Source organism: Microtus oregoni, unplaced genomic scaffold (assembly GCF_018167655.1).
Source record: "Microtus oregoni isolate MIOR12 unplaced genomic scaffold, Mior012 000073F_ref0000255, whole genome shotgun sequence".
NCBI classification, from domain to species: Eukaryota; Metazoa; Chordata; class Mammalia; order Rodentia; family Cricetidae; genus Microtus; species Microtus oregoni.
Window position 1 is genome coordinate 3244340 of NW_024543986.1, and position 72089 is coordinate 3316428.

Sequence of the window (72089 nt, forward strand, 5' to 3'; positions counted from 1 at the left end):
CTCCATGAATTCAAGGTCAGCCTGGTCTACAGAGCGAGTTCCAGGACAGGCTCCAAAGCTACAGAGAAACGCTGTTTTGAAAAACCATAAAAAAAAACAAAAAAAAAAAAACAAAAACAGAAAGAGAGAGAGACAGACAGACAGACCGACCCTGGGTAACCTCATGAGACTGCTTGGAAAGAAAAGCAAAAAGGGGGTCAAGGTGTAGCTCAGTTGTAGACTATTTGCTTAGAATGTAATACACACAAGGTTAAGTACTTTAAAATGCTAAAAAAACCTTAGTGGACTATGAAGTTTTCAAAAATTCATCTTAAACTTTTTTATGTGTATAGGTGTTCTGCCTCCATGTATGATCTCCTGAGTGCCTGATGCCCATGGATGTCAGAAGAGATGTTAGATCTCCTGGGATCCTGTTGCAAGCCTCCGTGTAGTTCTGGAAATCAAACCCAGGTCCTCTGGAGAGCAGTCATTGCCCTTAACTACTTGACCCATCTAATCCTTTTCTTTTTTAACAAGATCTCACTATATGGCCCAGGTTTGGTCCCAAACTTACAGCAATCCTCTTGCCTCAGCCTCCTGAGTGCTAAGATTATATAGGCACATGCCATCATCACAATTGGCTTTTAAACCCATTGTGCGTGTGTGTGTAACCTTTCTGTCCCCCGTAGGACCAGTTCGATTCTGGAGCAGCTAGGTGTTCAATATAAACCTGAGTTTATTCTGTTTATTTGCTCACTCATTCAAAGATAATTTATTAAGCACCCGTTATGAACCAGAGCTCTTTTGCTTCTGCATATATAACCATGAGCAAGACATTAATGTCACGGTGCCTGCTTACAGGAAGCCATAGGTCAGTCACTGAGACAGAAAGAGGGTTGGGTTTGGAAGGGTGAAGAAAGCCCTCATAGAAATAGTAAATTTGGCTGGGTGGTGGTGGTGCACACTTTTAATCCCAGCACTCAGGAGGCAGAGGCAGGCAGATCTCGGTGAGTTTGAAGCCACCCCGATCTATAAGAGGTGGTTTTAGGCTCCAAAGCTACAGAGAAACCCTGTCTCAAAAAACAAAAAAGAAAGAAAAAAATTGTGACTTGCCTACAGAAGAATTAGGCCAGGCATGGTAGTAAACACCTTTAATGCTAGCACTTGGGAAACAGAGGTAGGCAGATCATGGAGCCAACATCGTCTACATAGCAAATTCCAGGCCAGAAAAACTACGGTAAGACCCTATCTCAAAAAACCAATCTTCCCTTATGGAACTGGAGAAATAGTTCAGTGGTTAGGGCACTGGTTGTTTTTTATAGGGGACCAGTATTCAGTTCCCAGCACCCATATGGTGGCTCACAACAGGAAGTAACTCTGGTCCGAGGGGATCTACTGCCCATTTCTGGTCTCAATGGGCACCAGACACATAAGTGGCACACAGATCCATGTGCAGGCAAAACATCCATACATACAAAATAAGATCACTGCTGTGAGCCAAGAGGTATAGTAGGCCAAGATTACAGAGTGGTGACAGGTGTTTAATGTGGACTGTTGAATACATGGCTGAGAAAAACCATATACTTGGTAGCAGCTGTAGTCAGCTTGCTGATACACATACACACAGTCCTTTATCTACCTATCCCCTTTAAAATAAACCAACTGGATTTAAAAGAATCAGATTTTAATTTGTCATGTGCATCTATATAAATGAAAATATTCACAGAGGCTTGTTCGATTCCTGCTCCTACATAAAGAGAAAGTATGCTGAATAAAAAAATGTTCCTTTACCCACCCAACCCCCCTGTCAGGGATGGAAAAGTGCATGTGTATTCCATGATGGGGCTTCAATCTTCATGAATGTTGAAGAGTTTGGCTACTTCATTGAGATCTTCATGCTGCTCACCGTCCTTAATGATCTGAGGGGTAGAGTAACAATAGGTTCTTAACTCATTCCATGTGCACCCAGCCCTGGCCCACACAATGGGGCTGCCTGGGCTAGTCTCCAGTTACACACTGGGAAGGGATTGTGGGAACAGCTTTCTACTAACCCCAAATGAGCAGCTTGACAACTCTCAGGCTACCCAGCCAAGTCTCAAATCAAAAAATGTTTCTGAGCCAAGGTTTTGCCTTTGTTTTGCTTAAGCACAATCTGACCTTGGTGGACAATGCAACTCAGGGCACCTGGTGAAGTCACAGGACTATCTTCCAACCCCCACTTCCCATCTTCTTCTAAGGGTCTTGACAGGCACCTACCTTCCTTGCGATTGGCATTCGGTTAAAGACGTTCCATAGCACAATCCCCACGACTACTTTGTCCCTGAGGTAGAAGATGACACCTTTGCCGTAGTCCTCCCCTTCAACAGGGGCCTGTGGGACTGCAGGGGTACTGGGAGGAATTGAGATTTCAGAGGCTTCTGACTCTGTCTCACTCTCCGAGCGGATACCGGTCCCTGTAGCCAATCCCACAAACAAATACAAAACCCAAGTTCAGTTATTTTGACTTTGGAAAATTCTAGAAGGCAAATATCTGTATGTATGTGTAGGTAAACATATGTATGTGCATGTGATAACATGGGTGTCATTCTGCAGGATTGCTTTTTTGAGACAGGGTCTTTCTCAATGGCCAGGAACTCAACAGGCTACGTTGGCTGGCCAGCAAGCCCCAGCAAACCTGTTTTTGCATCCCCAGTATTGGAATTAGAATAGTGTGACAATACTGACCTTTTAAAATGTGGCTTATGGGGATTGAACTCAGATCCTCATCTTTGCAAGGCAACTTTTATCAACTGAACTATTTTCCTAGCCTGAAAAGTTTCTTTTCAAACTGGCTTAATTAAAGCTACTTCTAGATAGTTTGTTTTCCAATATTCCTCAGAATATTCTTGAGCCACTTTCAATTAACATAGGCCAAAGGAAGTTCTTTCTTGCCACCTCCTGGGCACTGCTGAACCTGACCTTGTACTTTTCTACTTCACTTACATCCCATGCTATAGACATTTCTAGGATCAGGATCTTTCCCAACTGGAAAGGGGTTGCACTTCTCCTCTCATTCACTACTGTACTGTTATTTTGTTGCTGTTGATTTGATACATGCTAGAGTCATTTGGGAAGACATCAGAACATCACTTCTGGATCTGCCTCCATCGGATTGGACTGTAGGCAAGTCTGTGGGGGCATTTTCCTGATTACTGACTGATGTGGGTGGGGCCAGGCCTCAGACAGCAAGTGTTGGGGGTTACCACTCCCTGGCTGGCGGTTTTTCCTTGTATAAGCAGGCTAACCAAGCCATGGGGTAAGTCCATAAACATCATTCCTCTACACTCTCTGCTTTGGTTCCTGCCCTGTTTAAATCCCTGTGTTGGCGTCACTAAGTGGTGGACTGTGATCAGGACATTTAAGCCAAATCAACCTGTCCCTTCACAAGTGGCATTTGGTCATGGTTTTTATCACGGAAATAGGAAGCAAACTAGGACAATGATTCAGGTCAGTAGCTACTTGCCACATACAGCTATTTCAATGAAAACTGTTAGTAATAAAACAAACCATACAATTCAGGATTGTTTTTCTTTTCTGAGACAAGGTTTTATGTGGATCAGTCTGACCTGGAACTTACAGATAATGTCTTGCTTTCTCCTTCTTAAAAAGTAACTTGCCCATGAAACACATCCGGCAAAAAAGGACAGTTAAATAACTTAAGCCCAAGGTCATGGAATAAGGCCAAGGAGCTAATGAAAGAGATACATGTAGGAGGAAAGCCCATTCCAAGAATGGTGCCTCCCATATGAAGCAAACCTGGCATCCAGATCCGACAACCAAATTAGATTCAACTTAAGAACTCCTTAGCCCAATTCTTTACTTCCCAGGGTCCAGGGAAGACACCAGGCCCTAAGGGGTTCTCGCTTCTGGTTCTTGAGATTATTATGAAGTAGGCAATATAAAGAAAAAAAAATCCTTAAAAAATCCAGGTTTACTTTATCACTTAGATTTGTCTCAGCCCCAGAAGATAAACTGGGGTGACTGAACAGGCTGTGGCCCACTGTCTAGGATGGATAGCTACAATATAAGAGTCTGTACTTTGACCAGGGTCTCAGAGCACCAGAGTGGGAAGTTTGGGTTTGGTTACCTTTTTCTTTTTTTGAGAGAGGGGCCTCTGTGTAGTCCTGGCTGTCCTGGAAATCACTCTGTAGACCAGGCTAACCTCAAACTCAGAGAGGTCTACCTGCCTATGGCTCCTGAGGCATGTGCCACCACTGCCCAGTGGGTTTGGTTAATTTAAATCACAACATAGAGGGTTTAAACACCAGATCCCTCTGGCCCATACAGAATCAACTCGTTCAGGAGAATTCCGATGCACTGCTTCTTAACATTCTTCCTAGAGAAGTAGTTGGGTTTCCATACCTGACTTCTCTGTGGCAGATTTTGGGTTGTCTTGTGCAGTTGCTTTTGCAAAAATACCAACTGTGGGCAAACTACTGTCCACAAGACCAATAGCTTCATAGCCAACATCAGGACCCAAATCACTCCTGTGGAAAGAGGACATTTTGTCAAAGGACCATAAGTGACGGCACAGTAGCGCATTCTCTTCATGACACTGTACTTTTATTCCAGTCAAATAATTCAGGATTTATAAGAGGAATGCCAAACAGATTTACTATTACTGGGACATCTGAGGACAAGTGTGAGGGAGCAGGATTATCTCAAACAGCATCCCCCCCCAGAAGCTACAATACACAACATACACCCATATAAAATGATTTAAACTTCCCGAATTTTATTTTGTTTTTATCCCATCCAACATTTAGGGTAGGATAGGTTCCCATCGTTTTGTTTCTGTTTGAGACATGGTTTCTGTGTAGCCCTGGCTGTTCTTGAACTCCCTCTGTAGACCAGGCTGGCCTCAAACTCATAAAGATCTGTCTGCCTCTAACTCCTGAGTGCTGGGATTATAGGCACAAGCCACCACACCAGGTCCAGGTTCCCCACTTTTGATACACTCTAATTTTCTTTTCTTTTTTTGTTTTGTCAAGACTGTGTCGCCTCAGCTGTCCTGAAACTGGCTCTATACAGAACTTGTTCTGTAGACTTGGAACTCCCTCTGTGGACAAGGCTGGCCTTGACCGCAGAGATACACCTGTGTCTGCCTCCTGAGTAAATGGGATTAAAAGCTAATTTTCTTTAGCTCACATTAAAACTGCTTTTTTGAAGCTTTAAAATGTGTCCTTACTGGGTGAAAGTTGGGATTTAATGACTAGAGTTTCGTTCACTAAATAGCAGTCACTCCTTGGCCTTCACCTGGCATGCTTTCCTTCTTGTGTATACATGAATGCATGTGTTATGGCACATGTGGAGGTCAGAAGACAACTTGAGGGTAAATCAAGGTCATCAAGCTTTTTACTTACTGAGCCATCTCACTGCACCCCATTACTACATACATCTTGCTGCCATTATTATGGTTTGGAGTAATAATCTAAGATACTGCTTCTCCTAGTACACATTTTATCTTCTTTGCCACAATAGATCATTAAATCATATCTTCAGGGGATTATGTCTTCAAAGAAGAATAAACAGCAAATCCTTAGAATCTGTATCTAAGGCCCTAACTGATAACTCTATGGACTCACCTTTCCTAACTGTGTTGTATGTGCTGACCTAGAAATTTATGTTACCTTTCGGCCACTCACTCATAAAACTGTGTGACTGTCCTAAAAGGTACTTCTATTAGCTGTAAATTATTTCCAGCATCAACTTAGTCTTTTGAAAGCTTGACGTTTTCTTTTCTTTTTTTTTTGTTACATAGTTAAATTTATTAAAATCTGGATTCCAAGCATTTGATAAAAGTTTGGTACTTTAGAAGGCAATTTGACAGTACCTATAAAAATATAAATGTGTGGTTACTAAAAATAACAAACATGTATACAAAAAAGAATGCTACTATCTCTATACTCCAAACGAGTCCCATTCACTAAAGATGATACGTAGTTACTTTACACACACACACCCCACCTCTTTAAAACACTTCTATACACAAATATAGCTCACTATACCTCTACCTGTTGTTTAAACTTTATATATCTTACATATGTTCCCAAGATAGGCCATATACACTATATTTTTTATCTTTTATTTATTTATTTATTTTTGTTGAAACAATTTCCGCCTCCTCCCCGCCTCCCATTTCCTTCCTCCTCCTCCCACTCCTATCATTTCTGTACTCCACATTTCCATTTCTTTAGAGTACTGGACATTGGACCCAGGACCCTTTCCATGTTAAGTGCTCTACCACTAAGATATACTCCTCTCACTTTAAAATCAGAGTCAGGATCCTGCTACATTGTTCCAGAATAACCTTAAACTTGAGGTCTTCCTGTAGTAGGTGGAAGTAGTCAGGCACAGTTCCAGCTAACCTTCCAATTCAAATCAATCAAGATCAAAGTGTACTAAACAGGGCCAACCCTGAGGACTTGAGAATGTTCAGTACTAATTACTATTAATCAATCAATAAATCACCCCCCCTTTCTCTTTTTTCCCTTTGAGAGACAGGGTGGTTTTGTTTTGTGCTCTGTGTTTTTACATGTATGTGTGTTTTGTCTCTATGTTGTCTGTAGGTCACATGCATGCCTATTGCCCATGGAGGCCAGAAGACTGTGTTGGATCCTAGCCCATTCTAAACTTTTTTTTTTCTGAGATAGGGTTTCTCTGTGTAGCTTTGGAGCTGGTCCTGGCACTCACACTGTAGACCAGGTTGGGCTCAAACTCAGAAAGATCTGCCTGCCTCTGCCTCCCAAGTGCTGGGATTAAAGGCATACACCACCAATGCCTAGCTCCATGCTAATCTTTTTAAATTCAAACTGTCTTATAGGCCTGTGAATTGCTGATCTTTTTTTGTTTGTTTGTTAAATCATTGAAATAGGGTCTGACTATGTAGAACTTGCTATGTAGATCAGGCTGGCCTTAAACTCACAGAAATTTGCCTACTTCTGTTTAACAAGTGCTGGGATTAAAGGTGTATGCCACCATCCCAAACAAATTCCTGGTGTTAAAAGCTACGTATGAGTGGTCTGTGTTTTTCCCAGTATGTTGGGACCATTAGGGATACTAGTAAAGAAAAAATACAGAGCTGCCCATTCTAAATGCTGTACTTTTGTACCAACCACTACAGCTCAAACTCTTTCTTTTCCAGAAGCACCAATACAAATAATTTCTATCCATTTTATACATGAATATGGCACTTTTATTCAGTGGCCACTTAGGGGTAGAAGGTATGGACATGGGGTGGAACTTTCCCCCTTCCATAGAATAATATATTGTCTACAAAAAAAAAGACCGATCATAAACCAAATAAAAAAATGCTGTATTTTGGACTCATTAATACAGAGTTCTAACCAGTTGTGTCCCCAAGGCACAGAACTATTACCAGAACATTGACTGATGCCAGTATGGCTTAGCAGCTCCAGTCATATTTTCTCCAGCCAGTCTTCCGCTCACAACAGCATGATCGTGATGTTCTACTCGCCTTCGACCCAACTTTATATCATAGAAGCATGCAGCATCTCCGGCCTTTGGAAACAAATACAATATGGAAACAACATATTTAAAAAAAATTAAAAGCACAATATAAACTTTGGGCCTCAAAGTATCTTGTTTGTTTTTCAATAGAGGGTTTCTCTGTGTAACAGTTTTGGCTGTCCTGGAACTAGCTCTGTAGACTAGGATGACCTTGAACTCACAGAAACCCACCTGCCTCTGTTTCTGGAGTGCTAGGATTAAACACCACCACCGCCCAGCTGACCCTAGCAATGTTAATTAATGTTTCCTATTTACAGGCTAGAATCATTCCTAATCAGGCGACATTCCATTTTTATGTATTTAAGATTTATTTATTTATGTATTTTGTGTATATGGATATTTTGTCTGCAAGCATGTATATCTGTACACCAGGAGAGGGTATTAAACAGTTGTGAGCTGCCAGGTGGATTCTGGGAGTTGAACTCAGGACCTACCTTTGGAAGAAAGTGAGTATTTTTAACCACCAAGTCATTTCTCCAGCCCCATGAGATTCCATTTTTAAAGAAACTGTTCTTTCTATACATGTTGGTTTAAAAGAAAATGTCCCCCAAAAGGAGTGGCACTATTAGGAGGTGTGGTCTTGTTGAGATGGGTTTGGCCTTATTGGAGGAAGTATGTCATTGTGGAAGTAGGCTTTGAGGTCTCATACATGCTCAACCCATGCCCAGACAATTCACTTCCTACTGCCTTTGGATCAAGATGTAGAATTTCAGCCACTGCATTTAAATGTTTTCTTTTATAAGAGTGCCATGATTATAGTGTCTTCTCTTCAAAGCAATAAAAACCCTACGACACTATACTTCCAGAAAGTATCCTAAATCTTCTTTATATATACCTGTTCCTGCCCATTTTGTTCTAGCAGACAGGCTATTTATACTTAATAATGGAGCATTCAAGAATATTCTTGTCATAATTTTGGAGATAGGATCTCTCTATACTGCCCAGGCTGGCCTCAAACTAATGACTCTCCTGTCTCAGCCTCTCTAGTGCTGAGATCATAAACCTTTACCACCACAATCAACTGAGAATATTCTCTTCTCCATGTAGAAACCAGTTCTCAGATGTGACTGCCTCTTATCTTTTCTAAGATAAGTGTCTTTGTTTTGTTTTTCATCATTCAGTAGTCAGTCAACATGTGTTTATGGACTATTTACTATGTACAGAAGCTTTTCTTTGTATATGGGTTAATGAAATAAAACTAACATAAGCCTTTCCTATGGGGAGTGTAGAACCTAATGGAGAACAGGAAAGACAGAGCATTATTCTTAACTACAGGGCAATGTAAACAAGTACTGTGCATAGATTCAACAAGCTAAGTGTTTCAGAGAACCCTCAGCTGGGGTGAACAGGGCCAGCTTCATGCAGGATGTGGTATTTGAGCTCTCTAAGTCTTGTTCATTTTTATACCTATTCAGACTCCCCCAAAGCAACCTAAAAATCCAATAAGTGAACAACAGCAAAGTAAACTATGAAGTCTATTTAATGGGATATGTAATCATTAAACTGTTTCCAGAGTCTGAAGCCACAAGGAGAATGCTTACTTTTATAATGTTAAGTGAGATGTAGCAGAATACAAATGTTTATATATAGTAGGCTTACCACACAACCACATAAAATGAAGGGGGGAAAAACCTTTATGTTCAACAAAACAAAGGGAAGGAAATAAACTAAAACATTTCTCGTTGCTACAGGTGACTGGGCCCCTTTTCTCTTTCTTGTCTGTGTTTTCTGCATTGAATACATAATATAATAGGGAAAAGAAAAAAAACCCAGACTTTGAGACTTTGGAGGAGGAAAATATCCCTTCAAAGTACCTATGGCCTTAGTTACAGAATCCATAACCAAACACAATACATTGCAATGTTCTAGCAATGGGGAAATTACCTCACAGTTCCTACATAATATTAAAGTCTTGGTTTTGTCATAATAGGTTTTAAAAATAGCTGAAAATAGGGAGGACTCAAGGAAAATGAAAACAAAGTTTCTTTCCAGAAAACACATTAGAAAACTACTTCATCCTACAATCTCAGGTCTTGTGTTTGAGCTACAGGAAGAGGAGATATGTTTGTGTTCATGCCCACCAACTACTGCTAAAAGAATTATAAGAACGTTGGGCGATGGTGGCGCACGCCTTTAATCCCAGCACTCGGGAGGCAGAGGCAGGCGGATCTCTGTGAGACCAGCCTGGTCTACAGAGCTAGTTCCAGGACATGCTCCAAAGCCACAGAGAAACCCTGTCTCGAAAAACCAAAAAAAAAAAAAAAAAAAGAATTGTAAGAGTTCTGTTCCTACAGCCATACACATTGCTCTTTTCACTTTCCCATAGCTGGCAGATGGAGCCATAGTGCTGTTCTAATTCAAGCACTTCACAGGTTTCTAGTGTTTCTCCTTGGCTATCAAACATTTTGACTCTATTTAGTTAAGCTATTAATGAGCTGTAGTTCCTTGCTTGCTTACCTTTCTTCCTTCCTCTTCAGACTGGGTCTTATTCTGAAGGCCAGCTGGCCTTGAACTTGTGGTGATCCCCCTGCCCATGCCTCCAAAGTGTTGAGTTTACAGAAGTGACTTACTATGACTACTGGGCTTTGGCACATGGCCAAACCCACCCACAGGTTGGGAGCAATGATTAGGTTATGCTGTAGCACACTTACCACCCAGATGTTAGAACATGCTTGAAGCTCTGCATTTACCCGGAAGCCACCAAAATCTGAGTCTATTTCCAGTCCACCGCTCTTGGCTAACTCAACATTGGGCTCTAGGCCTACAGCTGTCACTATGTGGTCAGTTTCTACCTGAGAGGAAAGAAGTAATTTAGTCGATTACCAGTTTTTACTGACGCTCATTCACATCACAACTTTATATCACTAAGAATCAGATCTTCAGTCGGGCAGTGGTAGTGCATGCCTTTAATCCCAGCACTCGTGGATTAAAGCACCTGCAGACAGGTGGTCTCTGTGAGTTCAAGGCCAGCCTGGTCTATAGAGTGAGTTCAAGGACAGGCTCTAAAGCAACAGAAAAACCCTATCTCGAAAAACAAACAAACAAACAAACAAAAAACCCAAAAAACAAAGCAAAACAACAAAAAATCAGACTTTCAAAAAGTTAACGTCCTCAGGAATCCAATAACTCAGGCATTTTCTATCAAGCATCTGGGGTACAGCTCAGTGGTAAAATGCTTATGTAGCATGCACAAGAACTGACACTGTCCAAAACAAAGATAAAAAATATAAAGAAGGGGCTGGAGAGATGGCTCAGAGGTTAAGAGCATTGCCTGCTCTTCCAAAGGTCCTGAGTTCAATTCCCAGCAACCACATGGTGGCTCACAACCATCTGTAATGGGGTCTGGTGCCCTCTTATGGCCTGAGGCATACACACAGACAGAATATTGCATACATAATAAATAAATAAATAACCTGTTAAAAAATAAAGAAAACAATATTAGAACTTTAAAAATAATCATGAATTAACTTACCTCCAGTAAAAAGATTTAAGTTCTGCTTTTATAAGAATTCCCCAGCCCCAGACATATTCTATATCACTTGAACAGAAATCTACTGCCCTAGCAAGGACTAAAGTCTAGTACAGACAGGAAGCAGCTACGGGAAAACAGTTCACAGGTGTGAACTACTCTGGTTCTCACCATTCTAGTTTGAAGAAGGGATGGTTAATTCAGAGAATTAGGAGATGTTAATGGTGGCTGCTAAGAAAACAAATCAATGATATCCAGCAAAGGAATGAGAATAAGGAGATGGGAAGGAAAGGCTGGAAGGCCTTCTAACATTGTTTCTTCCTCCTTACCTTCCTTCCATCCTTCAGCTTAATGAGCAACTTGCCACTGCTGACCCCAACTGATTGCACAATTGCATTGGGCATCACTTTCACTCCCTCTGTAAAGAAAAATGAGACCAAAGACTGAACTCAGTAGCTTGGGACCTCTGTGAAGAGGAAAGAAGCCAGCTGGAGGCCTCCCCTAGAGTGAAATCAGATGCAGGCAGCCCTGGGGAACCACAAGAACCCTACCTACACACCACCCATCTTTATATGGGAAGAGGTTGTCTCAGATTCTAAACGCTTGTGACCCTGTCTGACTGAGGAATAGCAAAACATTTCCTCTGCCAATGTCAGGAATTATGTCAAGAGTTCCCCCAAAAGGTAACTCCAAAGAAACAGAGTATTATGGACACAGTCTCTACCTCGCTTGACTTTTTCCATTGTCCAGTTGCTGAGGTATTCAGGAAGGATCTTCCCCATATTTCCTTTCTCAGGGAAGAGCTGAATCACTTCTATGCCTGAGGTTTGAGCTAGGAAGAAGAAAGGGAACTAGTTACAGAAGAAGGCCTGAGCCAATCCCAGGAAGAAAGAAGGGAAGGTAAAGGAGAGCTAGTCAATCCGGGCTAAATGCAGAGCAAAGCAGCCAAGCAGGCCACAGCTCTTGCCTGTGGGGCACTGGGGCAAGAGGGCCTTTCTTGTGGTTGAGTTTATTCAAAGGCAAAGATAGCAAGTGTCAGAACTGCTGTCCAGGGATTGAGCTACCAATTTGGAATTTAGTGTACACTCACTCATGCGGTCACCTGAGGTCACATAAGCTTTTCAAGCTCTGAATAGGAATCATCTTCCTGAGAAGCTGCCTTGAGTTTAGCATGTGCAATTGTATAATCACACCATCACCAACAAACAAATAAATGAACATAATTTAAAACAGAAACACAGTAGTTATGAAATATTCAAACCAGAACCTACAGACTTGGTTAGCTAGGAACCATCATACTTCTGATTGAAGGTTTTTGTCACAACTTCAACAATTCACAGATCCATAAAGTTCTCTAGTTTGCATGGCCAATTTCACCTTAGTAATTCCCTTCTGTAAGTATACGATTTCTAAACAGTCTAGGCAGAGAAGGTACAGGAAAGGAAAGGAAGTGCTGCTGTTAAGTTATTTAGACAACAACTTTTTGGTCACTGGGGACTGGGGGATTGTCCTTATTGGTTTGCTTTTTTTGTCAACTTGACAAAAGCTAGAGTTATCTAGGAAGAGAAACCTCAATTGAGAAAATGCCTTCAACAAATTACGTGTAGGCAAGTGTATAGTGCATTTTTTTGATTAATGATTGACCTGAGTGGTCCCAACACCCTGGGCAGGTAGTCTTGAGTACTATAAGAAAGCAGACTGAGCCAGGCGGTGGTGGTGCATGCCTTTAATCCCAGCACTCAGGAGGCAGAGGCAGGAACATATCTGTGAGTCCAAGGCCAGCTTGGTCTACAAGAGCTAGTTCCAGGATAGGCTCCAAAGTTACAGAGAAACCCTGTCCCGAAAAAACAACAAAACAAAAGAACAAAAAAAAAAGAAAAGAAAAGAAAAGGAAAGAAAGAAAGAAAGCAGACTGAGCAAGCCATAGGGAATAAGCCAGGAAGTAGCACTCCTCCATGGCCTCTGCATCAACTCCTGTCTCATGTCTGAGTTCCTGCCTAACTTCCCTCAGTGATGAACAGTGATGTGGAAATATAAGCCAAATAAACCCTTTCCTCCCCAACTTGCTTTTGATCATGGTATTTATCACAGCAATAGAACCCAACTAGATAGAAATCCTTGTCCTAATCTCAATACTCAGCTTTTCATTCTATACACTTCTTTTTGGGGGGAGGAGTGAGATGGGGGAGGATTTGCTTCATAGCCCCAGGCTAGCCTTGAATTCACTATGCAACCCAGTCTAAAATCTAACTCAACATCGTCCTGTTTCTGCCTTCAGAGTACTGAAATTACAAACATGTGCCAACAAGCCTGGACTCATTCTATAAACACTGTTCAAAGTCCTTCAACTCCTCCTGGCAAACAGATTTCTGGAATTTGTGACAGTGCACTAAGATGTGTGATAAACTACTAGACAAAGAAAAGTGAGGACAGTTCTCAATACTCACACTTTCTGCCAAGAGCACAGGCCAGTTCACTCCCAAGGAAGCCCCCACCAATAACTGTAATTGACTTGACTTCCCGTGAGATCTTCTCCAAGGCTCTAAAATCTCCAATCTGCAGGATCATACCAGTTTAGTTCACTGATTTCCCAAAGGGGCACAAGATAATAATCCAAGAAAATATTTTCCTCTAACTCTTCTACAACAGACATTTGCATATAACGTCTTGTACAAAAGTGACTCAATTATAGCATCTATGTTATTAATGTGATTTTTTTCTCCTTTGTAACATTCCTTCCAGCAACAGTGGTTGTCAACACTGGTAGAACTTTTCTTCCCAGTCCAAGGTAGACATGTGGCAGTATCAAGAGACATTTTGGTTGTCAGGATAAGATGCTCCGGCCTCGAGTGGAGAGAAGCCAGTGATGCTGCCAACACCTTACAAAGTAAAAGACAGCTTCCCACACAAAGAATTATTCAGTCCAACAATTAAGAATTTAAAAGGCAGGATGAACTTTATCCAATATCTCTAAGTGTGGCTAGAAAATTCTAGCAACGCACACTGTTAAGAATCAAAGGGGCTGGAGAGATGGCTCAGTGGTTAAGAGCACTGGCTGCTCTTCCAGAGGTCCTGAGTTCAATTCCCAGCAACCACATGGTGGCTCACAACCATCTGTAATGAGATCTGGTGCCCTCTTCTGGCATGGAGGCAGAATGTTGTATACATAATAAATAAATAAATCTTAAAAAAAAGAAGCAAACAATCTCCTTTATACTTATACACTCTTATATATATTATACTTACATACTCTCGATCTTTTGCATCAAAATCTTCACAAAGCACTTGTAATGAAAAATGCCAAGAGACCACAAGGCGTTTTGGTGGATCAAATACATCAAGAGAAAACAACTGCAAAAGGGCAGTCAGAGGCACAGCAAGCAATCAAAACCAAATGTAATTTTCTCTTATAAGCATAGAACCCCTGAGTGGATGAAGTATTGGAGGTGCAGGGAGAAGTGACTTGCTCAAAGCTAGACAACAAGTCAGAAGAGCTATATAGAACATGGATCTCCCAATTAGAGGGATCACCTGGGGGACAGAAAAGTATGTTACCTCTGCAAAAACCACACAAAGAAAACACTAAAACAATTACCTTTCTGAAAAGCGTTGTTCTGCTCTTCACCTCTGCTCCAGCCCTATCGATGGCAGACAGACTTCTTGGAGTGCCTCCTGGAAATAGGAAAGCCCTTTAGGCTGACAAGCAGGAGCTAGCCCAAACAACCCCTACAGGTAGAGCTCTCTCTGCTTTGACTGTGATTAAGTGTGTTAGTGTCACAGCAACAGTGTTGGTGGTGGTGGCTGCGGCTGCTGCTATTACTACCAAGGAGTGACTAGCAGATAAGATGGCTTCCTCACAGCAGGCTTCTTATCAACTTCCTTTAAGAAATATATCTGAGTATCCTTTTAGAGGACCTTGCCTCCATAGCTGGCCAAACCAGAAAACTTAGTTCCTTTTTCCATGATGTGCCTTTGTCTCTTTCTGTCAATTTTCTGAGAGGGTTGTACTATGTAGATCAGGTTGGCCCGGAACTCACTATGGATCCTAGGTAGCATCAAGTCTGCTTTGATCCTTCTGCCTGAGGATCCTGAGTGCTGGGATTAGAGTTATTATGCCCACCTGCCACGATAGGTCCAGTTTCTCAGGAGGCCTCATATGCTAGCATGGTTACAGCACTTTCATTAGCTGATTGTCTTGTCTCCTGATTTTGGATGAGAATTGGCAATAAACCCATAGAGCTACATATCCTTCAGGCCAGAGACTGAGTACCATGCACAGAGGAAAAAGGAGCAGCTTCCTCATGTCGTTACCAAAGGATTTTCTTTCTTTTTTTCCTTTTTCGAAGCTGAGGACAGAACCCAGGGCTTTGCACTTGCTAGGCAAGCACTCTCTACCACTGAGCTAAATACACTTATTATAAAAAATTGTAAATAGGTAAAAACATTATATGTCCAAATTAACCAGACTTCGACACCAGAGATTCTGGAGATATGAGTTGTCTTAAGGATAAGCTGCAATATCTTTTCAAGAGAAGGCCAGACTCTAAAGCTTGAACAAACTACCATAGTAGGGAAGACAGCCACCTCCAGAAATACTCACCCGTTGCAATCAAGCATTTTTCAAAGGTTATCTTAGAGCCATCATTAAGTTTCACCATGTTGCCTCTTACATCCAGCTGTACTACCTGGTATAGATAGTCATATGCATACATATAAGAAGTAGAAATGAATAAGTTATGAAAAAACTATTGTGATATAATATTCACCATTTTAAAGTGTACAAGTCACTGGACTTTTAGTCTATTCACCACTAATTCTAGAACATTTCATGCCCACGGGGTAAGGTGGGGGGATTCTAAATCTATGTTGGCAACTCATTCAGAAGATTTAGGTTTTGACTGAAAATGATCCTCAAGAAATCGTTTCTAATTAGTTATTGGGACCACAGTTCTTGAAATCCTGTTTCTTCAAGCAACGACTAGCCATCAACTGGATTCCCAAACTTTCATTCTGATTTATAGAAACAGACACTGGAGAAAGTCTTTTCTGTTTTGGCATTTGGAATCCTTATTTCTTTGCTAACAACTCTACTATACTCACAAATCTCTGCAGAATCTTTCTCCAACTTCTAGTCTTCACGGAAACTCAGCTATCCCTCAGGGATGTTACACTTAGAGACAGTGTTGTAACCCATACCGCAGGGCCAGGAAGAAGTGTTGGCATGTTCCACAGTTCCTGAGGTGGTTGCTGCTGCTGCTTCTAGAGTCTTATACCTTCATCCTCCTGAGTGACACCTACTTACATCCCTTTAAATCACTGTTAGTAAACCACTTCTTCCCCACTGGTCCTTAACTCCAAGGACCTTGGAACTTGGTTCCTATTTTTCTCTGCCGCGTCCAGACTCTTATTATTTCCAAACTGCTACTTCTACCTCAATTTTCTCTCAGGCTCATTGTTGTTTTGTTTGTGATAGGGCCTCACTATGTAGCCTGGCTGGCCCGGAACTTTCTATGAAGACCAGGAAGGCTGGCCTCAAACGCACAGAGATCCACCTGCCTCTGCCTCTTGAGCACTGGGATTAAAGAATACACCATTACACACATATGTAAGCTTAGCTTCACTGCCTTCTTAATTCCCATTGTTACTTACTCCTCTTTTTGTTTGTTGCAATGTGGAAAATGTACCTAGGACTGTGGGTATGCTGGACAAGCACTGTATCATGAAACTGTATCTTCAGCCCAGCCTCAGTCTTCTGTACTTCTTCCAATTTTCTACTTATCTAGTTGGCAGTTCCATACAATTAATTTGGACCAGAGGTAAATCATTCAGTGACTCTCCTATCAATACTCCTAATTCCTTTGTGTCTACTTAGGGTTAAAAGCTTTAGTTTTGGAGTCTGAGAGATTAGTTTCCAGTATCTGCCCCATTCTTTACTAGCTGTGAGACCATCAAATCAAGAAATGCCCGTGCACCTTTAATCCCAGCACTCAGGAGGCAGAGGCAGGCAGATCTCTGTGAGGTCGAGGTCAGACGGGTATACAGAGTGAGTTCAGGCTCCAAAGCTACAGAGAAACCCTACCTCAAAAAACAAGAAAGAAAGAAAGAAAGAAAGAGAGAGAGAGAGGGGGGGGGAGGCGGGGGAGCAATACCTGTTAAACATCTATGATGGTTTAAAGGAAGTTCTAAGTACAGGGGACAAAGTGATAAGAATGACAGATTATCTTCTCTGTCTTCAGAGTATATTAGACAAAAATAATTTAACAAACACTAACAATAAGGAGTGATAAACATGATAGACATAGGGCAGTGCAGTGGCACTAGAAACACAGGGTGGGGTGTTCGAGACAAGTTTAGTTGGGTAAAGCTTTCTAGAGAGAACAGTATTCATGAATATTTTCTTTAACCTCCTGTGCTTTGTCCTTGGTAAGTTCTCTCTTCGGTACAGCTTGACCACTCAACACTCAGATGGCTCGTTCAGATAACTATCTTTTTCTCCACCAATAACCATCTAACACCCAGTCTTATTGTGAAAACAAGTGAAAGTCTGTAACATAAACATGAGTGCAGAGGTAATGAATGCATCTGTAACCCCAGTGCTAGGGCGACAGAGACAGCCAGACCCCAGATGTTTGCTGGCTAATCTCAGTGAAACAGTTGAGCTCCAGGTTCAGTGAGAGACCCTGTTTCAAAATATAAGGTGGAGAAACAGATGAACACTGGATGTCAACACCTGGACTCCACGTGTGTGTATACACAGGCAATGGTACCTTCATATACACATGCATATACAACATGCATACATATGTACACAAACTGTTTACTTTCTTTTTTGTTCATTCACTTCCTTTTTTTCCAGCTGGGAAATAAAGTGATCTTTCTATTCTTGTGTATCTAGCCATTCTTTTCTCTTTTAGGATCTTCACCTGATAACTGTCCATTATTCCTTTACCCTCTCCTGAGTCCTTAGACCTCAGTTCAATACAGTAAGACAAATCTTTTTTTTCTTAAATATTTATTTATTTATTTAATATGTATACAATATTCTGTTTGTGTGTATGCCTGAAGGCCAGAAGAGGGCACCAGACCTCATTACAGATGGTTGTGAGCCACCATGTGGTTGCTGGGAATTGAACTCAGGACCTTTGGAAGAGCAGGCAATGCTCTTAACCGCTGAGCCATCTCTCCAGCCCCAGTAAGACAAATCTTTGATTCTATGTTCTCTTCAAACTTCTATCCAATGCTGTCTCCCCCTGATTAAATTTTTAATTTAGAATTTTTCAAAAAAGAAACACTCATATACCAACCATTCATTTTATTGACTTTTACTATACTGAGGATTGAACAGAGAACCGAGATCCTTGTGCATTCCATGCAAGCTCTCTACCAGTTTTGGTTTTTTGAGACAGGGCTTCTCTGTAGCTTTGGAGCCTGTCCTGGAACTAGCTCTTGTAGACTAGGCTGGCCTTGAACTCACAAAGATCCGCCTGCCTCTGCCTCTGGAGTGCTGGGATTAAAGGCGTGCTCCACCACCGCCCAGCTAGTCCTTAAATTTTTTAGAGATGGGGTTTCGCCCAGACTGGTCTGCAACCGACTATACCGTAACCCACACTAGCTTCAAACTTGTAGCTGTCCTCCCGACTTAGTTTCTAAAATACTGAGATTACAGGTATGACCTATTATGCTCAAATTTCAGTTAAACTTTGGGAGTGTGTGCATGTGTATTTTCATGTCCATGTGGGTGCAAGTGCTTATGCGAATTGAAGGCAGAAGGCAAAAAACAATCTTGGGTATTGTTCCTCAAGTCATCCCTGTCCACTTTTTTTTTTTTTGAGACACGGTCATACTCACTAAATTGGCTAAATATGGTGGCTGGCCAGCAAGCCCTAGGGATCCACCTGTCTCTGCCTTCTCGGCACTGATATTACAAGCATGCTCCACCACACCTGAGTGTTTTATATGGGTTCTGGGTATTGAACTCCAGTCCTCAGGCACTCTCCAGCTCATCTAAACTTACTGAAGGAACAGAGGAGGGCTTGGGAGATGGCTCAATGCATACAGCACTTGCTATGCAAGCATGAGGAACAGAGTATGGAACCCCACATCCACATAAAAGCTGAGTAGGTGTGGCCACCCACATGCAATCCCAGTGCTGACAAGGTGGAACAGGGAATCTCCATAGTGAGCCAGCTACCAGACTAGCAGAACCAGTAAGTCCCAGATTCAGCAAGAGAATCTGACTTAGTAAATAGAATAGAGGGAGGTTCTTTATGTCAACCTCTGTCCTCTACATGTATGTGCATGCACATGTAAACATGCATTTATACATGCAAAAATGAATAGTTTAACTTTACAATGTTATCTACTGCTCTCTAAGTTCTTTTCTATTGTTTTGGTTGTTGTTTGACAGGATCTCATTATGTAGCCCTAGAAGGCCTGGAACTCTGTGTAGACCAGGCTGGGCTCAAACTCACTGACATCTGCCTATTTTGCCTCCCAGGTACCGCAATTAAAGGCATGCACAACCATACTTGGTGTCCAAGCTGATTTTTATCTTTCCCCTTAAAACCAGATCTTCCTCTTAAAATATTTTTCTCAGTTAGGGGGAGGGCACTATTATCTACTCTGATATACAATCTAGAAATTTTGTCTACTTCACCTCCCACCTTCATTCAGTCTTCAAGCCTTAGGTATATTTTCTCCTAAGCATTCCTCAAGCATGTCCTTCACTCTGATCATGTATTTTCTCCCACGCTGGGCATCTAACTCAGTGCTACACAAGAAGTAATACATTATTAGGAACTTGGGCTCTGGTCAGAATTTCTGGGTTCCAACTCTTCAGTCAGATAAGCCTGAGCTCATATTCTGTCTCTCATGTATTGTAAAAATTTAGGCCAGTTATTTAAAATTTCTTTATTTAAAAAGCAATTTCTTGCCAGGTAGTGGCGTCTCAGAGCTTTGATACCAGCACTTGGGAGAGAGGCAGGTGGATCTCTGAATTCGAGGCCAGCCTGATCTACATAGCAAGTTCCATGATAGCCAGGGATGTTATACAGAGAAACCCTGTCTCCAGAAACAAAAACAAAACAAAATGGTTTTTAAAAAATCAGTTAAAATAGGTATTATATAAATTCTTAGCCCTTGCATTCCTCTTCATAATCATTAGCACCACCAGCCTAATTTGAGCAATTATAATCTTTTGCCTGAATTATTATAATAATTTTTGAAATGGCCTTTCTAATCTTTTAATTTTTTTACTTTAGCCAGGCAGCAGTGGCACACATTTTTAACCCCAGCACTCAGGAGGCAGAGACAGGTGGATCTTTGTGAGTTCAAGGCCAGCGTGGCTTACAGAGTGAGTTCCAGGACAGCCAGGTCTGTCACACAAAGAAACCCTGTCTCAAAAGCCATAAAAAGATTTTTATTTTATATGTATAGGTGTTCTTTCTGCATGTATGTATGTGTACCATGAGTGCCTGGATAGTTGAGAGACAGTATGTGGGTGCTGGGGATTGAACTCAGATCCTCTGAAAGAGCAGCCAGTGTTTTTAAATGTAGCCTGCTGGTCACCAGCCTAGATTCAAGTTCAGTAAGAGACCCCACTCAAAAGGAATATATTAAGCAGAGTAATAGGGCAGAACACCTGACACTCTCCTCTTTAGACTACCTATATTCACATATATCATACATATATATATATATATGTATATATATATATATATATATATATATATATATATATATATACACACACACACCAAAAAATAAACAAGCTTGCTCTTGCGGAGGACCTGGGTTCACTTCCCAGAACCCACATGATGGCTCATAGCCATTTTTAATTCTAGTTCCAGGGGATCCAAAATTCCTTTTCTAACTTTTGAGGGGATCATGCACACACATGGTACATTTACATACATATAAAATAAATACATAAATTAAAAAAAATTTCAGACATTTTAGGACTACAGATTTCTTCTCCAGGAAGCTTTCCTTGTATTCATTACTGTACTGTACATTCCTCCTCCTCCAAATTCCCAGGACTCATAACATTTCTGTGTTAAGATTATCTATGTTGCTGCTTATTTTTGTTTTCCCTTAGGAGATAGGGCTCCAGTATTCCACACTGGGGACATTTAACATAAGGTGCCACTACCAGCTTAACCACATTCTACAGCTCTGTTATGGGAATCTGCCCATTTGTGCTTCACTTTCAGCTTTGCTTCTTAAGAGAACACCATTCCCTCTATTGGAACACTGCCATTAATTTACAAACATAGCCTACTGTTTCCATTAATAAAAATAAAGCACAACACAGCAAATAAAACACAACACAACAAAGCTTTCCTAGGACCTCACAAGCATTGTGCAATAACTGCTCTTCTTATTTAGGCAACCATTTTGGTAACATCCAACAGTATCTTCCATGTTGAATTATGCTGAAAATTAGCCTAATTTCTTATCATAAATAACCCCAAAGAAAGGTCAAACAAAACAAAAAGCAATAGGAAGGAGGAACAAATACAGAAGTATAAACAAAAGCAACAATAGGGGCTAGAGAGTTGGCTCAGAAGGTTAAGAGCACTGGCTGCTCTTCCAGAAGTCCTGAGTTCAATTCCCAGCAACCACATGGTTGTGAACCACATGGCTCACAACCATCTGTAATGAGGTCTGGTGCCCTCTTCTGGCCTGAAGGCATACACGCAGGCAGAATATTGTACACATAATAAATAAATAAATAAACAAATAAATAAATGATAAGTAAATCAATCAATTGATCAATCAATCTTTAGGACTGGAAAGATGGTTCAGTGGTTAAGAGCACTGGCTACTTTTCTAGAGTACCTGGGTTCAACATCTAGTATCCATATGGCAGCTCACACCTGTCTATAACTCCAGTTCCAGGGCTTCAGACATGCATGCAGGCAAAACCAACTAACATTAAATAAAAATAGTTTTTTTTTTAAAAAGCAGCAATAGGGGGCTGGAGAGATGGCTCAGTGGTTAAGAGCATTGCCTGCTCTTCCAAAGGTCCTGAGTTCAATTCCCGGCAACCACATGGTGGCTCACAACCATCTGTAATGAGGTCTGGTGCCCTCTTCTGGCCTGCAGACATACACACAGACAGAATATTGTATACATAATAAATAAATAAATATAAAAAAATTAAAAAGCAGCAATAGTTTTTAGCATTATAGTATCTGACAATGTGACTTCTCTGGCAAAGTTTATTCAACTTCATGGTCTACACTTTGCTAGAGACTTTCCTTAGACAGACTAAATAATATTAGTCCTATAATGTTTGGTTTTCCTTTGATGAACTATGGTGGGAGAGGAAACCTGGATTGTAATGGAAAGGCACATCACTGTAGTTTCTGTTTGGTAACTACATAGGCTAGAGCCTGACAAAGAAAGCAGCCTACTAGCTCACCTTCTTCCCAGTGAGGACAGCCACACCACCATTCTCAATATGAGGCAGGTCCTGAGCAGAAACATAGAAAGAAGGTGGCTGGAAATATATGCTGTATGGGAAAGAGAAAAAAACTATAAGCATCTGGAACTACTATAGGCTCCCTCTATAGCTTTACTAAAATGATGTAAATATTACATGAAAAATAAATTTTGATACATTTTCCAGAGTTTCTCTTGTCACTAGATCTTGATGGTGACTTACTGAAAAGTATTACAGATCAGTGGTTCTCAATTCGGTGCAACTTTAGCCCCACGGGACATTTGGCCATATCTGGAGACATTATGGGTTACAACAACTTACGAGGGGATGTTGTTGTATCTGATAGCTAGAATCGAGATACTGATGAACAGCCTATGCTATACGGCACAGCCCTTACCTTCAATAAGAATTACGTTGTCTCCAACGCGGACACTAAGAGAGACTTAAATAGATATAATCTACATGGGAAGTATAAAAAGACAAGATCTTCTGAGTAAATTGGGAGCATGGGGACCTTGGGAGAGAATTGAAGGGGGGAAGGGAGAGGCAGGGAGGGGAGCAGAGAAAAACGTAGAGCTCAAGAAATATCAATAAAAAAATTACGTTGTCTCAAATATCAACCAACAGTGTAGAGGCTGAGGAACTTAGTTCTAGGTGTAGAATCATTTCAAATCAAGAACAAAGGCACTCAAGGAACAGGTATTCACGTATCGACTCACATTAATTTTTCAGAATGGTGTTGTTGACCAGTGGAGCAAGGTCTTGCTCCTACATGGTTCTGCCTAAACGATTAAGCTAGAATCTCAACTACTCAGGAAGATAAACCAAGAATATTACTTGAACCTAGTAGTTTGGGTTCAGTCAGGTTAACAAAGTGAGAACCCAAATTAAAAAAAAAAAGTAAATAATTATGTAAAAAACATTATAAGTAGAGAAAATTTCATTGAAAGTATGCAGTCTGCTTGCAAATGAAACATGATAGTAAAGATGAGAGGCAAACATATTTTGGCATTTACATTTGTTAAGATTTATTTATTTTATGTGTGTAGATGTTTTGCCTGCATGCATGCCTGTGCTCGCAAAGGTCAGAAGAGGGTGTCAGATTTCCTACAACTGGAGTTACAGATGGCTGTAAAATCACTGTGTGATTGCTGGAAACTGAACGTGGGTTCTCTGCAAAAGCAAAAAGTGCTCTAAAATGCTAAGCCATCTCTCCAGCCCAGGTCTGTAAATTTTAGTTCAACGTCAAAGAATCACTAATAAGAAATACACTAGAGCCCCAAGAACAGGACTAGAATTGAGAGACCTAAGGAGTCCTATAGAAGAAAAAAGCTGGAACTATAGCTCTAATACTTGGGGTTTATTTATGTTTGTTTTGCATTTTTGAGACATTTTGAGTAACTAGGCTGTTACTTAGGCTAGTCTTGAACTCCTGACTGTTTTGCCTCATCTTCTCAAATGCTAGGGTTTCAGGCATGTACTATCATGCCCAGCTACCTCCAAGTGTTTTTTGTGCAAGCATTCTGATAATGAGGCTCTTCGTTATAGCCTTCCTACTCTAGCCCTGCAATTGTGAATGTGGGTTAGTGTCAAACAAAGTACCATCATCAATGGCCTGGGGAGACAGTTCAGCTAAGTGCTTGCAGAGGCATAAGGATCCAAGTTTAAGCCCCAGAACCCACATAAAAAAGCCAGGCAAGGGGCTGGAGAGATGGCTCAGCAGTTAAGAGTATTGCCTGCTCTTCCAAAGGTCCTGAGTTCAATTCCCAGTAACCACATGGTGGCTCACAACCATCTGTAATGGGGTCTCGTGCCCTCTTCTGGCCTGCTGGCATATACACAGACAAAATGTTGTATACATAATAAATAAAAAAAAAGCCAGGCAAATTGGCATGCGCCTGTAATCCCAACACTGAGGAAGCAAAGGCAGGAAAATCCTTGTGGTTCACTGGCTATCCAGCCTATTTCGCCAATTTAGTTGTGTCCCAGACCAGTGAGAGGCCCCGTCTCAAAAACAAAAAAAACCCAAGAACAAAGTAGATGGTGGCTTGGTGCGAGAGAATTGTCTGTATTCTGTCAATCATGTGTTTTAATAAAACGCTGATTGGTCAGGCAGGAAGTATAGGTGAGTCAACCAGACAGGAAGTAGAGGCGGGACCATGAGAACAGGAGAATGCTAGGAAGGAGGAAGCCCATTCCTCCCATTCCTGCCCAGACCACTGAGAAACAACATGTAATCTGCCCAGCTGAGAAAGGTACCAAGCCACGTGCTAACACAGATAAGAATAATGGGTTAATATAAGCTACAAGAGCTAATAAGTAGCCTGAGCTAATGGGCCAATCAATTTTATAACTTATGGAGATCTCTGTGATTTTCTTTGGGGCCTGGCAGCTGTGGGACCTGGTGGGAGGACAGAACCCTGACAAGCAGGCCCTCATGTTACAGAGGCTGATGAATGACACCAAAGGCTGACCTCTGGCCTCCACATATATGCAGATATGTATGCTTGTGAACACATACACACCCAAAAATGGAAGTGTCATAATCAGTTTCACTTGCTTTTATATGATTGCCTAGGTATTTATAAAGAAATGACAACACTGGCTAAGCTAATCTCTGGCAGAGAAATCTAACCTAAAGGTCCTAGAAATAGGAGCCCTAATATTTCACAGTCTAGCATTAAACTGCTGATTGTTAGTAGTTTGGGGAACAGAAGCTAGAATGTTCTTTGTTGCCTCTGAGCCTGACCAAGTATATACAATAGCAAACTTCCATGTACAGCCTTCCCATGTATTACACGTGATCAGTGACAAAATCTTAACCTGTTCCTCATGCTTAGTCAGGCCCATTTAACATAAGCAAACATACCTTCTCTCTTTTCCATTCCACTGTCTGAATTGCAGTGTCTTTGTGACATTTGGATCATCTGAAAACCACAATTCTTTCGAAAGAGGAGGTCGCATGTATGGCAGCTCAGGGTCTTCAGATACAATCAGGACCTTTAGACACAAAATAATTCTTGTCAGGGCTAATTTAAGAGGTAAATGTCAAAGCATTCACATTGGCTAAATTTGCACACTATACCTTCTACACCAAGCAAAATAACATGCACCTTACCCTGGCCCCAGGATCCCGAGCCCGGATGGATCGGGCTGCAGCAAAAGCAGCAGTACCTCCACCAATCAGCAGGAAAGGAACATGACTTGGTACTTTGACTTGAGGAGATGACCCTCCCTCTGCAGCTGTAACAGAACATACAGGGTCAGTCTTTATGTTTGCTTTTCGAGACAAGGTTTCTGTGTAGCTTTGGAACCTGTCTTGGCACTAGCACTTTAGATCATATAGTGCCTCTGCCTCCCCAGTGCTGGGATTAAAGGAGTGTGATACTACCACCTGGGTCAGTCTTCTTAAAGGCTCTGATGACTCTGGGCCACTATTTCAAAAAGTCACTTTGTACTTGTCTTAATCCTTTACATAAAATAAAACCGGCACACCTATACAAATCTTAAACTTACTGGGTTTAGGATGTGGCTCAGTGGCAGGAAGCTTGCCTATCATGTCCAAGATACTGGGCTTGAGAGCCAGAACTAAAAAAACAAGGGGGTGACCAAAGCACAAAACAATCCTCCGAACATTCCTTTCATTTTACCTGTGGGGAAAATTTTTAAATGGAGTGAATGAGTTGATTGGTGTCTTTCATTCATTAGTTCTATACTGGATCCAGGGCTGACCTTAAATATTAGTCTTTTCCTTTGCCCTTTTTTAAGATAGGTCTCACTCTGTATCCCTGACTGGCCTCAGCTTCTCATGTGCTGGGATTACAGCTGTACACCATCACACCTGGCTAGTTATTTCTCAAATATATTAGAAAGCATATATTAAAAGGCCTCTGCCATTCTTATTATTTTTCTACCAGCCACCAGGAAAATATCAAGTTCAGTTGCACATTTTGTTAGCAATAAAAGGGAAACACCTAGGAGGTCAATTGGAGATTATTAGACAATGTTCATGAAGAAGATGGCATTATTGAAGAAAGCAATACAAAACGCCTACCCAGAGCTATAGGGGTTATTAAAGGATTAAAACATTCCTCCTTGAAAAACCAAGTGACTCAAATAAATTGAAGGCTAGAGCTTTGTGCTACAGGAAAACAAACATCTACAATGCAAACTCCAAAGATTCAAAGGAATTAATATGACTAAAAAGGCTTAGTCATTGGAAAAATGGCTTTCCTATCTTTTCCTGATTTTCTTACCAAGCTTGCCTTTTAAAAAGCCTATATATAGGGGCCTGGAGAGATGGCTCAGAGGGTAAGAGCATTGCCTGCTTTTCCAAAGGTCCTGAGTTCAATTCCCAGCAACCACATGGTGGCTCACAACCATCTATAATGAGGTCTGGTGCCCTCTTCTGGCCTGCAGGCACAAACACAGACAGAATATTATATACATAATAAATAAATAAATATTTTTTTAAAAAAGCCTATATAAAGATAGGTACTCACAATAATTTTACTTCAAGCCTAAAATGCCAACCAAATATTTCAGGATATTGCTCCCTGTTGTGGGGTAAAACCATAATTTCTGGAAGCTTATAATCTCACACTGTTACACTACAACAAGGTATTAGCAAATCATAATCTTTAATCATTTTCCCTTATTTAGTCTCAAATCATACAGAAGAGACATGGGGGAATACTTACCAGAGGCGTCGGCCCTTCTCTGTTTCTCTTCTGGTGTCAGTCCTAGCCCTGCCATTCTTTCATTATATCTTTTTTGGTCTTCTTTTATAGTCTTGTAGGCCTATAGACCCAAACACAGAGAAAGATTATTACATGATACAGCTAACTCAGACCATAAGCTAATATCATTTCAATTAAATGATAAGCTTTTGTCTACACTAAGGTTAGTTTGATATGCCAAAATCACTAAGGCAAAGCCTTCTTTTCTAATACTTGGGATAGAACCCAGAGCTTCATGCATGCTAAGCAAGCATTCTACCACTGAGCTATACCCCCAGCCCAAAGTTATTTTCTCAAGAAATAAAACTATTCAGTGTACACATATTTGGTGAGAAAAAGAATACTCAAAAACAGATCAAAATATATGTTTTAGATTTTCTGTGACTCTTGGTAAGGAACTCTCTTGATATTGAATTCCGAAAGTAAAGAAAAGGGAATGTAATGTTAGTAAGTATAGAAATGGCTAAAGTACAGAAAGGGGTTTTGGACTATGCTGGTGCTAGTTGTAAAATCAAGGCACATGGGGACCGTATCTTCCTGATAAATGTTTCAGAGTTTGCCAGGGATTGAGATATGTGGCTAGGTGTATCATATTCTTAAAATATAACTCATTTTTCCAGCAATAGTTTTTTTCTTTTCCTAAACAAAGGAGGAAGGAGTCTCACTTAGAAATACAACATATAAATAATTATTAAGGTTCAAATATCATCGTCATTAAATACGTATTTTATTTCAAATACATTCTTTCCGCTACACTTTCAAATTGAGGAACAATATCTTTGTATTGTGAATAATTTCTGTTATTCCTCTTTATTAACACTCAACACCAGGGTTTATTAGTTACTTTTAACTTATTTTTTAAAATATTTAGATGCTGGAGACCAGCCATGGCCTTATGCATATCAGGCCACTGAGCTATATTCCCAAGCCCTAATTAGTAACTGTCAAAAAAATTACCAGTTGTAGAAACAACACTTTTAATCCCAGGATTTGGGTGGAAGAGGCATACAGATTTATGTGAGTTTGAGGCCAACCTGATCTACACAATGAGTTCTGAGCCAGTGAGAATACATACATACATACATAAATTTTAAACATGGGCTGTGCATGGTAGTACATGCTTTTAACTCCAGCATTTGGCAAGAAGAGATGGGCTGATTTCTGTGAGTGTGAGGCCAGCCACAACCATATATAGTAAGACCTCGTCTCAAAGATAAATTAATTTTTTTTTAAAAAAAGAAGCAAAGCAGGTGGTGGTGGCACAAGTCCTTAATCCCAGCACTCAGGAGGCAGAAGCAGGCAGATCTCTACAAATTCGAGGCCAGGCATCCTGGTCTACAGGACAGCAGAGCTATTACACAGAGAAACACTTTCTCAAAAACAAGAACAAAATACTGATAGACAATGACGTTTTTTGAGATAGGGTCTCAAGTAGCTTAGGATCACCATGAACTTCTGGTCCTCCTGTCTCCACCTCTCTCATTCTGGGATACAGGCACCAGGCACGCTATGTATCTATGCCTGTCTGACTGATGTATTTCTGGAGACTAAACCCAGGACTTTGTATGTGCTAGGCTAACACTCAACCAATTGAGCTACCGTCCCAGCCCAAGGATGTCTTCTGATCACAATATTTTTGTTCTTTTATATCCTATGTGGACAACAAGATAAAAATTTAAGTGGCGGGGGCTGGAGAGATGGTTCAGAGGTTAAGAGCGTTGCCTGCTCTTCCAAAGGTCCTGAGTTCAATTCCCAGCAACCACATGGTGGCTCACAACCATCTGTAATGGGGTCTGGTGCCCTCTTCTGGCCTGCAGGCATATACACAGACAGAATATTGTATATGTAATAAATAAATAAATATTTAAAAAAAATTAAGTGGCCATTTCTCAAATTAATTAACTGTAGAAATTAGGGCAATTAGAGTAAGTAAAAAATACATTCTACAAATATTCCTATGAGGTTAGGGATGTGACTCAGTAGTGGAATGTTTGGCTAGCAAGCACAAGGGCTCTGTTTTGATCCCTTCTATCACCCAAAAAAAAACTAAAAAAAAAAAAGACTTTCTAGGATCACTTTACAGAGCAGCTCATTAGGTGACATGCTGCAAATGGGGAACCCAAACCGAGAGGTGAGTAAAACCAAAGTGAACGGGAAGAGACTGGGTTATGCTCATACTGAGAGGGTCATCCAGAAATGGTCTGAGCCATTCTATGCTGCCTGATATTTATACACGTAAAAGGAGTAGAGCAGGAAAGGAGGTTTGGCAGGGAAAAGGCTAAACTAAGGTTAAATGTGGATATACAGCTTTTAAGCTCAATGTTCTAAAGTGAAAGTTTATGTACACATTAAATAACAAATTATATTCCCCAAGGGGTTTCTGTATTCCTTGTTCACAAAGATTTCCAATTAGAGTGGACAAACACATATTAGGCTAAGAAATACTACAAATTTATGAAAATATTAGGAGGCTACCTTTCTAAACAGGAAGAAATTTGAAATGAAAGGTCACTTTCTAAGGCAACAGTCTATCACCTAAATAGTGGTAAACTTCATTATTTTAAAGGCCATTTTGGCCTGGTTCACTGAAACTAGTAAAAGACTGAGAATATTAGAGGTATTAGACTGAGGTATTAGAGGAAATCACTAGTAAAAGACTGAGAATATTAGAGGTATTAGACGGAGGTATTAGAGGAAATCACTGGCAAAAAAAAAGCTCACATGGATGCTAATAAGGAGTTTGTGCTTGTATCAAGCAGCAGATGCTACCATTAAGGTCAATGTTTTTCAAACTGGTCATAACCCACTATTGGGCTGAGAGTCAGTTGTAGATTAGGATCAGCATTAGTAGGGGAACAGAGGGTAAGAAGAGATTAATAGCTTATGGACAAGTCAGTAAGAATAACACAAGTTAAAATTTACTGCATTTTACGTAGTTGTAGTTTTATGGGTTGCAAGATAAACTGCATTTCTTACTACAGACCATGGGAAAGTGTTTCTTTAAAGCCAGTGGGGCACAGAGGGCCAGGAAGATAAAGAACCCTTAATATAGGAGTTACTGAAGGAGTAATTGTAGTCAAATCAGAAATATTTTGATGTAGGAAGGTCATTTGTCTATCTGTTGCTTTCATTGGTTAATTAATAAAGAAACTGCTTGGCCTGATAGGTCAGAACATAGATGGGTAGAGTAGACAGAACAGAATGCTGGGACAAAGGGAAGTGAGGGACAAACGCAATGGAGCCAGCCACCAGGTCATACATGCTGAATCTTTCCCGGTAAGCCACCACTTGGTGCTACACAGATTATTAGAAATGGGTTAATCAAGATGTGAGAACTAGCCAAGAGGCTAGAGCTAATGGGCCAAGCAGTGTTTAAATGAATACAATTTGTGTGTTGTTATTTTGGGGCATAAGCTAGCCAGGTGGCTGGGAGCCGGGCAGGATGAAAAGCAGGCCCGCAGCTCCACCTTCTACAATATTTCTTCAAATGACAAAAGTTGCTTGAAGGGATATTGCTAAGGACCGAATTCCTCAATTCATATGCTGAAGCCGTAACTGCCAGGGTGACAGTATCCAGAGACAGGAGTGGTGACAAGTTGAATAGGGTTTTTACAAAAAGAGGAAGAGTCACCAGCACTACTTCATTTACTTTCAACACTGCCCTGCCCCCATGCAAGGACCCAGTAAGGTGGATGGTTGGCTGCACGCATGTCATGAAGAAAACCTCCACCAGAAACCTAACCTTGTCTGACATTCATTCTAACTTTCTAGCCTTCACAACTGAGAAAGTAAATGTCTATAGTTAAAGTCATTTTGTGGTACTTGGTTTTGACAGTCTGAGAAACAAATATAAGCACTACATTATTTTTTATTACATTTGCTTGTGTGTCTGTATGTGTATGCTCACATGTGAGTGCCACCGTGCATGTGGAGGTCAGAGGACAACTTTAGAGAATTGTTTCTTGTTCTCCCTCATGTACATCCCAGAGATCAAACCCAGGTTGTCAGGATTGGCGACCGGCACCTTTACCTACGGAGTCATCTCATCAGCCCTGAACTTGCTGATGCTTCCAGCCATTGGAATCTCACCAAATCTGGACACTGATTTTAAGTTGTTTCTCATGATTAATACCAATTTCAGAGATAACTTTCAAGCTGCTTGATAGCAAATTTTCAACTATTTAAAACCTGAAACAAAAGTATACAGACTAGTTTGATAAAAGTAGACAAAAGCTTATCATTTAACCTCCAGCCATTAAAATATGTTTATTACAACCAGGGTTGGAGAAACACAGAGGGAAATGAAGCATTTAACTGAGTAACTTGAGAGAAATTTGTGCTTCTTAGATATTTCTAGAATAGGAGAAAGCTACCGTTACTGACTCATCTTGTGGCTTGGCATCAAGAGTATCAGCATGGTCAACCCTGTGGGGGCAGGCCATTCAATTATGGCCAGCAACACAAATGAGAGGTTAAATAGATTTCAATTATTATAAACATATCTAATGAAAAGACTTTAAAATTATTTTTGAATAAGTGAATGGAAGTGATGAGAAAAACTGAAAAACATGAAATGGAAAAATTAAGGCTCAGAAGGTAGTACCTGAATCATCAATGAGAGGTGTTCAAGAAATCACCCTACATGAATGCTTCAGCCACTAATTTCACCAAATTAGAGGTAACAAAAGGGACACTGCCAAATGAATTTAACTTGAAGTAGAGACCGTGGGTGGTTTGGAAAAATACTCTAATCTGTATGGCTTTCAGGACCTTGTCAAAAGCATTCAATTAATGCCCTTTCACAGTAAAAGCTAAGCTGATTGCTTCTCACAAAACAGAAAAATTACATTTCACCTAAAATGATTCAAAGTTGATGGTGCTCAAGTTCCTTTTATTTACTTATTCAATATTTACTGAGACTGTCTTGTTAGACATGCAGCACTAAAGCACAATATAATTTAGCAGTATAAAAATAAGCACAAATTTGACAAACGTTTCAAAGAAAAGGTTGATATAAGGATTTGGCTCTAAATTTATGAGTTTAGACTGGTCTAGTATAATAACTTCAAAGGTTAGAAAAATAAGATTTGAGGAGTCTCTAGTGACTGACAATGTCCCTTTAACAAATGTCTATAGGAAGCACATGCTGTGAATATTTTACTGTATTCTATGAACCAAGTTATTATTAGTTATTATTATTAGTTATTATTAGTTTCACCCACCCTATCCCCAAACATATTTTAGTATAAGCATCTTACATAATAAACTCCTGCCCCAGTCACTGTTGCTCCTACAATTAAGAAGTATACTAGGCTGCTGCCATCTTTCTCAGAAGCACCTGTAGACGCTAGCGATCTAGAAGGGGATCCTAGGAGATGATACTGCACAACTGTAGGTAAACATAAGGCCAGGAAGGAGACAAAAGGAAATAGAAAAGGCACTAAGTATTAATGAATAAACATTTAATGCAAATGCAGAGAAGCATTTTTGTTACTGTGCTAAAAATTGAAAAAGAAAAAAAAAGTTAAAAGCTGCTCCAGTATTGGAGGAGAAGGCCTCTTCCTCAAAGTATAGGATCAGGCAAATTTTTATCTATTTCTTGCTCTGATTTGAGTTATAACTGGCAAGAGCTGTCTACTCTTCGTGTACATTTTGGAGTCAGCTTAAGGTATGAGACTATGGGTAACTTCAAATAATTTTCATGCCCCCCCCAACCTAGTGACAGAGGAACAAAAAATAATTTTACTACTATCAGCAGAGAAAGAACTAAGGTTGTGATGGTATCGAACCATTTGTTCTTAGTATGTAAAGCAAACAGCTTTCTTTGATCAAGGATGTTAGCAGGTGTCATCAAAGGCGATTTATTCAACCTTACAGGATTGAGTTTTAGGTGGATCTGCTTAGTTACAATACACTCTGCCAAGTAAAAAAAAAACCCAAACCAAAAACACCCACAGAATAAATCATCTGCGACCTGCTAAGATTAGTTCTTTTAAGGAGATATAACCATGCTAACAGTATGTACCAATTAAATACTGTTTCTCAACTCCCCTAAACTCCATTGTACAACTGGAGATACTAGACCCATTTCTATAATTTAGTCTTTGAGTGAGAGCCATGGATTTAGTTTTCCTTTTAGGAAATGCTTAATAATTTTTATTGAAAGCTGTTTTGTAAATGGTCAATCTCAAGCTAAGAAAAAAAAGACTTGAATAAATTGATAAATACATTAAAATGAAATGTGCTTAGGAGCTGCAATGAACATTGACTTTGCTTACAGGTTACTTTATCACAATCAAGAGAAGAACAAGGGTAATGCTGTGGGTTAGTCAAGCCTCAGGAAACACAGTTTTCAAGCAAAGAATAAGAAGTGAAAAGTGCAAAAAACAATCAACATAAATCAATAAATATCAGTCATTCCCAAATCAGCTCCCATAGACATTTTAAAGAAGGCTTTTTGGAAGTTTTCCTACAGGAGAAAGCAGAATTAGTTGCAAGTTTTGAAGCAGAGCAGTACTGAGACTATCAATGGGAGCTGTCTGGCAGCTTCTCTACGCAAGCTGCTTTTTTACTTACATATGCACCAGCTCCTATTGTTGATAAGCCCACAATAAGGACTAACACAGAATTATCGATTTTGCCCCCCGATGAACCAGAGCTAGCCATTTGTCTTGCCATCTGGAGTTCTAGAGGAACACACCATCGCTGGAACAAGTTGCCTAAAGGAACACAATTTGTTAACACATACACAAATAGAATAGTTAACACGTTTATGATTAAATTATCAATGTACTATAGAAATAAATAATTATACCTTGGGTTTTACAATGTTCACTGTTCTATGACCAAGAAAAACAAAATCAAAACTGTACACATAAACTGGGCGGTGGTGGCGCACGCCTTTAATCCCAGCACTCGGGAGGCAGAGGTAGGTGGATCTCTGTGAGTTCGAGACCAGCCTGGTCTACAAGAGCTAGTTCCAGGACAGGCTCCAAAACCACAGAGAAACCCTGTCTCAAAAAAACAGAAAAAAAAACAACAAAACTGTACACATAAATAATACAGATATTTATGTACAACCTACGGTAACAGAATTTTTTTTTGAGGCAGGGTTGCACTTTGTAGCCTAAGCTGGTATCAAATTTGTGATCCTTCTAAACCGACACTATTATACCCAGCTTAGCTGTTGGAGTTCTCAAGAGTACAATTTAAACGTTATCCAATGAGAACATTCAAAGCTTCCAGAAAATTGGTAAAAAAAAAGAGCAGTTCATCAAATATCTTTACAACTTCACCATAAATGAAGTAAACACCAAGATAACCTATTTAGTAGGTAGCCATCCCTCAGTATCTGTGGTGGTTTGAGTCCAGATTCCTAGATTTAACTTAAACTCATATATGCTCAAGTACCTTATAGAATATGGTCCAGAATTTTCATACAACCTATGTTTATAATCACATATACGTCAAATCATGTCTAAATTACTTATAATGGTTAACATAATGCAAATAGTTGCTATACTATATTATTTAGGGAAAATAATAAAAAACAGAAAGTTTCCCTATGTTCAGTACAGATAATGCTATAAGCTTCATTCATTTATTTAGTTAGTTAGTTTGGTTTTCAAGACAGGGTTTCTTTGTGTAGTCATGGCTGTCCTAAAACTAGCTCTGTAGACCAGGCTACTCTCGAACTCACAATGATCCCCCTGCTTCTGTCTACGGAGGGATTGGGTTAAAGGCATATGCCACCATGGCTTGGCCTAACTTAGGAAATTTTGTTGTTGTTGTTTTTTAAGACAGGGTTTCTCTGTGTAGCCCTGACTGTCCAAGAACTTGTTCTGCAGACTAGGCTGGCCTTGAATTCACAGAGATCCACCTGCCTCTGCCTCTTAAATGCTGGGATTAAAGGGGTGTACCTAGTTTATTTTGTTTTTTGTTTTTAAACAGGGCTTTACCATGTAACCTGGCTGATCTGGAGTTCACTAAGTTGTCTGCCTCAGCTTTCCAAGGCATATGTCATCACGTTTGATTAAAAAATATTTTTGGGGCTGGAGAGATGGCTCAGTGGTTAAGAGCATTGCCTGCTCTTCCAAAGGTCCTGAGTTCAATTCCTAGCAACCACATGGTGGCTCACAACCATCTGTAAAGAGGTCTGGCGCCCTCTTCTGGCCTTCAGGCATACACACAGAATATTGTATACATAATAAATAAATAAATAAATAAATATTTTTGATTAGTAGTTGAGTGAATCCATGGATGTGGAACCAACAGAAACATAAGGCTAAAAATATACAAAACTGACCACAGACTACCTGGGACATTACAATGCCCATTCCAGGAACAATCTACTTGGCTCAAGCCTTGCTTAATTACAGCCCTGGAACACACAGTTCTGTCTTGTACGAAAAGTAATATGTCCTAGAAGAAACATTAAAGATCAAAAGGAAGTCAGAACAAAAATTTCATAGAGAACTTAATATCTCAAAATAACTGAATTTCTACTCTTAAGTATATTCCAGAAATACAAAATGTAAAGTGTCTAGCAATGTCTTGCAGTTTCTCATTTAACATAATAGTCATTTTTTTTTGATTTTTCGAGACAGGGTTTCTCCGTAGTTTTTTTTTTTTTTTGGGGGGGGGTTCCTGTCCTGGAACTAGCTCTTGTAGACCAGGCTGGCCTCGAACTCAGAGATCCGCCTGCCTCTGCCTCCCGAGGGCTGGGATTAAAGGTGTGCACCACCACCACCACCTGGTTTCATAATAGTTCATAATAGTCATTTTTATATTAGCATTTGTAATAATATGTTCATGAAAAGGTTGAGACACTACAGATTTCCTTTTTCCCAACAGATGCAGAAATTTTCATGAGGCATGGCCTTAATGTCTTCTCAGTGATTAGACCTCATAGGTGTTCATCACTGATGGAAAAGTGATTGTTTCCAGCTTTGTGGACAGTCTGGTCTCTGTAACAATTAATCCTGCTGGGTATAAAAACAGTCTATGTTCCAATTAGATTTTATTTATAGCCACTAAAACCCAAGTTTTATATACTGCTTAAGTATTAAAATATTGTTTGTTACTAAGGTTTTCTTGGCCATTTAAAATATATAAACACTGCTAGATATGGTAGCTCAAACTTATAATCTTAGTACTAGGGAGGTTGAAGCAGGATGATTGCTGCAAATTTGAGACCAGACTGGGTTGCAGTATGAGAATGTCTCAAAAATACCTAAAAACTATAAAAAATGTGAATAAATAAAGCCTTGACAAGGTGGGTCATGCCTATAATTCTAATTCTAGCACCTGAGAAGGTGAGGTTGGACAATCCTAAATTGAAAGATAGAACCCTAAGTAGTGGTCCTAGGACTACTCAGGTCACAAAGCGAGACTCTCTCAAAAAATAAAATATTTCAACAAGAAGAAGTAAAACCCACTCCACTTGTGTAGTGCACAAAAGTAGCAGCTATTTGACCATGTTTGGCTGAGTATGTACACTTTGATCTAGAGCAGTGGTTTTTTTTCCCACCACCACTGTGGGTTCCAGGGATTGAAGGCAAGTCTTTCCCTTGTCAGCGAGTACCTTTGACTGCTAAGTCATCTCACTGGGTCTTTTTTGCTTTGTGAGATAAAGTCTCCTTAGGCAGACCAGGGTACTCCTCCAGCCTTAACCTGATGAGTACTAGAATCACAGGCTTGGTTCACCACACAGAGAACTAATCTCCATTTCTAACAAGGTCCTGACACTAACCTTGCAAATAGGAGACTACTTGGAAAAACCAGGGGTCTAAAGGCTGATCTTTTGAGTTTTTATCCTAACTAGGTTTTAAAAGACAGAGGCTGCCAGGTGGTAGTGGAGCACGCCTTTAATCCCAGCACTTGGGAGGCAGAGGCACTTCGATCTCTGTGAGTTAGAGGCCAGCCTGGTCTACAAGAGCTAGTTCTAGGATAGGTTCCAAAGCTACAGAGAAACCCTGTCTCGAAAAACAAAACAAAACAAAAAAAGAAAGAAAGACAGAGGCGCTGGGTGGTGGTAGTGAATGCCTTTAATCCCAGAATTCGGGAGGCAAAGGCAGGTGAATCTCTTATGACTTTGAGGCCACCCTGGTCTACAGAGCTAGTGCCAGAACAGGCTCCAAAGATACACAGAGAAACCCTGTCTCAAAAAGAAAAAAAAAAAAGAAAAAAAAAGACCAGAGGCCAAGCACAGTGGAAGTTACACATTAGCCAGAGAGCTATATAGTAAGAATTGGACCTTAAAGAAAAACAATAGAAAATACAAACAAACATACAAAAAAGAACAGAGCCAGGTCTGGTAGATCAGGCCTGCAATCTTAGCTACTCCCGAAACTGAGGTAATTTCATAAATTCAAGGCCTTACTGGGATACAAAGTGAGTTAAAAAAACCAGCAAGATCAATGTAGTGAGACCTTAGGTTTAAAAAATATTTTCAAAGGGGTTGGGGATACAGCTCAATGGTAAGGTGCTTACCTAGCTTGTGCAGGACCCTAGGGCCAATTTCTAATACTGTTTAATTTAAAAAAAGGCTTTAGTAGTAGTATCCTATATAATACTTCCAGAGATGAAAAAAGCAACACTCTGCCCTTTCCTTTCACAGTGTCAGGGTACAGGGGAACTAACAAGTATACAGACCTGCAGTCTCTTATTAAAATTCTTGGGACAATAAGCATTTTATAATTCAGAACAGTTTTAAGTATATAGTGCACATACCTAGCATAGGAAGGGGCAGGAATCTAGGCTCAAACCTATTAATATTTCTAAGAGAAATTACATTGTGGCATCAAAAAAATTAAATTAAGGGCCAATGAGATGGCTCCATGGTTAAGAATACTTGCTGATAAAGACACCAAAAGATCAAGGGGATAAAAATTGGAAAAGGAGAAGTCAAACTCTCACTGTTTGCTGATGATAGGATAGTTTACATAAGTGATCCCCAAAATTCTACCAAGGAACTTCTACAACTCATAAACACTTTCAGCAATGTAGCAGGATACAAGATTAACTCAAAAAAATCAGAAGCCCTCCTGTACACAGATGATAAAGGGCTGGGGAAGAAATCAGAGAATCAATGCCCTTCAGAATAGCTATAAATAGCATAAAATATCTCGGAGTAACTCTAACCAAACAAGTGGAAGACTTGTATGATAAGAACTTTAAATCTTTGAAGAAAGAAATTGAAGAAGACAACAGAAAGTAGAAAGATTTCCCATGCTCTTGGGTAGGCAGAATTAACATAGTAAAAATGGCAATCTTACCAAAAGCAATCTACAGATTCAATGCAATGCCCATCAAAATTCTTCAAAGACCTCAAAAGAACAGCATTCAACTTCATAGGGAAAAGCAAAAAATCCAGATAGCCAAAACAATCCTGTACAATAAAAGAACTTCTGGAGGCATCATAATCCCTGACTTCAAACTCTGCTACAGAGCTACAGTAGTGAAAACAGCCAGGTATTAGCATAAGAACAGACAGGAGGAACAATGGAACCCAAAAGAAGACCTGGATATCAATCCACACATCTTCGAACACCTGATCTTTGACAAGGAAGCAAAAAATATCAAATGGAAAAAAAGAAAGCATATTTAACAAGTGGTGCTGGCATAACTGGATAGCAACATGTAGAAGAATGAAAAGAGACCCATATATCTATCACCATGCACAAAACTCAAGTCGAAATGGATTGAAGACCTCAACATAAAGCCAGCCATACTGAACCTTATAGAAGAGAAAGTGGGAAGTATACTTGAACGCATTGACACAGGGAACCACTTCCTAAATACAACCCCAGCAGCAGAGACACTGAGAGAAACAATTAATAAATGGGACCTCCTGAAACTGAAAAGCTTCTGTAAAGCAAAGGACATGGTCAACAAGACAAAACGACAGCCTACAGAATGGGAAAAGATCTTCACTAACAGCACATCAGACAGAGGTCTAATTTCCAAAATATACAAAGAACTCAAGAAATCAGACACCAAAAGAACACATAATCCAATAAAAAATATAGTACAGCCCTAAACAGAACTCTCAACAGAGGAATCTAAAATGGCTGAAAGACACTTAAGGAAATGTTCAACAACGCTAGTCATCAGAGAAATGCAAATCAGAACAACTCTGAGGGGGCTGGAGAGATGGCTCAGAGGTTAAGAGTACTGGCTGCTCTTCCAAAGGTCCTGAGTTCAATTCCCAGCAACCACATGGTGGCTCACAACCATCTGTACTGAGATCTGGCGCCCTGCTCTGGTGTGCGGGCATACATCGAGGCAGAATGTTGTATACATAATAAATAAATAAATATTAAAAAAAAGAACAACTCTGAGATTCCATCTTACACCTGAAAGAATAGCCAAGATCAAAAACACTTATGACAACTTATGCTGGAGAGGTTGTGGGGAAAAGGGAACGCTTCTGCATTGCTGGTGGGAATGCAAGCTGGTACAACCCCTTTGGATGTCAGTGTGGCGATTTCTCAGAAAATTAGGAAACAACCTTCCTCAAGACCCAGTAATACCACTTTTGGGTATATATCCAAAGGATGCTCAATTGTGCCACAAGGACATGTGCTCAACTATGTTCACAGCAGCTTTGTTTGTCATAGCCAGAACCTGGAAACAATCTAAATGCCCCTCGACCGAAGAATGGATAAGGAAAATGTGGTACATTTACACAATGGAGTACTATACAGCAGAAAAAATAACAACATCTTGAATTTTGCAGGAAAATGGATAGAGCTAGGAAACATTATTTTGAATGAGTAACCCAGACACAGAAAGACAATTATGACATGTACTCACTCATAGGTGGTTTTTAAACATAAAGCAAAGAAAGCCATCCTACAAACCACAATGCCAGAGAACTTAGACAACAAGAGAGACTTACATAGATCTAATCTACAAGGGAAGTAGAAAGTAGAAAAAGACAAGATCTCCTGAGTAAATTGGGAGCATGGGGACCTTGGGGGAGGATTTAGAGGGGGAGGGGAGAGACAGGGAGGGGAGCAGAGAAAAATGTAGAGCTCAATAAATATCAATAAAAAATGAAAAAAAAAAGAATACTTGCTGCTTTTTCAGAGAACCTGTGTTTTATTTTCAACTCCCACACAGTGGCTTCCAACCATCTGTAACTCCAGTTCAGACATTCTCTTCTGACCTCCATGAACAACAGGCATGCATGTGGTGCACATATATACATTCAGACAAAACACTCATAAAATTAAAATAAATAAATCTATTGACAGGAGATGGTGGCACAGGCCTTTAATCCCAGCACTCAGAGGCAAGAGGGTCTCTGTGAGTTTGAGGACAACCTGGCCTACAAAGGGAGTTCCAGAACAGCCAGAGAAACCCTGTTTGGAACCCGACCCTCCTCAAAAATAAATAAATAAATAAATAAGTAGATAAATAAACCTAAAAAATATTTGAGTAGCATCTTTCCAACACAGGTCAAATTTCACACTGGGAAGTTGGTTACACAAATGTGATCATCCTATTTCAATTTCTGAAATATAGCTAAGAGACTTTAAATCTATACTCTCCAGCGAAGAAAATCATTTTTGCTTTATTCTTCATGGTATCTTCCCTGGTTTAGAACTCTTTGCTGTCATGAAATAAAATGATTTAATTTTTAGACAATAAATTACTAAATAAGGTGGACAGTGGTAGTGCTTGCTTTTAATCCCAGCACCTGGGAGGCAGAGGCAGGCAGGGGCAGGCAGTTTTCTATGAGTTCAAGGCCAGCCTGGCCTACAAAGAGAGTTTCAGGAAAGCCAGGGATACACAGAGAAACCGTCTTGAAAAATGAAAATATACATTAAAATAAAAAAACCCAAGTTTAGCTCTTTTTTCTTCTTTTTCTGAGGAAGGGTCTTGCTATGCTGCCTAGGCTAGCTAGCGCCAAGCTGGTGATTCTGCAGACTCGGTCCCCAAAACCACTAGGATTGATTGCCCTCCATTTTAAGCTATGAAACTATTTTCATGCCTTTATCTTCATAGTCACAAAATTTCAGAGCCCCAACGGAAGCATCCACCACCTTCTTCACTTGTTTTACAAGAAGGTGACTTACTCCTGACTTCCCATTACTGTAGCAGTTACTTGTTTTAGATGTTCTGCAGCACAGGTCAAGATTTTGTACTTAGGCCGGGCGGTGGTGGCGCACGCCTTTAATCCCAGCACTCGGGAGGCAGAGGCAGGCGGATCTCTGTGAGTTCGAGACCAGCCTGGTCTACAGAGCTAGTTCCAGGACAGGCTCCAAAGCCACAGAGAAACCCTGTCTCGAAAAAACCAAAAAAAAGAAAAAAGAAAAAAAAAAGATTTTGTACTTATACTTAGAATGCAATTCCCAATAACCCAATTTGTGCTTGTGTAACAGTACCTGATATACAGTAGGTATAAATAATTTTTTTAAGAGGGCATAACTGTGTAGCTGTGGCTGGCTCAGAACCTGCTAAGTAGACCAGGCTGATCCCGAACTCACAGAAATCTTCCATCTCTGCCTCCAGAGTGTTGTCTTTCTAATTTGATCGATATTGACCAAACTTTTGATGTTTTCTTTTTCAGATGAGAATTTGATATGTAGCTCTGACTTGCTTTGAACTCATGACCCCATACCTCAACCTCCCCAATACTTTGAATGGACATTTATTTCTATTTGTTTTGTTTCTTTGAGACATGATCTCACACTGTAGACTAAGCAGGGTTAGAATTCACTCAAAATCTTGGCAATTCTCCTGCTGGGATTACAGGAATGAAGCATGTCTTTGGCATTGACTAAAGAAACTCAGCAACCTTGGTTCTCTTGTGATTTGCATCAAGCATATTTTCTCATATGCAGAATAGCAGCAGTTACTTCCCCCTCCTAAACCAAAAGACTGGGAGTTTATCCTATCTGTTCCTGTGTCCTAAAGCATCCTGTACAGTTTCTGAAACACTAAGTTCCCAGTGAACGGTTTCTTTTTTCTTTGAGAAGGTTTCTGACCCAGATCCATTAATTTCAAGTTGCTTAATAAAAATGGCAACTTTAAGTACCACAGACTATCAGTAGAGTAATACTTTAACCAGTAAGCTCATTTTTGGAGGCCTCAAATTTTCCTATTATCCATATTCCCAGACCTTTCCAGAAACACATTCATATGCTGAGGGGCTTAGGAATCCCAAATGATTAAGAAGTCTATATGCTCTTAAAACTTGATTCCCGCCGGGCGGTGGTGGCGCACGCCTTTAATCCCAGCACTCGGGAGGCAGAGGCAGGCGGATCTCTGTGAGTTCGAGACCAGCCTGGTCTACAAGTGCTAGTGCCAGGACAGGCTCCAAAGCCACAGAGAAACCCTGTCTCGAAAAACCAAAAAAAAAAAAAAAAAAACAAACTTGATTCCCAAACCGGGCGGTGGTGGCGTATGCCTTTAATCCCAGCACTAGGAGGCAGAGGCAGGTGGATCTCTGTGAGTTCGAGGCCAGCCTGGTCTACAAGAGCTAGTTCTAGGACAGGCACAAAAGCTACAGAGAAACCTTGTCTCGAAAAACCAAAACCAAAACAAACAAACAAAAAGAACTTGATTCCTAAACATCAAACTAATTTTTCCAACATGGATAAAACACAGCCTATTTAATATGCCCACTGTTGTTAGATGCCTTTTTATAAATAATGCAACAACTATTTAATTTTATCAGCCTTTAAAAAAATTATCAACCCTTGCTGGAATTTTAGAATAAGAATGATAACTATAGTACTGCATGAACCATTCTTACAAATGGCACAGAAGAAAAAGAACACTTTAGATAACAGAAAAAAGAAACCATTCACTGGGAACTTAGTGTCTCAGAAACTGTACAGGATGCTTAGGACACAGGAACAGATAGGATAAACTCCCAGTCCTTTGGTTATGAGAAAATATGCTTGATGCAAATCACAAGAGAACCAAGGTTGCTGAGTGTTTTTTTTTTAATCCTTAAGCCAGTGAAAGAGAAAAACAAGAGTCGCTATTTATCTAAAACAGTATTTCCCAAATTTACCTGGTCATATGAATTCTAAGAGTTTGCTAAAATTTAGATTCCAGGACTCTATCCAAGAGAATTTTATTCTCAATCTCAGTGTTTCTTTTGCAGATCCTGGAGAAGATTTGGGTTTATCCTTTATTCAAATCATATAACCAGGCAACTTTAGGAAATATGACTTAGAAGAATGTTAACACATGGCAGCAATTCCATCAAAGCATCTTTTTATAAAAAATCTAACTTAGCCAGGCGGTGGTGGTGCACACCTTTAATCCCAGCACTTGGGAGGCAGAGGCAGGCGGATCTCTGTGAGTTTGAGGCCAGCCTGGTCTACAGAGCTAGTTCCAGGACAGGCTCCAAAGCTACAGAGAGACCCTGTCTTGAAAAACAAAGAAAAAAAATCTTACAAGGGCTAATTCCAGGACAGGCTCCAAAGCTACAGAGAGACCCTGTCTTGAAAAACAAAGAAAAAAATCTAACTTATTGGGGGCTGGGGAGATAGCTCACAGGTTAAGAACACTGACTACTCTTCCAGAGGTCATGAGTTCAATTCCCAGCAACCATTAAAAAAAAAGAAATCTAACTTATTAACTGATTATAGAAAAATCTATCCGCCAAAGATTTTCTTCTGAAAACCCTTGATTAGGTAGGATGAGTAGAGAAGAATCATTTAGGTTTTTAAAAGATGCCATCAAGCACTCTAAAGGCTAAGACAGAAGGACCATGAGATCAGGATTTAGCCACATAGTGAGTTGGGGAGAGGGTGTACAACTGAAATACATACCAAGATCCTGTCTCAAAACATCAAAAACCAGTGTGTCATTTAGCAGTGTCCACAATCTAGGAGTCTAGGTCATAAGGAGTAGAATTCCTTCTTTTTTTTTTTGATTTATTTATTATGTATATAGTATTCTGCATGCATGTATGTCTGCAAGCCAGAAGAGGGCACCAGATCTCACTGTAGATGGTTGTGGGCCACCATGTGGTTGCTGGGAATTGAACTCAGAACCTCTTGAAGAACAGTCAGTGCTCTTAACCTCTAAACTATCTCTCCAGCCAAATGTTCAGTTTCTTCTTTATTTTTTTAGAGATTTATTTATTTATTATGTATACAACATTATGTATGTCAGCGCGCCAGAAGAGGGCGCCAGATCTCATCTCATTACAGATGGTTGTGAGCCACCATGTGGTTGCTGGGAATTGAATTCAAGATCTCTGGAAGAGCAGCCAGTGCTCTTAACCACTGAGCCATCTTTCCAGCCCCTCAGTTCCTTCTTTAAAGATGAAAAGATTCAATCTAGAATAAACACCCCTTTTTTTGAGACAGGGTTTCTCTGTGTAACAACAGCCCTAGCTATAATGTAACTAGCTCTGTAGACCAGGCAGGCTGGCCTTGAACTCAGGGAGTGCCTCCCAGGTGCTGAGATTAAAGGCCACCACTGCCCAGCTTTTTAATTTTTTTCCTATTCTGGTTTGCTTTAGAATCAGTTCCCCGCAATCTTTACTGAAGACTCCTAGTACTGTTATTCTCAGCCGATGGTGCCACAGACAACATCTGGTGTTGAGGCACAGCCCCAGCATAACCCCAGCTCTTACTGAAGGCCCAGATTTCTTTTTTTAAAATATTTATTTATTATGTATACAATATTCTGTCTGTGTGTATGTCTGCAGGCCAGAAGAGGGCACCAGACCTCATTACAGATGGTTGTGAGCCACCATGTGGTTGCTGGGAATTGAACTCAGGACCTTTGGAAGAGCAGGCAATGCTCTTAACCTCTGAGCCATCTCTCCAGCCCGTGGGCCCAGATTTCATCTGCTTCTATCACACCACTATTGCAGTCACAGATACATCCCTCACTACAGCAGCCACAGCAGAAAAGTATTAAATGGAATGTATCATCGCTTCTTATTTCTTATTTTTCTTTCCTTCCTTCCTTCCTTCGTTTCTCTATAGCTTTGGAGCCTATCCTGGAACTAGCTCTTGTAGACCAGGCTGGCATCAAACTCACAGAGATCCCCCTGCCTCCACCTCCCGAGTGCTGGAATTAAAAGCATGCACCACCACTTGGCACATTTCTTTCTTTTAAAAAAAATTATTTTATGTGCATTAGTGTTTTGCCATGGTTTCTGGGTCCCCTGGAGTTACAGTTGTGAGCTGCCATGTGGGTGCTAGGAACTGAACCTGGGTCCTCTGGAAGAGTAGTTAGTGCTCTTAACCACTGAGCCATTTCTTAAGCCCCTCGTGTTGAACACCTTTCAATCCCAGCACTCAGGAGGCAGATCCATGCAGGCAGACCTCTATGAGGCCAGCCTGGTCTACATGAGTTCTACGACAACCTGGGCTGCATAATAGATCCTGTCTCAAAAAAAGATGTTATGATTCCAAATAAAGAAGAAAAGTCAAATACTTGGACCTTAGGTCAGGGAGTAGTGATCAGTTTGACAAAATTGGCAGCATAATGCTTGGTGGAAAAAATATTTTTTTTTTTGTTTTTCGAGACAGGGTTTCTCTGTAGCTTTGGAGCCTGTCCTGGAACTCCCTTTGTAGCCAGGCTGGTCTCGAACTCACAGAGATCCGCCTGTCACTGCCTCCCGAGTGCTGGGATTAAAGGCGTGCGCCACCACCGTCCGGCGGTGGAAAAAATATTACAGAACACAAAATATCTATTATCAACCCCTTCTCAGTAATGTATGCAGACACAGAGTTATGGCTTAGTTACCTTAATCATTTCTGGAAAGAGGCAGAAAATCCACATAAAGCAGAATAGCAGGTACTAAGGTTTCAAGAGCAAAAAAGCAGAGTATAATGGAAACGAATCTAACAATGGTGAGAGGTGAAGATGCTTAGTTTCAAGGCAGGCTCAAGGTTAACTAAGCCAACAAAAAAGCCAAAAAGAATTAAGTTTTCTAACAACCTGCAAAGTATTGGTGGGGGAGGGATGAAGAAAGGGGGAGTGGTATATAAATCTTGACTCTTGCCCACCTCTGTGAAAGCATATGGCAGATGATGCCATGTGAAAAGGAAATCAGATTAAAGGCAATTGAGCCACAAAATATTTTTACAATGAAAGTATCATAAATTCTTTTTGAAATTGTAACCTACCCCTTCTCATTTTTAAAGCAGGTGATGTCATACTCTGATTCATGGCCAAAGGACAAAAAAGTGTGTGCAAAAGATGGATGGGGGAGGGCGCTGGAGAGATGGTTCAGTAGTTAAGAGCACTGGCTGCTCTTCCAGAGGTCGAGTTCAATTCCCAGCAACCACATGGTGGCTCACAACCATGAGATCTGGTGCCCTCCTCTGCTGTGTGGGCATACATGGAGGGAGAATGTTGTATACATAATAAATAAGTAAGTTTTTTTAAAAAGATGGATGGGTATGTCAGGAAGTCATAGTATTTTTACAGGAGACTGCCTTCAAGCAAAGTCATGCAGTGGGAAAGAAACATGTAAGTCTGTATTTTTTCAACAGCTCTAATACTGTAATCAAATGAATGCTTAATTGATGAGAACTTCTGGTTAAAGCCAGAATTCTGGTAAAAGCTATGTATTGAGTAAAATAAAAACACAGAATTAGAAAGGCAGGTTATCTGCATTTGTATGATTTTTTTCACAATTTACATATAACACACCACTATTTCCATGCACACAGAACTCATACAGATTATATTCACTGGGTTTTTAGGTAAGCCAGAGGGTTTTTGTTGTTGTTCTTTATTTCTTTGTCTGTTTATTTTTGCTAAAACAAATTCTTAAATTCTAAGAAGTACTTCCTAGGACATAAATCAGCTAGCTAACACCTTTTTTTGAGACAGGGTCTCAACTGAGTAGCCCTGGCTGGCCTAGAACTTTCTGCCTGGACCAAGAAGGCCTTGAATTTAGAGTTTCGCCTGTCTCAGCCTCTAGAATGCTGAGATTAAGGTCACGTCCACCACACCCAGAAGATAACACCTATTAAGAAACACTTTGACTCATTCCAAGAATTTGCAAAGATCTTAACAATCAAAAGGTATTTTCCACTCCTTTTTAAAAGGCCCAGAAGGCACCTGCACGTCACAAAAACCTCAAGGATAACATTTGATATTATAAATGTAATTACCCCAGGATGATGATTTAAAAAAAATAATTCATTTTTAAAATGCACTTTTTTGTTTGCTTGTTTTTTTGGTTTTTCAAGACAGGGCTTTTCTATAGCATTGGAGCCTGTCTTGGAACTAGCTCTTGCAGACCAGGCTGGCCTTGAACTCACAGAGATCCGCCTGCCTCTGCCTCCCGAGTGTTGGGGTTAAAGACATGCACCGCCACCGCCACCACCGCACGGCTAAAATGTACTTTGTAAAAAGTCATTCATTCCCACAAATCTGTATAGGTTGAAAATAAGCTGACTCAGCCGGGTGGTGGTGCACGAGAGGCAGAGGCAGGCAGATCTCTGTGAGTTCAAGGCCAGCCTGGTCTACAAGAGCTAGTTCCAGGACAGGTTCCAAAAGCTACAGAGAAACCCTGTTTCGGAAAAAAAGAAAGGAAAAAAAAAAGAAAATAAACTGATTCAAACCATGCTCAGATAAACCCATGGATATTGGATGCACAATAGGCTAATTTCTGAAAAGAGAACCTAATTCATGCTTAACTGTTTCATGTCAAATTTAGGAAGCAGGGTAGGGGTGGAGCAATAGATTAGGGGCCTAGAGACCGGCAGAGTAGCTTTAGCTCTACCTATTAATTATGTGACCGTTTGCAAGTAATTTCTTTTCTCTGTTTCTCAATTTATTATCCATAAACTGAGTGGGTTGATGTTTACACAAAATCCCTTCCAGCTCTAGAGTTTAATGAGACAACTTCCCTGAGAACAATGCAGTGTGTTCTAATAATTTTCATTGAAGCATGCAAGACCATCAGGAATTGCAGTGTGTGGGCTTCTCAAATCAATTCTGAGCTAATTCTCTCCATGTCTGGTGTACAACTGAGTCCTTACTGGCGCTGCGCCGTTTACACATCGTGGGGCATTCAAATCTACAGCTCTCATGAGGAGTTTTGGAAGGCAGAAAGAATAATCTGATTTACAGGAGAAACTTGGGCATAGGGCTGTAACAACCAATACATGGCAACGTCCGTTTGACCTCAATGCTTTAAAAGGGCAAGGTGGCAGCGATGGGCAAAATGCTGTGGCCAAGCATACTGTTATTCGCAAGTTAGAAATAGTCCCAGGAGAAGGCCCCACACCGACTTCTGGTGTTCAAATCTCTTGAAGGTCAGGTCGGCACAAAAGTGCTGATTCCTCAGCTTGCAAACTCTGGCTTCGTATCCCGCCAATTTGGAATTCTTATGATGGGAAGTTTTTTGTTTTTTGGAAGAACGGGGGAGCTCTGCAAGGGACGGAAAGCCTGTAGCACTAAGGCCTTTGGACTTTGAAGTAGGGGAAGGGGTGGTCCGGGACGGGTCAGTTACTCACCTGGAAGCCGGTTCTTCTGTCTTGGCCTCTGGACGCACACCGTCCGCACCAAGGGCACGAGTTTCTGCTTGAAAGCACCCGCCAAGCCTCCACACCGGAACATTTCGGCAACCGCTACTCGGAACCTCCCGCTCCTGCTCCTTCCTTTTCTTCTCACACACCGTCGAATGGGTCAAATACCACGGGCCGGACTCGCTTCCCCCTCCCGTCACACGCACACTACGCAGTCTCCTCCTCCCAGCCCCGAGTGGACATTGGATAGAGAAACCGGCCCGCTAGAGCAGGAGGGAAAAGGCACTGAGGCTGGAGACCTACTGCGCAGGCGTAATGCTCAGCGCCGCCTTGTAATTGGTCCCACGGTAATGAGGCGTGAGCATGCGTGCAGTTGCCCACGAGGTCTGCAAAGAGCCGGGTCCCGCCTCCGGATTTGCAAGTTTCCGCGAGTTAGTGGCCCTGTGGTAGGTTGAGCCGCTTCGGCAACCTGTCCATGGAGAGCCTTGTGCCTGAAGGCTGTGGGCGGTGCTACCGCACTGTCCGCGATGGGAACTGACACACGTCACAAAAAACCGACTCCAGAACCTTACTTTCTTTTTTGTGTGTTTTAGACAATTGGCTATCAGGCATTTAAGCCTTTCTGAATCTCTTATTATTATCCAATGGTGGTCTCCCCAAGTCCGAGTCAGCGCACCTGACTTTCCGAATCCTGAATAAACTTCCGTCTTTTACAAGTAACTGGCACTTTCTCCTGCAGCCCTTTTTGGGGGGCTAGAGTGGGGGCGTGTACTCCCCCTGTTCTTTCTCTGTGTCACTTTCATAATGCTGTACCAAGTGCCTTGGATAATCTCGCGCTATTATGGCTTTCGTGCTTGAGAAGAGCAGGCTGACAAAGTTTATGCCTGACAGATTTTCTGTGAAAGAAATCCTGAGCAGTACTGAGAAAGCTGTGGGAGATACAGAGCAAGAAGTGAGAAAAAATAGATCATTTGCTCCCCTGTGGAGAGAACACGCACACCGTTTTCATAGATTTGAATTGCATATTAAGTATGAAATGAAGCCAGGTGGTGGTGGCGCATGCCTTTAATTCCAGCACTTAGAGGCAGTGGCAGGCAGTTCTTTGTGAGGTCAAGGCCAGCCTGGTCTACAAGATCTAGTTCCAGGATGGGCTGGAAAAACAAAACAAAAAAGTGTCTAACGAAGCTGTGTGTCGTGGTATATCGCCGGTCCTCCCACTGGGGAGGCAGAGGCCAATAACAAGTAAGTTTGAAGCTAAGGTAGTTTATACTAGGCCAGTCAAGGCCTCGTGGTGAGGAGACCCTGTCCCTCGCTATTGACCAGTTCTATGTAAGAGGCTTTTATGGATATGAAAAATATGGGGGCCGGGCGGTGGTGGCGCACGCCTTTAATCCCAGCACTCAGGAGGCAGAGGCAGGCGGATCTCTGTGAGTTCGAGACCAGCCTGGTGTACAAGAGCTAGTTCCAGGACAGGCTCCAAAACCACAGAGAAACCCTGTCTCAAAAAAGCAAAAGCAAAAAAAAAAAAAGTAGGGGAAAATGGGATCTATTGATCATTAAAATGATACGTAGCACAGAGTCAATTCAAAAGAGGGGTTTAGGATGTAATCCCAAGGGGACAACCTAATGTGGATGTGTTATTTGAGCTATGTCTGGAAGGATGATCAGTAATCTAATAGTGGAGGAGAAGGAATAGTATTTTCCGAGAGTGAACACATTGAGACCAAAAGTAGTATTTTTAGGGTTTAAGCATGTTGACCTGAACTCCATAGGGACCTAGGACCTCTGCTACTTGGACAAGTTACCCAATTGCCTCAACTGGTCTAGAGACAGTTGGACTTAGGAATGCAAGCCTATAATTCCTCAGCACATGGAACCTCATTATGAATTCTAGATCAACCTGAGCAACATAGACTGTTTCAAAACAACACCCTGGGGCTGGGAGTATAGTTCAGAGGCAGAGTGACTAACACTACAAGGTCCTCTGCTCAGTTGAAGCACCACACAAAAACCCTCTAAGGTTTTAAACAGCAATAACTCTTATTCTTTAAAAAATATCCCTTGGGGTCCCCCTGCCCCGCAGCAAACTCCGGCGGGTGCGCAAGCGACTACAGTCGGTGGCGGTGGGTCAGACATATAAACACAGGAAATAGCCATAAATGTTTATTAAAAAGGGGAAGGGAGAGAGAGAGAGAGAGAGAGAGAGAGAGAGAGGAGAAGAGAGAGAGAAAAGAAAGGAGAGAGAGGAGAGAGAGAGGCAAAAGCCCCATGTGAGAGGAAAAGCAGGAAGAGAGCGGGCAAGGCGGAGGTCAGGAGTTAAAAGGAGTGGGCGTGGCTAGGGCAGGGACCAAAAGAACAACATTCCCACATCTTGCTTTTAATAAAAAGCAAATTAGACACTCCAGTTTGAAGGAATTGGGGCGGTGAATTCTCAAGACTGCTTCCGGCTGATTGTGGGCGTCGTCTTTGGGGGGGGGGGGGCGCGAGAGAAGGCTGGGTGCTGGGAACATCCTGGCATAGCTGGTCTCTTTGCTTTTGACCGATGTCTGTGGCATGGAAATGTCTGGTATCTCTTACCCTGTTTAAGGTATTGGCAGAACAAAGAACAAAGTTAAATTAAGGGAAAAAAAATTTTTAGGACCAGGAGATTGAGGGGGTATCTGACCTGTTTAAGATGGATTCTTTAATTCGGCTCCCTGGAACTCACGAGAACTCCTTGGATTTGTGAAAACAGAAGTTTTAGACACATAATGACTGTAGCATAAGAGATAAACTTGGTTTGAAATTTGTTTGGTGAGGTCACCTTGCAAAACCTCTTAGCTGTCAAACTGTCAGAGATCTTTGAGAAGGATAAGATTTTACTTGAGTTACTGATTAAAAAATGACAGAGAACTTACTTGGTTGGCACCCAGAGCTACTCTTTTTGGGTCCTCCATGGTCACTGAAGGTTGCACTTGACCTTTGCTGTTTAGCGCAGGGCCTGCCAGACTGCAGAAGATCCTGTGGGCTAAGAAATCTGTAGGAAGACAGGCCTACCTTGACCTGAGCAGCTAGGCTGTCGATTCCAGTGATTCCGTCCACGTCTAGAGGTCTTTACTTTAGATGAAAGGCAGGTTGGCCCAATGGTCAGCGCTCTGCAGTCGATGCGAAATGCAGAAGGACGTTGTTCTGCGCATGTCTGTCTTCTGTCTTCTTTGGAGGGAGCAGAGAGCAGCTGCTAGGAGCCAACCTGTCTCTTTTTTATTGTTGTGAAAAGTTTTTAATAATTAAATACTTAAATATCACATTCCCCAGATCTCTGAGCAGTTGAGGGCTGTTTATCAGGTATAACTATAGTATAGAATTTGTTTGGAAAGTTGGGTCTGAGCTTGACCACACTGGCTCTCAACAGGTAAGATTTACATTTGTAAAAAGGCAAATAGAGGGGAAAAAAGCTTGTAATATAAGGTTATATTACTGACAATGGTAGAGAACAGCTTAAGAGACTTAAAGGTACATACCAGCTTAAAATATATGTATTATTATGTATAGAAAGAGTGAACAGGAATTGGGCAAGTGGACGACTCTGATGGGCCCTATCAGAGACATGCCATTGCTCAAAACACATGTAACAGAGTTAACAGGAGGATTTTAGTGAAAACCAGGTGAGAAGGCAGGGTAAAACCAGGAGAGTGTGGTCACGTGGTCTGGCCCTCAGCCAAGATGGCGACCACCACGTGTAGTCTGCTCTGTTAGAGCCCGCCATGCCACAATAAAAGCCGCACAGGGAAGGGGCAAAAGGCTGGAACCAAAAAACGGCTGTGTAAGTGAAAGGCATTAAAGCATGAGACCGGAGTGGTAGGTCTGAAAAGCTTGACTCCCATGGTGAAGGCCGTGCAAATACCCGCAAAAACCGTGGCACCTCAAGCCTACAATGAGAACGGCTCCCCGTTAAGGCGAGATGCAGATGGCACGAACCTCCGGGCCCTATGGAAAGGCGTCCGATTCCATAGGGGGGAAGGCTATAACCTAGCTGAATCGACTCGCAGCCAAGAGGGATCCAGCCTAGGTCAGGCCGCACCGAGCGGTGTGCTGCACCGTAGCAGCAGTTACGACGAAAGGAAGGAAGAAAAGGAATGAAAAAAGAAAAAGAGGGAGAACTGGAGACCCCGGGCCTCCAGGCGCGGGTGAGCTGAGGGGCTGGCTAAGGCCAGCCATCTCAGGCACAGGCTTAGCACAGGAGACAAGCCGAATTGAATGCCAGCGAAGGGAACAACCGAGGCCCTGAAAGCCCGCGGTTGGAGGTCCCCCCATCCCTAGAAACCGTGAAGGGTTGCCGGGAGCTCAACGGTCAAACCCTTAGGTTAAAAGAGATGGTTAAGCTGGCCGAGATGGGGACACTCACGATTAGTTGATCCAGGCAGATGGAACACGTGGTCTTACTCAGGTCCTGATTCTGCCCCGGGAGGGAGCTGAGTCCCGGATGGCGCGGAAAGCCGGAACTTCGGCCCCAGGTGAAAATCTGGGGCGGTTGAATCATCCGAGTCACGCGGCACCAATCTTATTCTTTAAAAAAATATCCCTTGGGGTCCCCCTGCCCCGCAGCAAACTCCAGCGGGTGCGCAAGCGACTACAGTCGGTGGCGGTGGGTCAGACATATAAACACAGGAAATAGCCATAAATGTTTATTAAAAAGGGGAAGGGAGAGAGAGAGAGAGAGAGAGAGAGAGAGAAGGAGAGAGGGAGAGAGAGAGAGAGGAGAAGAGAGAGAGAAAAGAAAGGAGAGAGAGGAGAGAGAGAGGCAAAAGCCCCGTGTGAGAGGAAAAGCAGGAAGAGAGCGGGCAAGGCGGAGGTCAGGAGTTAAAAGGAGTGGGCGTGGCTAGGGCAGGGACCAAAAGAACAACAATAACAAAATAAAATTTCCATAAATAGAGTTCATTTTCAGGAAACAATGACAGAAGACATACTGTGTCAGAAGTGGCGATAAGGACTGTAAGTGTGATGGAACCAAACTTGAACTGTCAAGTGAATTGGGCCTTAGTCTTTGCAAGTGATGAGAGTCCTTTTTTTTTTGGTGAAAGTGGATAGGGGATGCAATTGCAAAGGCATATTTTAGGAAGTTTAACCCAGGAAGCAGGATTCGTTGCATGAAAACACCCAAAATGTCATTATCCATTCGGCAGATTAGATCAATGTTTAAAATTGCAGGTAATGAAGCCAGGAGTGGTGTTGCAGTTCATTCTGGAGTTGGGGGAAAAGCCTGGGCTACAAAAGACCTTGTCTCAATTTAAAAAAAAAAGAAAACAAACAAAAAAAACCAAGCAGAATGTGATGGCACATGCCTTTAATCTCAGCACTGGGGGGGGGTGGCAGATGCAGGCAGATTTCTGTGAGTTGTAGGCACCAACACCGCCGTGTTTAGGATTTATTTATTTATTTATTTGTTTGTTTGTTTGTTTGTTTTTTTCGAGACAGGGTTTCTCTGTAGCTTTGGAGCCTGTCCTGGAACTCCCTATGTAGACCAGGCTGGCCTCGAACTCACAGAGATCCACCTGCCTCTGCCTCCCGAGTGCTGGGATTAAAGGCGTGCGCCACCACCGCCCGGCGGATTTATTTTATTTTGTCAGAGGTGGTGTAATTCTTTAATCCCAGCACTCAAGAGGCAGAGACAGGCAGATTTTAGTGACTTCAAGGCCAGTCTGGTCTACAGAACTAGTTCTAGAACAGCCAGGGCTACACAAAGAAACCTGTCTGGAAAAAAAAAAAAGATTTATTCTATTTTGTATGTATAACTGTTTTCCTTGCATGCAAGTCTGTGCACCATGTGCACACCTGGTGCCCTCAGAGGTCAGAAGATGACGTCATATCCCCTGTAACTAGAGTTATGAACAGCTGGCCATGTAGGTGCTGAGAACCGAACCCCAGTCATCTGCAAGAACAAGTCCTCTTAACCACAGACCTGTCTTCCCAGCCCTCATGAGTGACAATTTTTTTAAAATCTAGATATGCTTTGGGGGATAAATATTGAAAATATCAATTCCAGAAAAAATAAATACATTTTATATTTTAAATACTTAGCTATTGTTCCTTGTTATTTCTAGAAACCCATAGTATACTGAGGAACTGGGGCAAGAGGAGCACTTGAGCCCAGGAGTTTGGGAGTCAATTTGGAATAACACAGTGAGATCCAATCTCTTAGCAACATCAGGTTAATAATAAAGGGGTTAATAACAAACATGCATTCATTTAATACAAAGTCAATTATGGCTGCTGATAAAGACAGCTTTGAAAAATACTATCAAAATTTTGATAGTCAGATGCAATTATGAAACAACTGAATATATTAAAAACAATTTGATAATGCATGCATAATTAAAACAAAAAATCAGTGTAAAATACACATTTTTGTGATAGGTACAATGAGGCATTTCTCTTGTACTTTTGCTGAAAAACTATACCCTTTTTACCCTAGCAATGTACTCACCAAACTCATCCCAAAAGTTTATAGTAACAAATACTTCCCTAGGATTAAAAACCTATTGTGAAAAATCGTATTTCTAGAAATCAAATTTTAAACTTACAAAAGTAGACCCGGTGACAATTTTTAAAGATTTATTTATTTTTATTTTATGTGCATTGGTGTTTTGCCTGCATATATGTCTGTGTAAGGGTGTTGGATCCCCTGGAATGGGAGTTATAGCCAATTGTGAACTGCCATGTGGGTGCCGGGAATTGAACCTGGGTCCTCTGGAAGAGCTGCCAGTGCTCTTAACCACTGAGCCATCTCTCCAGTCCCCAATAATTTTTTTGACAGAAGCATGTGGATAATTTAAATAGATAATTTTTTTATCTTGAGATAAGATAACATAAATTTTACCCATAAACTGGCAGAACCGCTTTCCACTGAATGTAAAAGGATGTGGCATCAATAGTAATTTACCCTTGCTTTTTTTGGAGAGTGTCTCCTATTGCCCAATCTGACTTCAAATTCACTATGTAGCTAAGGATAACCTTAAACCTCTGATTATCTTGCCTCTTCCTCCCTGGGACAAGCACCGTATCAACTGGGCTAGCCCTCCTATCTTATCATTACAGCTACTCTTCTAAGGGTATGGAACACTTGAGGCATCAGGACTTTTTTTTCAACAAGAAATAATCAAATAATAATTTCTATTATGTAGAAAATAGTCAGTTAAAAAACATGTTGATTGTTGGCATACATAAGGATGGTCTTGGATTAAGTAACTCCTTCTCTGGATGGTTTCAATGTTGACTAGTATAATCAAGGGCTTTAGAAATGGGTGACCCACATGTATGATAAAGGACTATAAATACATGTCCTAACTCAAGAATAAAATTAAGTAGAATGCTGTGTTTTGAATAACTTGAACTTGGCTAAGCATTCACATTCCAATATGCTTACACGCACATCACTGAGGTACTGAATTGTTTTTTTTCCTTAGTGAAAATGTATTTAATCACATTGACTCTTCCTTGTAGATCGAGTTTCATATACAAAATGGCAGCTCAGCCGGGCGATGGTGGCGCACACCTTTAATCCCAGCACTCGGGAGGCAGAGGCAGGCGGATCTCTGTGAGTTCGAGACCAGCCTGGTCTACAGAGCTAGTTCCAGGACAGGCTCCAAAGCCACAGAGAAACCCTGTCTCGAAAAACCAAAAAACAAAACAAAAAAAAAAATGGCAGCTCATGTGTGCGGCTGGAACCCATGACTTTGATGACATTAGCAATATCTCACATGTGGATGCTAATGGCATATGTTAGTACTACCTTAGTCTATGAAATATGAGGGAGATGAGAAAATTTCTAAAACAAACAAAATGGGTGCTCTTTATTATATGCAAATTGGACCTAAGTTGATTTCAGACAAATTCTGAACCTGAAAGTCACTTTTGGGAGAAGGAATATGGGTCGTGATCAAGCTGTGTAATGGTTCGTAAGCCTTGGGAAGCTGCCCTCTGACATCGTAAAAAAGTTGTATTCATTTATCGTCTTCCAAGCATAATCTAGGCTTCTGGCAAATTAGAACCAACCACTCTGTTCTACATTCACTTTCAGGGGGTGGGTGAACCCTCCTTGGGATTCTCAATTCCCTTTGAAACTCCGCCATTCTGGAACAACTTATGACTTTATGAAGGCTCAGAGTGTCTGAAATTGTGGGGTTTATGCCATGTCCTAAGTGCCCTCATCTCGACCTGGAATGGTTAGCTACAGAAACAAAGTCCCCCTTTGCTGGAGCTGTCCCCACTAGTTTTCCCCCCTCTCCTGCCCTCTCTATGGCCCTCTCCCGCGGCAGGCCTTCCCCATTGGCCAGCCAAACACAACCGACTGTAGCAGCCAATGGGAGCCGCCCTCTTGAACATTCAGAGGGTGGGTGCTCGTGGTGTGATGAGGGGAGGTTGGCGCCTGGTACGCGCCCCCTACATCTGGCAAGTCTTTGACAGAAACTGTAACACTCCCTACACACTCACACCCGTGCCCCGTGTCTTCCTCCTTTCAGCTGCATGAGTGCCCTCCATAAGCCACTGCGTGTACCGGTGTCCTGTCAGCGCCCTCCCCAATTCCTTAGGCCCCAAAGTGCACCTGCTCCCTCAATTAGACCGAAAACCTCTTTATCCTAAGACTTGCGGAAGGCAGGGAACCACGGCGGCACAGCTGTCAGCTGCTGTGGAGCTGAAAGAGGTACCTCAGATTCCCCACCTCCTAGTGCTGCACCGCACCCGAAGCTCTCCAGTGATGCCTTAGGGTACAACTCTCTTTGTCCTCCCTAGCTGCGCTCACTGTCCACTCACCCCATTCGCTCTAAGTTAAGTGGGGGTTGGAAGCCTGAACCCCACCACTGAACTAGGGGCAAGAAGGCAAGGCTATTCTGGGGTGGCGTGTGTCACCCTCCTCAGCCCTTCCCCGTTTTGCTTAGGCTTTCTCCCTCATGTGTCCCTGGGGTCCAGACAGGGGAGGGTCTAGGCGAAGGCGCGGCACAGCCTGAGCCTGCAGTCTTGGAGCTCACACACCGGCAGAAGGAGGGGGCTTAAGGCGGGCAGGTTCTCCATTTCTTCTCTTGCAAGCTTTTGTGTCTGTGCCTTAGAGCTGCTAGAAGGGTGCACTGGGGAAGGAGGAGGGGTGCCTAGGGTGAGAGCATCCCCTTCAAGCGCGCGCGCACACACACGTTGCCGGCGCACGCACACACAGGCGGACACACACTTCAGACACGCACACGCGCGCGCGTGCACACACACACACACACACACACGCACAAAGCTCTCTCGCCTTGAGCGCACTAACGTGGCCGCTTTCTTTGTGTGGAGCCCTCGACTGGGGTTGGGACCCCGGTCCTGTCCCGGGGAGATGGCGCAGCCCATCTTGGGCCATGGGAGCCTACAGCCTGCTTCAGCTGCTGGCTTGGCATCGCTGGAGCTCGACTCATCGATGGACCAGTATGTACAGATTCGTATCTTCAAAATCATCGTGATTGGGGACTCCAACGTGGGCAAGACCTGCCTGACTTTCCGCTTCTGCGGGGGTACTTTCCCAGAGAAGACTGAGGCCACTATCGGTGTGGACTTCAGGGAGAAGACCGTGGAAATCGAGGGCGAGAAGATCAAGGTGATCCAGCTGGTCAGGTCCGGGAAGGGAGGGACCTGGGAGGGGGTTTCGCCTGAGGTAAAGTTCTAGTGATAACAAATGTCTAGCTTTGGTTGTGTCGCCACCTGCCGAGTTCAAGACCCTGGTGGCATCCTCACCCCTTTTAGCTTCTTTCAGGGGCTCCGTCCCCACCTAACCCAATTTTCCTGGGAAGACAGAGTGGCTGCATTTTTACCCCTCGCCTTACAGCTCCTGCCTGGAAAAGCCGGTTTGAAATTGTCCTCAACCCTGAGCGGGAGAGACATCCCTGAGCACAGGAAGGCCTGAAACATTTCTCGGATGTCTTGTGGGATGGATCCCAAAGCACTTTATACATCTTGAGGTCTTTTCTACCTCTTGGGTGCCAATAGGCTGCAATAAAAAAAATCATCTTGGCTAAGCCCTGTGACATTAAGAAGGCTGGGAATTTATGGAGCATGAAAACTGCTTTATTTTAAATTATAGTTTACTTTTAAGATTGGGGCTGAGTTGAAATGGGGGTGGAGAGATGGTTGTGTGACAAAGCCATGAGCCCTTTTAAAGATTGTCGGTCGCCCACTGAGCCTTCAGCATCCCCCAAACTTGTTCTTTGGAGGCAGTCTCTCTCAAATGCTTGTTTCTTTGCTTGCTTTGGGGAACCTAATGAACAAAGTGCCCTTTGCTCATTCTGCCGGCATTGTCTTCAAAAGGCCCATTGGGAAAATGTAGCACAACTTATCTGAGGGCCAGGGGAAGTGCCTTGACCCCTCTCTCCATAGTTTATTAAGTAGGTCAAGTCAAAATATTTTATATATTTATTTCATGCAGTAAAAGGAGAAACTCAGTAAGACAGGAATATGTCAAGTGCAGGGAGAGGGTGGCAGGAAGCAGGATATGGCAAGGGCAGCTTTGTGTGTCATGGTAATCTTCTAAGAAGGCACCAGGGATACTAAAGACCAATTCCTCTAGACTCATAGCTGGCCTTTGCTTCTGCCTGTAGTTAGACCCCAGGTAGGGCCAAAGGGAAGGCAAACTTCTTGCTGCGAAAACCGACTGAAGTAGCCACATGTCCTGTCCTGTCCTGTCTTCTAAGTGAAGTGGAAAAGAAGAACTGGGGAATTGGAGGGGCTGATGAAACATCCCAAATTGTGCAAGCTTTCTTGGTGATTAAAATGGCCTCAGAAAACAAGCCAAGACTGCACTTCAGGAAGACTGGTAGGAGATAAGGAAGAGTGAGCCTCTGGGTTGGGGAGATAGTACATTCTTTTGAACTTGTGATCTTTTTTGCTTCTTCCACTTCTGAGGAGACAGGGATTGCTTCATGCCCTTTTAAAATCAATGCAGGTGTCTGTGGCTTTCTTTTTCAAGGACTCCCGTGTTGAATGTTCGCACAAGTCAGGGCTTCTTTTATGGTGTCTAGTTTCTCTAATATATGCCTACCAGATGCTGGAAAGTCTAAGACATGGTTTGTTTGCTTTTTTTTGCCAAAGTAGAAATAAACCAATGGATGCATTTTGAAACACCTTCAAAATCATTCATTAATGTTATAGCTTATTTAAAATCAAGTGTTATAAGGAGCTAAAGAGTTCCCTGGGCTTACAGGTTGGGGGAGGGTGCTAAAGTCATCTGGAATTTGAGTGCTGGGAAAAAGAAAGTATGTGGAGAAAAGGAAGATGAGGGGGGAGGGTTGGGGGGAGGAGAAATGAGGGGTGGGAGGTGAATAGTGGATGAAGTCATAACCCAAATGGCCTTGGGGAGTGTTTTTAACCATTCCTCCTCTACTGTCACCCCTCTATTTAGCCAACTGGGTCTCAGAGTCTCTGCCAAATATCCCAGACTTTTTTTCCCCCAGAGGATAGAGCCTGTGACAGTGTGACTCACTAGAAACAGAGATCAGCACAACACCACGTGCAGATAAGTGCTTAATATGGGCTTTTGGTGGAAGGTGATATTTTCAAGAGGACAAAGCCTTATAACACAGTTCAAGAAGGAACCTCTGAGGACAAATTCTCCAAGGACCATCAGGGGAGTGTGGGACCTGGGAGATGCTGAACCTGCTCCCTTGTAAGCTGTTGAAACAAGAAGGCCCAAGCAGGCCAATGAGAGACGAGTGTGTCTGGAAGACGGCAGAGCATGGCACCTGGCAGGAGATCAAGAAAGAAGTAGATTGTGCCTCATGCTTTGACTGCTTGCAGGAACAAGTACCAAAACTTGGTTTGAAGATGACTGGATGACTGAGTGTCTTAGCTAGTCGCCCTTTCGGGGGGAGAGACAAAGGTACAGTGGGGTAAGATGTGGCAGCCCTAGAGTTCAGCCAGCAAGAGTAGGCTCTCAAATTATAAAGTAGAAGCCCAGGCAGGGGAATGGCTTTTCTCAGTTCTGGAATAGGGCATGGCCTCTTCCAGGCTTGTTCCCGATTGTGTCTCAGGGGTGGCACACATGACAACCTCTGCTGGGGATGCCTGATTTGCCATATTCAGAACCACATCTTCCGTATCAGGGCTATCCTTAGGAGTCTGAAGTCCCATTTCTTTCTTTCTTTCTTTCTTTCTTTCTTTCTTTCTTTCTTTCTTTATTATGTATACAATATTCTGTCTGTGTGTATGCCTGCAGGCCAGAAGAGGGTCCCATTACAGATGGTTGTGAGCCACCATGTGGTTGCTGGGAATTGAACTCAGGACCTTTGGAAGAGCAGGCAATGCTCTTAACCTCTGAGCCACCCCTCCAGCCCTCTTTCTTTCTTTCTTTCTTTCTTTTTTTTCTTTTCTTTTTCAAGATAAGGTTTCTTTGTGGCTTTGAAGCCTATCCTGGAACTAGTTCTTGTAGACCAGGCTGGCCTCGAACCCACAGAGATCCGCCTGCCTCTGCCTCCCGAGTGCTGGGATTAAAGGCGTGCGCCACCTGGCTTTTGAAGCCCTATTTCTTTCCCCCAATCACCATGTGTCTTCTTGTACCTCATACCTTTTACAATCCAACGTTTCCTGGTTAACACATACTCAAGAAACCCCCCATGGCAGCTAGAGAGGTAACTCAGAGGTTACCAGCACTTGAACCCAGGCCCTCTGCAATAACAAATGCTCCGGGACCTGGGTTCAATTCTCAGCACCCGCAAGTGACTCATAACCATCCATAACTGTAGTTTCAGGGAATGGAGCACCTACATGTTCACTACAAAAAACCCCATACACACACAATAAACCTAAAATAAAACTCAAAATAAATGCCTCCAATAATTAGGGAATAATAATTGAAAACTTCTATTTATTGGGGCTGGAGAGGTAGCTCAGTGGTTAAAAACACATATTGCTCTTTCAAGGACTCTGTAATTCCAGCTCTAGAGATACCTGATGCCTCTGAGTTCTGCAGACACATTCATTAATGTGCACATACCTACACGTAACTACAAATAATAAAAATAAATCTAAACTAAACAAAAACCCTTCTGTTTATTGACTAAACAAAGTCCAAACTAGTCATTTTATGTCTTACTTGATACGGCAGCCCCAGGACTTAAGATTTTAAAATACTTTTAATTAAAAAAGATCTACATGCAGTATGTGTGAACATTTGTGCATGCACACGTACGTGTGTGTTTGTGTGCATGTGAAGTCACATGTATTTCACAGTGCACATGTGAAGGTCAGAGGATAACTCGTAGAATCTGTTCTCTTTCCACCTTGTGAGTTTCAGGAATCAAAGTCAGGACATTAGGCTGGGTGCCAAGTGCTGAACCATCTTGCCATCCTAGAATCGGGATTTTTATCATTCCCTTTTGACAGAGAAGGAGACCAATTTTGAGAGAGATGAAGTAGCTTGCCCACAGGCAGAGGAATCTTTTGTGATTGCTAGGCTTTTTACTTCTTTTTTTTATATTTTATTGGTTTTTCAAGACTGGGTTTCTCTGTGTAATATTCCCTAGCTGTCCTGGAACTAGCTCTATAAATCAGGGTGGCCTTGAACTCACAATGATCAGCCTGCCTCTGACTCCCCGAGTGCTGGGGTTTAAAGTAAAGGCCTGTTTCACCAATGTTCACGATTGCTAGTGTTTCAACTGAGACCCAGAGCCCATGTTCTTTACATTGAGCTCTACTTTCGAAGGTAACATCAAGCCCCCTCATTGGGAGTGATGCTAGACTACCAAGCAGCCTGTCTTACTGAGTATAGGCAAGGAATCCAAGGCTATGGCCCAAAAATCCAAGAGCCTTCACGTTGTCTCCTTCAAGTTTGGGGGCATAGTTCACTGGTAGAATGTGTGTTTAGGCTATGTGAGGCTTTGGCTCATAGCCCCAGCACCACTAAATAAATAAAATAAAATTCAAGCAAGAAATCTCTTTTGCTTGCACTCAAGACACTCAAGAGAGTGGTTGGAGTTTGCTTTTCACACCTGGACTGTCTCAGTTTGGGCATGAGAATTACAGGTGTTCAGAGCTAGAAAAGACCTTGGAAAAAAGTCTCAAATCCAAAGTCCTCATTTTATAGGTAGGGAACTGGAACTCAGAGTGGGAAAGCAACTTACCTTAGATCAAACAAGATCAAGCTTAATCCCTTTTCCGCCACTCTTTCTGGGTTTCCCATTGCCGGGCTTAGAAGAGTACATAAGTCTTAAGTCCATTTAACCCAGAAGGTTATCTGTGAGAACAACATGGAGGGACCCAACAAAGGAAAGCTGGCAGCTTTTCCTGCTCAATCTAGGAAAAATGGAGTCATATTCCAACTCTCAAAGGAAGGGAGGAGCTTTTCTTAATAACGTTGATGGGCATTGTGTTGAATCTGTTTTTCTTATAACTTAATAATTATGCATTATTTATGTGTCACCTACAGGTTTAGCTAAACCATTTTGCATCTGTCTCAGGATAAAAGCATCAGAAACCAATGAGGGTTTAGGCATTGCTGAACCATTCTTGGTGACATTTACAGAAAGTAGCCCTTCTGTCTAGCTTGGGTCCTCCTACACGCTGAGCACTATAGCAGCAGCTCAGCCATGGCTATAGACAGGCATGGCCCAGATGCAGGGCTCTCCCCCTCTGCTGATCCCTGGGGAAAACACCTTCCTGTGTTACATTACTAAGTGCAAGGTGGCTGAGCTCAATGTTCCTTACAAGTTGCCTACAGTCAGAATGACGTCATGTTTTCTGTGGTGCCTTCTAAGCTTCTGTCAGATAGCTTAATGGTTAACTATACATCACTGTGTGTGTCCCTTGTTGCCTTCCCCTTTCTCTTCCTCTCCCTCCCTCTTCTCCTCCTTCTCTTCCCCTTTAATTTTTTCCCTTCCCCAGTGTGGGTGCATGTGTGAGTGGGTGCCTGTCTGTCTTTGTCTCTGTCCTTTTCATTGCATCGTGTGTCATCTTTGTGTATGCGTGTTTCTTAGATACATATGGTACATATGGAACAGTCCAGCTAATTAATAAAAAAATATTTTTTAATTGAGTGGTAGTGGCCCACACCTTTAATCCCAGCACTCAGGAGGCAGAGGCAAGTGGATCTCTGTGAGTTTGAGGCCAGCCTGGTCTATAGGGCTAGTTCCAGGACAGCCAGGGCTATACACAGAAACCCTTTCTCAAAAAACAAACAAACAAAAGATTTCTTTTAAACTTTCCCCGTCATCCATGGGAGTATCCACCAAAGGTTGTAAATCTTTCTTTCTTTCTTTCTTTCTTTTCTTCTTTCTTTCTTTCTTTCTTTTTATTTGTACGTTTGCCTTCTGCCATTGGCCTTCAACAAAAAGACATTCGTAGCTCATCTATAAAATGATGCCAGAGGGGCTGGAGAGATGGCTCAGTGGTTAAGAGCACAGACTGCTCTTCCAGAGGACCCGGGTTCAATTCCCAGCACCCACATGGCAGCTCACAACTATCTGAAGATCAGTTCCAGGGGATCTGACACTTCACACCAATGCACATAAAATAAAGTTAAATAAACCGTAAAAATGTTTAAAAAAATAAATAAAATGATGCCAGATATGTCTACTAGATAAAAAAAATACCCAGGTCTGCTAAAAGTATATGTAGGGGATGGAGGGCTTGCTGAAGCTTATTCAAGGCAGGATGTGGCAGCTCTCCACCCCATGCCCCTCAGCCTTTGCCCATCACCCCATTAATCTGGGCCTATCCAAGCTGCTCATGGCAAGATAATGCATCTTTCTCCCTGCCTCTTCCCACTAACTGCCCTTGCCCTGTTTCGGCTTCTAGAGCCAAGCTTTCCACAGTGCGAACCAGTAGACCCAAGGCACAGTACTAAAGGTTGATGTGCTCTTTGAGACAATGATAACAACTAATATTCATTGAGCACTTCACATCTTACAAAAACTTCTTCTCATTTATCATTTCATTGGATCATCTTAGCAGCCACAGAGAAACCCAACTTCCCACTATAGAGACGAGGAAATTATGGTTTCATTTTCTCAGCTACTGAATAGAAGCCAGAGTGCTGTCTTTCCAGCTGTACTCACTGTATACAGTTGGCCCTCTGTACTCAAGGGGTCCAACTAACTGAAAAGAAAATGTTTAGAGAAAGAAGCAGGGACTGGAGATATAGCTCTGCTAGTATAGTGCTGGCCTAGCAAGTATGAGGCCCTGAGTCCAATCCCAGTGACACATAATCCTGGCCCAGTGAGGTATACCTGAAATCCTAGCACTCAGGGAATAGAAACAGGAAAATGAAAACTACAAGGTCATCTTGTATTTGGCTAAATAAGTTTAAGGCAGGCCAGCGTGATCTAGATGAGATCTCTCTCTCTCTCTCTCTCTCTCTATCTCTCTCTCTCTCTCTCATAACTTCTCTCCAATTCTCTTTTCTTAGGAATTCTGATTGCCTTGGGGTCTACATCATTCCATTTAGAATACATGTGTGTCTTCTTTATTCTGTCAGTGCTGCCGGTCTCTCGCTGACTAAACTGTAGGCAGTCTTTTTCAGCTTTGAGGTGGTGATGATGAACAGCAGTATTGGCCTGTGTGTGTGTGTGTATACGTGTATGTGTGTGTGCACATGCACACACATGAATCTACCTAAACATATACAGACTTTTTTCTTCTTCCCTAAACAATACATTAGATCAAGTATTTTTGATCACTTGCATCGTATCAAATATAAGTATAAGAAGAGATACTTTAAAACATGTAGAAAGGCCAGGAGTGGTGGTGAATGCCATTAATCCCAGCACTCAGGAGGTAGAGGCAGGTGAATCTCAGTGAGTTCGAGGTCAGTCTGGTCTACAGAGTGAGTTCTAGGAAAGACAGAGCTGCTACACAGAGAAACCTTGTCTTGAAAAACAAACAAACAAATGTAGAAAGGGTGTGTGCAGGGTAATATGTAAACAGTACACTGTTTTACAAAGGGCATTTGATCTTCCATAATGTGGGCATCTGGGGAATTCTGGAATCTGTATTAGGCAGGCCATGCATGTCCAAGAAATGTCACCAAGACATTCCAGATGAGGATGCTGAAGTAGAGAAAGGACACACAACTAGCAGGAGATTTGGGGAGAGATTTGTATTCCAGTTGGTTTGACTCCACTGTACCGTACTGGCCCTCTGAGAGTGATGAGCATCCCAGGCATGAGTAGCTAAGGAGTAGTCCTCAACCATGTCCACTGGGAAGAAAAGAAATAGGAGGGGGACCGGGCAGTGGTGGCGCATGCCTTTAATCCCAGCACTCGGGAGGCAGAGGCAGGTGGATCTTGGTGGGTTCAAGGCCAGCCTGGTCTACAAGAGCTAGTTCCAGGATAGGCTCCAAAGCTACAGAGAAATCCTGTCTTGAAAAACCAAAAGAAAAAGAAAGAAAGAAAGAAAGAAAGAAAGGAAGGAAGGAAGAAAGAGAAAAAAGAGAAGGGGAAGTATCTTCTCTCATTCCCTAGCAAGGATGAAAGGACAGTAAGGATGCTGAGGACAGGAAAACTGCATCCCCAGACACAGAACCCGTTCAATGAATCCAGTGAGCCTGACTGATGTACTTCCCTTTTAGAGGTTTTGAGGCCATACCTGCTAGTTCTTCTGTTTTCTGCTGGGAGTAGCCTGCTTCCGGGCTTATGTCTCATCACAGGCAGGGGTGCAAAAACTTTGGATGCGGTTTATATAGAACTGGAATTAGAACAGTAACTGCCCCTGAACTCCCAAACGTCTACATGAAAGCTTCAAGGCTTTCTTTGTAGCTTCAGGAAGGCAGAGGAGAACTCCAGCAGAGGGGCTCTCCCTACAGTTCTGGCAACTTGGGTGGTTGTACACAATTAGGAAGCCAAGGAAAAGCCAAACAGCCAACCTTACTCAGTTCAAACACCTCACACATTCCCACCCGTGTTCCTGCAGGTATTTTTAGAATCCTGAGCTCATGGTGTTAAAGCATCTGCCACATGCCTGAGGGCCGACAGGGATTCAGCTTCACTCAGAGGCGAGAGTTAAGACTACTGGAGAGTGGGGGTGGGAAGTGGAGAGCGGGAGCCAAGTGGAAACGATATTCCTGTATTAGGCCTGTTTTCTTCCCCCTGACCCCCATCCGTCTCCCCATCTGCCTCTCTTCCTTCCTGCTCAGAGCACCAGAGAGGAAGAGGAAATAAAATCATTTTTTTTTTGGTCTCTGCTTACAGAGGCTTTTTGCTTCTGTGTATAACCAAAGTGGGATGTTTTCTCTGAAATCGTCAGGCAGATACCTGAGCTGTCCTACTGCTGGTAGTTCTAGGGGCTCAGGCCAATACTGCTGTTCATCATCACCACCTCAAAGCTGAAAAAGACTGCCTACAGTTTAGTCAGCGAGAGACTGGCAGCACTGACAGAATAAAGAAGACACACATGTATTCTAAATGGAATGATGTAGACCCCAAAGCAATCAGAATTCCTAAGAAAAGAGAATTGGAGAGAAGTTATAAGAGATTTGCAGATGGGGGGACTGGAGAGATGGTTCAGTACTTAAGAGCATTGGCTGGCTGCTCTTCCGGAGGTCTGGTTCCATTTTCATCTGGAAATACCTGCAGGAATACAGGTGGGAATGTGGGAGGTGTTTGGACCACCTGTAATTCCAGTTCCAGGGGTATCTGTTTTTCTCTTCTGGTCTCTTTAGGGACTGCATGCATGTGTTGCATAGGCACAAATTCAGGCAAAACATCCATAAATATAAAATAGAAATAATAAAATAATATATCTTGCAAATGAAAAAAAATGAAGATTTGAACCAAGCATGGCGACTCATGCCTTTAATGCTGGCATTTGGGATGCAGAGGCAGGTGGATCTCAGTGAGTTCAAGGTCAGCCTGGTCTACAGAAGCAGTTCCAGGACAGCCAGGATTAAATTGAGAGACCCTGCCTAAAAAAAAAAAGCCCTCCTCCCCTAAAGCACAAGTTGAGTCTTCAAGAATGGGTGAGATTGGGATCAGGATCTACTGTGGAAGGATGGATTAGTGGGTACAGTCACAGAGAAAGATGTGGCCAAGCATCTTGAACCTAGGTAGGAATAGGTCAAATTAAGGCAGACTGAACTATTTCCATTTGACAGCACATGCAGTGTAAGGCCACCATAATTTCCTAAAAAGGAAGATGACATACAGGTCCAAGCAGGGGATGGAGGTAGCTAGTGTGACAGCAGCATTTAGGGAGCAATGAAGTGGAGACATTCAGGAACCAAATGACTGTTGTAGTCCAGAAACAGAGAGAGGAGAGCCTGACCAGGGTTCATGAGAATCCAAATCAAGCTGAGGCTGATAGTAAATATTCCACAACCCCAACACTAGAAGACTGAGATAGAAAGACTGAGGCCAGACCAGGCGAGAAGTGAGCTCCACTAAAAGATCCTAGAGGTTAATGAAGCAGAGCCAGGACAATGGAAACTGATGTCTGGAATTGTGGTCTTAGAAGATCTTCACTCCGTAAAGAGATTCAACTATATTCCACAGATTATACTCACAGACGGCTAGTTCCAAATAAAGAGTAGAAACTTCATTTGAAGAGTCAAAGTAGTCAAGCAAGAGGCCATAACAAAATTTGGCTTTATAACTGAGAATTTTATAGGCTCTTGAGATCAGCATTCTGAGCATGAATATCTCTTGTCCCAGACCCTGAATATATCACAGAAAATAAAACTGGGCTTGGATATATGTTGACTTCCAGAGTGTTCCCCTGGGAATTATGTCTGTGCATATGTTACTGATACCAGATTTTTCTCTTCATAATTTGGCCTTTATCCCAAAAGCCAAGATGCAGAAGAAAAATAGAGTGAATTAAATTAACTTTTACATAACAAAGACGTAAATTTAAAAATAAATTGAAAAGCAGGCATGGTGGCTCAAGCATGTAATTCTATGTGATTCTAGCACCACCAGGGTGAATGAGACAGGTGGATCATGAATTTGAAGTCAGCCTTGGTTACATAATTAGATCTCATTTAAACAGACAAATAAACTAGATGGCAAGGTATTTTGTTTGTTTGTCCGGTTTGGTTTCGTTTTTCTAGACAGGGTTTCCCTGTCTTCCCTGGCTGGGACTAAAGGTTTATACCAGTACCACCTGGCAATGGTGAGACTTTTAACACTAGTTTTGCTTTTCTGATGGCAGTAAAGTAGGCTCTTGTATAGTCCAGGCTGGCCTCCAACTTGCTATGGAGCCAAATATGGCCTGACTCATCTTAGTTTTTCTAATTGTGTAATACAAGTTAGGTAAGAAGGTACATCCTATAACCCAGAGCTCAGGAAGGTGAGGTAAGGCAGAAGGATCACTAATTTCAGGCCATCTTAATATAAATATATATATATATATATATATATATATATATATATATGTGTGTGTGTGTGTGTGTGTGTGTGTGTGTGTGCGCGCGCGTGTGTGTGTGTGTGTGTGTGTGTGTGTGTGTGTGTGTTAAGACCTTGTCTCAAACAACAATGACAACAACAACACTACAAAGCAACATGTATTTTAAACCATAAAATTAGGGCAAGGAAAAAGAACAAAGACAATAAATATTACCTATATTCAAATAGCCATTAATATTCTGGTATATACAATTCTAGATTTTCCTACAAACATTTGTGTTTATTTTTTAATATTTATTTATTTATTTATTATGTATACAATATTATGTCTGTGTGTATGCGTGAAGGCCAGAAGAGGGCACCAGATCTCATTACAGATGGTTGTGAGCTACCATGTGGTTGCTGGGAATTGAACTCAGGACCTTTGGAAGAGCAGGCAATGCTCTTAACCGCTGAGCCATCTCTCCAGCCTGTGTTTAATGTTTTTTAAAATTGAGATTATATCATATGAGAAAACATTTGGGGCCAGTTAAAAATTGAACATACCAGCCCTGAAAAATATTATATGTTATTTCTCTTTCTTATTTTCTCTCTCTGGTCTTCTATTTTATTTTATTTTTATTCTGTTTTATTGATATTTATTGAGTTCTACATTTTTCTATGCTCCCCTCTCTGCCTCTCCCCTTCCCCTTTCAATCTTCCCCCAAGGTCCCCATGCTCCCAATTTACTCAGGAGATCTTGTCTTTTTCTACTTATTACTTCCCTTGTAGATTAGATCTATGTAAGTCTGTCTTGTTGTCTAAGTTCTCTGGCATTTGTGGTTTGTAGGCTGGCTTTCTTTGCTTTATGTTTAAAAACCACCTATGAGTGAGTACATGTCATAATTGTCTTTCTGTGTCTGGGTTACTCATTCAAAATAATGTTTCCTAGCTCCATCCATTTTCCTGCAAAATTCAAGCTATCGTTATTTTTTTCTGCCGTGTAGTACTCCATTGTGTAAATGTACCACATTTTTTTTATCCATTCTTTGATTGAGGGGCATTTAGGTTGTTTGCAGGTTCTGGCTATGACAAACAAAGTTGCTATGAATATAGTTGAGCACATGTTCTTGTGGTATGATTGAGCGTCTTTTGGATATATACCCCAAAGTGGTATTACTGAGTCTTGAGGATGGTTGTTTCCTAATTTTCTGAGAAATCGCCACACTGACATTTAAAGGGGCTGTACTAGCTTGTATTCCCACCATCAATGCAGAAGTGTTCCCTTTACCCCACAACCTCTCCAGCATAAGTTGTCATCAGTGTTTTTGATCTTGGCTATTCTTATAGGTGTGAGAGGAAATCTCAGAGTTGTTTTGATTTGCGTTTCTCTGATGACTAAGGATGTTGAACATTTCCTTAAGTGTCTTACAGCCATTTTAGATTCCTCTGTTGAGAATTCTCTGTTTAGGTCTGTATTCCATTTTTTTATTGGATTATGTGATCTTTTGGTGTCTGATTTCTTGAGTTCTTTGTATATTTTGGAGATTAGACCTCTGTCTGATGTGCTGTTAGTGAAGATCTTTTCCCATTCTGTAGGCTGTCATTTTGTCTTGTTGACCATGTCCTTTGCTTTACAGAAGCTTTTCAGTTTCAGGAGGTCCCATTTATTAATTGTTTCTCTCAGTGTCTGTGCTGCTGGGGTTATATTTAAGAAGTGGTTCCCTGTGCCAATGCGTTCAAGTATACTTCCCACTTTCTCTTCAATAAGGTTCAGTATGGCTGGCTTTATGTTGAGGTCTTCTATCCATTTCGACTTGAGTTTTGTGCATGGTGATAGATATGGGTCTATTTTCATTCTTCTACATGTTGCTATCCAGTTATGCCAGCACCACTTGTTAAATATGCTTTCTTTTTTTCCATTTGATATTTTTTGCTTCCTTGTCAAAGATCAGGTGTTCGAAGATGTGTGGATTGATATCCAGGTCTTCTATTGGGTTCCATTGTTCCTCCTGTCTGTTCTTATGCTAATCCCTTGCTGTTTTCAGCACTTTAGCTCTGTAGCAGAGTTTGAAGTCAGGGATTGTGATGCCTCCAGAAGTTCTTTTATTGTACAGGATTGTTTTGGCTATCCTGGATTTTTTGCTTTTCCCTATGAAGTTGAATACTCTTCTTTTGAGGTCTTTGAAGAATTTTGATGGGCATTGCGTTGAATATGTAGATTGCTTTTGGTAAGATTGCCATTTTTACTATGTTAATTCTGCCTACCCAAGAGCATGGGATATCTTTCCACTTTCTGGTGTCTTTTTCAATTTCTTTCTTCAAAGATTTAAAGTTCTGGGGGCTGGAGAGATGGCTCAGCGGTTAAGAGCATTGCGTGCTCTTCCAAAGGACCAGAGTTCGATTCCCAGCAACCACATGGTGGCTCACAACCATCTGTAATGAGGTCTGGTGTCCTCTTCTAACAGGCATATATACAAACAGAATATTGTATCCATAATAAATAAATAAATATAAAAAAAGATTTAAAGTTCTTATCATACAAGTCTTCCACTTGTTTGGTTAGAGTTACTCCAAGATATTTTATGCTATTTGTGGCTATTCTGAATGGCATTGATTCTCTGATTTCTTCCCTAGCCCCTTTATCATCTGTGCACAGAAGGGCTACTAATTTTTTTGAGTTAATCTTGTATCCTGCTACATTGCTGAAAGTGTTTATGAGTTGTAGAAGTTCCTTGGTAGAATTTTTGGAATCACTTATGTAAACTGTTATATCCTCTCTCTGGTCTTTTAAGACAAGGGTTTTTTTTTTTCATATAGCCTAGGCTACATGAACTCACAGAAAGCCTTTTGCCTTACCCTTGAGTGCTGGAATTGCAGCTGTGAATTGGCGCAAATATGACTTTTAGTGTATGCCTCTGTGTGTGTGTGTGCTATTCATCTCATAGTGAACATTTTTCCTTCAGTAAAAATAACAGTGTGATCAAGATATTTTCATACAATTTGAGAGCATCTTTTCAATGTCTATAGAATAGATTACTGGAAATAGGATTACAAGTCTTAAGAGTTGTGAACATTTTTAAGATTATTGATAAAATTTTTACATTG

General features: G+C 41.6%; 2 protein-coding genes across 3 annotated transcripts in view; one reads left to right on the top strand and one right to left on the bottom strand.

The window, feature by feature from the left end:
• Positions 1-1506: 1506 nt before the first annotated feature.
• LOC121441130 (apoptosis-inducing factor 1, mitochondrial-like) lies at positions 1507-48849 on the bottom strand. 2 transcript variants are annotated; one of them, XM_041642263.1, is made up of 16 exons: positions 48664-48849; positions 32461-32591; positions 27164-27263; positions 25582-25706; positions 25333-25463; positions 22443-22533; positions 15618-15702; positions 14613-14689; positions 13465-13573; positions 11742-11849; positions 11347-11435; positions 10200-10340; positions 7397-7539; positions 4381-4505; positions 2236-2432; positions 1507-1898 (listed from the first exon to the last, which is right to left on the bottom strand). In XM_041642263.1, the coding sequence occupies exons 1-16, from the start codon at positions 48764-48766 to the stop codon at positions 1827-1829; spliced, it is 1827 nt and encodes a 608-aa protein (XP_041498197.1). In that variant the 5' UTR covers positions 48767-48849; the 3' UTR covers positions 1507-1826. The 2 variants fall into 2 exon arrangements, with proteins under 2 accessions (XP_041498197.1, XP_041498196.1); XM_041642262.1 differs by lacking the exon at positions 32461-32591 and adding an exon at positions 33779-33921.
• A 9067-nt stretch (positions 48850-57916) lies between these two features.
• LOC121441142 (ras-related protein Rab-33A-like) overlaps positions 57917-72089 on the top strand; it is a 15428-nt gene continuing 1255 nt past the window's right edge. The window contains exon 1 of the mRNA XM_041642277.1: positions 57917-58276. Coding sequence (XP_041498211.1) covers positions 58019-58276 — 258 coding nt within the window. The 5' untranslated portion in view covers positions 57917-58018. The remainder of the gene's footprint in view (positions 58277-72089) is intronic.

Coding starts and splice junctions, on each gene's coding strand:
- LOC121441130 (XM_041642262.1), bottom strand. CDS start 48,766: ATGTTCCGGTGTGGAGGCTTGGCGGGTGCTTTCAAGCAGAAACTCGTG. Junction 11,436..11,741: donor AATGGAAAAAGTCAAGCGAG/GTAGAGACTGTG, acceptor TTTTCTTTACAG/AGGGAGTGAAAGTGATGCCC. Junction 4,506..7,396: donor TGGCATCAGTCAATGTTCTG/GTAATAGTTCTG, acceptor CTCTTTCCACAG/GAGTGATTTGGGTCCTGATG.